This window comes from Bufo gargarizans, chromosome 7, assembly GCF_014858855.1.
Source record: "Bufo gargarizans isolate SCDJY-AF-19 chromosome 7, ASM1485885v1, whole genome shotgun sequence".
Taxonomy (NCBI): Eukaryota; Metazoa; Chordata; class Amphibia; order Anura; family Bufonidae; genus Bufo; species Bufo gargarizans.
In genome coordinates this window covers 36,369,218-36,441,306 of record NC_058086.1, presented here as the reverse complement: position 1 = coordinate 36,441,306, position 72,089 = coordinate 36,369,218, and the positions used below count along the sequence as shown (strand labels likewise).

Sequence of the window (72,089 nt, the reverse complement as noted above, 5' to 3'; positions counted from 1 at the left end):
AATGTGACCTCAAATGTGTAACAACAATAGTGGCAGACCATGTGACTGCTAGGGGGCCCAGGGCGAGAGGGGCCCAGTCTTAGTTGGGATCATCCCTTCTTCTACTGGAGGTGAAAACTTGGTCAGGACTCTACCCTCTAATGGAACAACTTTTGGCAAATGAGGCAGTGGAAAAATGGCCCAAGGGTCATTGAAAGGGGTTTAGGCGGAAACCCTTCTGTCCTGTGTGGGAGGCCTAGTTTGATCCTTGCTATGGGGCCCTTACTTCTCTATGTACACCACTGGACCACGGCATCTGGTAGGTTAAAAACCGGGAGCATGGGCTCCTGAACGCGCTTCAGCTTCCCCTAGCAAGGAGCGGGGAAGCCGGAGTTTGTGTGCTGCAGCCTCTGTCCTCGAGTTACAAAAGGCTGCCACCCATTAGTTCCTATGGAGAGCCTGCCTGGGATTAGAAAATACAATTTGTCCTGCAAAAAACAAGTAATCATATGGCTAGGGGAATGGAGAAACAAAAAAGGTTTAGCTTTGGGAAGGCTGTGACCGGAGCAAACAATGAAAACAAAAAAATGGAAATCCACCTGGTCTTGAAGGGTTTACGGTTGTTGTTGTGTCAGTTTTAAGTCTGACTTTGCTGTGTGTGCCTGCACCCAAGTTAGGAACTGGTGCACCTTAATAATATATGTTGTGTGAGTGTAATGTAGCTTACACCTTTAGGTGTAAAAGTAGACCAGGGTGTTGCCTGGCGTGGGTTGTGACTTTTGCAAAATTCACACATAGTAAATGAGCCATAATCCAGGTCTAATCTCACTTTTAGCTCATAAACATAGACCACTGTGAAAAGGGGCGAGGAAAAAAAATGTTGCAGTTGCCATGAAAATGTCGCAGTTCCCATGACTTGCAACTTTATGACTCAAAACTGACATATCTGACTTCATAAATGACCCCCTATGTGCCTCCAAGGTAACAGACAACAAACAAACTGTGTAGTCTGATTCTGCATTCATATTTAATTATGCCTGTCCTCCTTCTGGCTATGTTACACACGTGCTCTATACCTGCCACCATCTTCCTCTTCCTGGTGGGTGTGGCCACCAGAACACTCATCTGTCCCTCTTCTCAGGTTCCCCAACTGTCCGGTTTCTTCTGTTTCTTCCTAGCACTTGCAGCCACAAGGTAGTGCCACTCTTCCAACTCCACGTAGAATGAGGCCTGCTTCTTGTCTGCCTCTCTCAGCCTGTGGGGTGCATGCACACTCTTTCTCTAATTCTTAAAATGGTTTTCCAGTAATATCAATTTGTACCAAGTTCCCACAACCTGCCCCCTAAAATAGAAGATTCATGCTTAACCTACTCCATGCCACTTCATTTATCCATGCTGCCTCTCCTGTCTCCATCCTGCGGTCCCCACACTGGTGCACGGGCATGGTCACCTGAACCGCTCCAGTCAATAACAGGCTTCAGCAGTGACATGGCCACAAGCAGAATGTCACTGCTGAGGCCAGTCATTGGTCGTAACAAAACAATGCGGGGACCAGAAGATGGAGACAGCATGGAGATGCTGGTAAGCATGAATCTTCTGTTTCAGAGGAAAGGCTGCAGTCACTTGCTAAAAAGTATTAAAGGGCTCCATTAAACCCCATTAAAGGGCCATCATGCACATCTTTCACAGCCTTTCCCTGTGGAAATGTGCCTGAGCAATAGGCTCTAGTTGTTTAGTTCTCTGCAAAGGTATGCTGCTTGTCTTGTTCACTCTCCCATGTACCAACTTCTGCCTGTCTCTGGATTTGGCCCTTCACTGCCTGACTTGACCACTGCTTGATGTTTGTACTGACACTGAGCATTCTATCCTGGCTCTTGGACTGACTTTGGATTTTACAAACTCTGCCTGCCCTGAACTCAGCTTGTCTTCGACAAAAGTTTTGCCTGGTGCCTCAGACTTTCACATCTGTGCCTCTTGACCACCATGGGTTAGCAGTCTACTGAACAGGGACTACTCCAAGAAGTAGCAGGCTGGTACTTCCCCTGCAGTGGAGTCCAGATCCCTGTATAGGGGATATAGACCATGGAAGATACAGTCCACCTACCATGATTACAAGACAGAAAGTCCTAGCAAGCATGCTTTGCCTACTGCATAGCCCCCTATATCCCTTGACATGTCCAAGAAAAGGATAATGGAAAGTCTTTAAAGTCTTTTCTTTAATCAAACATTGGGTGGATACTGGGGGCCCTACTTAAAAGAAAAAGGCTAATTTTAGTTGTTGTTTTTCATACATGAATATTTAAAATGCTCTAAATGCAATGAAACATGGGATAAACAATGATAAAAATCCACAGCTCACATTTTTTTGCATTGTAAGTACTTTTCTCCAAAAGTACTATAATTCATTATATTCTCCGACAAGCCGATGATCTATTGTATTTAGCAGTTTGGATCCCTACGGACAAAAGAATATTAAACTATTACCATTTACTTAGCTTCCCTGGATATTTGCTGCACAATGGTAAATTCCATCTTTCTCCCAAATGGAAAGAAAATGCCATTTTGTTATTTCCATAGCTCTGAATACAAAAGAGGAAGGGAAGAATATGCTCAGTGTTTCACTGCTAATGACCTAGGAAATTTGATAACTGTATGGTTTATTCAGCAATAATTGTTAAGACGGACTTCTGTTTTCAAATGCTTTCCACGCTGAGGCTGCAGCGAAGAATTCCAAAAATTGCCGTCACCACTGAATTAGCAGCGAGCTTGTGTGGTGTCACACTAATGGGCTCCAGCTCTGACGTGATGAAAGATAATAGGAAAATATAGAATAGACACAGGGCCAGGTCTCAAGTGTTTGCTTATTTAGAGACTGCACACAGAGAACAAAACCTCGGAACAGTATATATACCCTTGTAGTCTGGACATGGGCTTACTATGTTACTACTACTACTATGTTACACAGAGAGAGGGCAGGAATTACTTTTAAATGTAAAAATAACATTAAAAATTTTGATCTGATATTTAAACTTAAAAAAAAACACTATACAAATATAATTTTAAGAGGATTCTTCACACTGATGAACTAACATCAGATGTGTGTCCAATAGATATGAAGATAATTCTGTTAAAACCACCACAAAAAGCCTATGATGCCAATAGTATTGTTTAGAACCTATAGAAAAGAGTCCAAAAATAAAATATATCAGACACATGACAAACTTAGGTAAACTTAGGTAAATACTGTTTGACGTCTAGTCATTAGAACTACACCAGAAGATCCTAAATCTTTCCTGCTTGTGAGCCACTTTCGAAGGTTAGACATAACACGTAAGTACCAAATGGGAAAAAGTTAATCTACTAAGTCATATGGAGTTTATCATAATGTTAATCGCCAGATACATGTTTTAGACCCTAAAAGTCTTATGGAATTGTTGTTGCCACTAGTGGTCACCACCTGGGGAGCCACATCCATGGGACAGAAAGCCAATGGTTGGGGGACACTCGTGTACACCTACCTTGAGTAAGCAGAAGCAAAATAGGAGCAGGAGATGTTCTTTTGTCCTCTCATGACTTGATGTTATGTTGGACACATTGGCATCCAAAACATGTCAAGTCAGGAGGCTTTATCATTGGCCAAGCTCAAGTAAGTAAAACTGAAGTAGGTATTAGACCTGATGACATTCCTTCCACGTCAACTATCCTTTAGGACACTCACTTTGGTTTATCAGGGATCAGGATAAATTGGGTAAAAATAGGTGCAGCTCTGAATAGGCCTCAATCTGTTTTGCTTCATGCTGACATGAACTTCAGATGGTCACAGAATTAGAGATAATTGTGCAGATAGATGAAATTTAATCTGATGTCAACAAAAAAAATGCCCAAAAATGAATCAAACAATAAAAATGTCCAAACATGTATCAAAAAATTATTCCCAGTTGCTAATTGGAATTATGATTGACAGTGGTGTTTGTAGCAAATTGACCAAAAAGTTGGAAAAGTTTTGGAATATTCTTTTGAGGAGCAAATGTGAAGAGATACTTAGATGTTTCTTGTAGTCCTCGTCCGATTGACATTCATCTCATTCTTCTCATATTTTTGGTCCAATCTAATGAATGTGTCAATATTCAATTAGATACAAGCTGTTCATTTTCAATACTAACCAATCTAATAACACATTTTTGGACTATTTTGAAAGCCATAGGCATCAAAGTATGGTGGCTTCTTTGAGACATCTACCATGCCACGGGTAGATTTATGTCAAGAGCATTGCTGAAGTCAGTCAAACCCAGAATATGTAGTTGTTTTTAATTTTCTAATAGGTGCACAACACACATGGGTCAATGAAGGCCAGTGGGGAACCACAATGAACTTTTTGCAAGCCAAGATACTCACTGGAGTTAGTTGTTCATATTAAAGTAATTGAACTGGCTTCACTCTGTTCAGAATTGGTTCCACTCACAAAATTGAAGTCCGCTGAGCTATGCGATTGGCACAATTTAACCTCAATCAAAAATTATAATTGGTTACAGAAGGTTATTTTGTCTCCTTACTGTACAAGTGACTCAACCTTTTCTCTACTTAACCCGCAATGTTTACTAACCTTCCATTTCACAAGATGATTGTCCTAATTCATTAGACCGTGAAATAAAAAGTTGATATTTATAATAGGGCTGGATTTGTAACAGGAAACAGACATTCCACGTCTAATCTTTAACTTGCTCCCTAGAAAGATTATTATCAACAATGGGACCATGCTGTACTATTCAGTTATATTTCATACACATTTCATGGTCAAAGTCTGAATCGGTTTTAGGCAGAAAACATATATTTTCTTTCATTGTGAATATAAGGAATATTTTAGGAAACAACGGCCAACCCATAATTTTTTTTATGTCTACCTCCTATTATATTTTATGTATTAGAAACCAGGATACTACATTTTTTTTATATACCCAATAAAACAACCGTACTCAATGTCTATAGCAAAGAACACTGTTCTTCGATTCCCCTAGACATATACATACTTTTTAAAGTTTTAGTGGCCTACTAACACCACCAAGGGATCTGATCTGTATGTAGCCGAATATGGGCATTAGAGATAAGAAAACCTTTTGAGACTCAGTGAATTTCAGGTTCTCAGAATTTTTTTAAAAAGTTTGCTTCCAAAGTTGTTTCAACTGGAGAGAGAGAGAGAGAGAGAGAGAGAGAGAATGCATATATTTTGCCCAGAAACCCAGAGTGGCATATTAGGTGCTATCTTTCTCTATTTAACCAAAACAAATCACAAAAAGCTTGTAAAAAAAAATTGGTATGAATCAGGTTTGTTCAATATTGATTTTCACGTCCTTAATTGGTATGTGTACAGGCAAGCTATCTAGTGGAAATGGTGGCCACTGTGATATGTATATGGAAAAAGCCAAGTATGTGGTAAGAATGGACAAGAGTGGATCCATACTAAGACGTAAGACATCACACTGGCATTTTTGATATTCAGTCTGGGAGGGCAGAGGGTCTGGTATTCTTCGTAGCATGATTGATGAAGTCTACAGCTCAAATACTAGAACTATAATGAAAACCTATAAGATCCCATTATATTCCAATAAAATTCATCAGGATGGGTCAGGATCCATACATGGTTGTCATGGCTTTATTATTAACAGAAACTTGACATTAGCATGAATAGGACCTAAAGCTGGCCGTACAAATTGTATTAATGCTGGCCAAATCTGCTGATTTCAGTTAGACTAGGTGACCATCTAATATGCATGGGGGCCTCTTGGCTCAAACCCGACAGCAGATTTTGAAGGAGAGAAGTATTGGGTAGTTGGATTTCAATATACCAACTTCTTTTGTTCTCTGGGTGATAAGTCACTGCAAGAGGTTTTGGCCAAATCTAGCTGCATCTGCATCTGTCTAAAGTGTATGGCCAGCCTAACAAGAGTTTATAAAAAACTAATAGTTCAGATAACATAGTAGATTGGTACCATTACATTTTAGCTCATAATTAGAGTTGAGGGAATTTCTTAAGCTTGGGTCCAAAACTGCTTTGATTGCTTTGAAATGTCTTTCTGTCTCTCTTGGGTTGAAATGTTGATTCTATACAATTGATTCACTCATCTGTACTCATAAGCTCATGCATAGAATTATGACGACACTACTTCAGCTGCACACATAAGTGGTGAGAAAAAAAGGAAATCTGAATTCTAATCATAAATGAAAGACACAACTGCACCCATCCATAGCGTAGTACATATTAACTTCTCTAATAGGTAGACATGGGGTAGGTATTATATTCATAACTTTCCTGTTATGTAAGAAAAAGCTTGTTTCCCTAAATGTTGGGTATCCACCGGTACTATCTCTGAGATACCTCCTCTTGGAATATATTTATTTTCTTGTGGCCAGTAAATAACATCAATCCATAGCCAAAAAATGGTTGTTCTGTTAATATGAGCCTATACAGACTTCTCTGCTCATGGCTATGTACAGGGACCATAAAAAGCTTTCAGGTAATAAAGCAATAGGGGAACCTGGGGTGGTGGACCTTAAACCTGTCCACAGTTCTAAACAAAAATACATCCTGATGCTTTAAAAAATATCAAAACCAACCTGTCCGGAGAGACATGCTACACAACGGTACCATCCAGGAGATGTAGACTGGTCTTTTATGTCACCTGTCTAAGGCGTTGGTCTCATTTTACACTATTCTTGCCATCACGTATATCCTGTAATCAGAGATTTAGATGGTCAGCATGCTATCAAAATTCAGATAAAAAATATTGCATTGAAAAATCTCCCCAAAAATTCATAAACTTTGCCCTACAACATATATATCTTGTTACTCTGACTTTTTTTTAACCACAACGGCACAATGTCCGACTCCTCATATGAAACCGTTGGTTTGTTTACCTGTGATTTTCTTGTAGGATGACTACAGAAGAGCATTGATGAGGTTTCTGATACGACAGGTCTACATGCTGAATGGTGAAGAGTAGTGTTGGGCTCGAATATTCAAATAGCGAATATTAATCGTGAATATCGGCACTTCGAGAATTTGCGAATATTTAGAATATAGTGATATATATTCGTAATTTTGAATATTCTATTTTTTTTTTCATCAGTAACCTCCCTTCTTGCTTGTGGGCCAATGAGAAGGCTGCAATGTCTTTGTCTGAGCTTAGCAACATCCCTAGCAACCAATAGGAAAGCTGCCTACCCCTTACTATATAAGAACCTCCCCAGCAGCCCTTGTATGCAGTATTTTGCAGATCTGAGAGAGAGAGAGCAGTGTTATTGCTGAGCTCTCTGCTTTCCCTAAGCTGAGTAACGACACTTTCATACTTCACATGGCCTAGCAGCAGCTCAGCCTGAGCACAGCCAAGCACAGCCGCTATACAATGTATGGCACTGTGCTTAGTGAGCACATAAAAGGCCACGGTGATCACAGGAATGCTGGTGCCTTCTCAAACAGGTGATTGACGGGGGTGCCGGCCCCTCACCGATCAGATAATCCAGAGGATAGGTCATCAGTATTTATTCTCAGAAAACCCTTTTAATGGGATTGTCCAGCTCATAACTCTATTAGGAAATTATGAGTTAATAATGAATGCATCTTTTCAGGATTGTCATATCTTGGTCAGAATGGAAAGTGGCAATAAAGAACATTTCCCAATCTGGAGGACCTATTCTGTCCTGAAAGTACACAGACAATCCATTGTCATAAATGGACCTTGTGTAATTTGTAATTCTCCTGTGGTGACGCTGTAGAGAAAATGAACACTTACTGCTAGGTTTTCCCACAGATAACAACTGATCAGTGAGGCCCCAGCAGGAGAAACCTGTGTGATCTCCATATTATCAAAAGATCCTTCTGACAAATAGGAATTGTCTATAGTGGAGAACACCTTTAATCTCATACAAGAACCTGTTGTTGAAGACATTTCTTTAAATTCGCTCAATTATTCATTCAAAGACTCAGCCAACGTTAAAAAAATTGGCCTAGAAAGGCAAAACATATGTTAAAGAATGTTGACTGTTAAAGGGGTATTTCAGTTGTTAATTGTTATCCTCTAACCACAGGTTACGGAGTAACTGTTAAATCAGTGGAGATCCTACCACTAGAATCATGAGAACAGGTACCTCCTACCCTTCAGAGCCTCTCAAAATGAACAGAGCATCAGGTCAAGCTTGTGCATTGCCGCCTCATTCATCTCTATAGAAGTTCCAGAGACAAATAAGTACAGCGCGCAACTTTTTCTGGAAGTTCTATAGAGATGAATAGAGCGGCAATTCAAATGCCTGACCTGTGGCTCTGTTCATTTTCGGGGACTCAGGGGGGTATGAGGTACCCGTTCTCGTGATCGGTGGGGGTCCCTGCAGTAGAACCCCCACCAATCTATCAGTAAATAGGGGAGTCCTGTGAACAAATTTTAACAACTGGAATACTCCATCATTCAGCAGGAATCAAATGTGGACACAACTTCTCAGATGGAAAAGCAAAGATGCAAAACACACCACAGGGAAACGTCACATAGAATATCAGCTACATCTAATTCTCATTTCTTCAGAGCAACAGGATCCAAACTTTACACTTGGAAAAGAACTTGGCACTGCATAAATCGCAGGGTACTTCGAGTAGTATATTTGTTATTCATGGTTTTGCTAAACCATTGGGGAACTGAACGATGATTCATTTAGTCATCTAATCCAATAACGCACATTAGGAGTGCAGCGCTTTATTGGGATTGCACTAGTTAATATGTAAGGAATATTGTGCATCAGAAACAATAAAGGAAACTGTAAGGGAAGAGGAGTAGTATACAATATACTCGTTTACTGGAGTCGTAGTCTGAACATATCTACTGGATTTTATGGTCCAAATCTTCTATTGTAAAAATCGTCCTCACGTAGGTGGATCAACCTCACATGAGGCATGAACATGGCGGATCCATAGTAAAATGTTAGTAAAACTAATTTATATGGCAAGACCTGTTCCAAATAATATCTGGATGAATGTCCATGTGATTGCACCCCAAGAATGTTTCCAGAAAGATCGCTCACTTTCAGGATATGTGTATGCCAAGTTTGAACAACTAGAATCTGCATAACTAATCATATGCTAAATAGTTGCAAGTCCAATTTATGTATGAGATAGCCAAGATGATTGTCTATAAAATAATGGTAGTCTCACTTTCGAAGCTGTAGTGGATGATGAGATATGGAGCCTGAAAGTTAAAAGTTCTAAACATTGTTACCCTTTTGCTCGTCAGTGTAAGTCATACTCATCTTACTGATTTCCTACCACTTCCTAGTCCAATGTTTCCCAGTCCCCACCTGGTATCCACTTCTTTGTTCCTCTTGACATATCACTGGCCACATTGGTGACCCACCTCAGACATAGACCTCAGACATGATTGTATGAGCTGTCAATTCTTGTGTATCAAAAGGGATCAGGAATGGAGTAGAAGCTGGCGGGAACTAGGAAAGAGTCTGAATGGGAATCGGCAGGGCATTGATCAGGTGTGTATGACTTTTTTTTATTATTTTACACCATTTTGAACCTTTACGTGAATGTTAAGAAAACCCACCGATTTTACCGGACCAACCGAATATCTAATGTGCATGTGTATCCGAACTATCCCGCAACATCAGATGTAGGGTGATCCTTCCGTTCTCAAGAGCGATAAGCCACTGACTTACTCCATACTGCCTATTGATAACACATGCATACCCGGCCAAGCTAAGCATGTGTGTGTGTGTATAAAGGAAGGGAGGATTGTCAGGAATAGTTGTGTAAAGCGTATGGCCAGCTGTAGGCTAATCTGATTGACTGCTGTGAGCATCAAAGCTGCTCTTTCTTTGAGACTTTCTACACGAGGCCCTATGCATGAGCTGATTGTTCTCTCAGAATTACAGAAGCGAGGTAAGAAATGAAATGCTCACATGTCAAACACAGATTTTACAAAGAATCGAAAGACAACAAATTTTATCATAAAAAAATCCAATCCGACAGCGTAATATGTGGTATTATTACTGCGAAGAGACTAATTTTATGAGACGGAAATAAACAATTTTTATGAGTGTTTTAACACAATTTAATAGTACCCTAAAACAACTGCTTTCTAATTGTATTTTTTATGAGACGTCATAATTTAGGCAACCCTGAATCATACAATTTGTTTTTTAATTTTACTTTTCACATTAAGAAAAATAATGTGGTACTTGAAATACATGATGTCATCATGATGGCTCCTTGATTTTCTGAATTGTACAGTCGATAAAAAGTCTGCGGTAGTTTAGCTTCAAATGATCACATAATTATTATTCACTTTGTTATTGTGCTCTTCACCCATGGTGGACAGAAATATCTTCTCGTAAACCATGTCTCCTTTAATGATATCATAAACCCTGTGAAACAACCCCAAACAAAAAAATGATGGATGCCAGCCGCAAGTGGTCTTCTCCACTTCCAGCTTTAGATGTGTTGACCTCTGATGAACTATATGGGCTCTCCTGTGGCTGGGATAAACCAGAGGACCTACTGATCCCGTTATGGACCCTACTAACCATCACCCAAGATAAATTGATCCAGCACTCTAGATTCTTGATAAAATCCACAGGCTTCATTGAAGAGATAAAACAACGTCATCTAACACAACACTGCTTGTCTTCCCTACAAGTTTCAAACCTATGATTTTGAACTACAGGGTTCGAAACGCATAGGCAAAACGTTCAGTGTTGTGCTACATGGTGTAATTTTATCTCTTCAATAAAGCCTACGGACTTCATCAAGAAGCTTGAGTGTCAAAACATGGGCAAATACATTCACTGGGTGATCACCTTACCTAATTGTATTAGGTGCTGTCTAAAATGTAGATGCCAGAGGTACGATACAAGCCCACCACCAATTGTTTTAAGCAAGAGCCTCCATCAACCTTAACTGACCCTGGGTAGCCATAGTTTACCAAAATCTGTGGTCATGGATGGAGGCTACAGCCCATATTCTGATAACATTTCTACAGGAAATGACACTATTCCCTGGAGACCTGCATGATCATTCCTAGAGGTAGCTACTCTAACAATAGCATTATGGTGGTTAATTTGTTCTGAAGCAGTTCCCTTAAAAAAAATCTAAAACAGCGGTGACTCTACCTTTAAGGACTTTTACCAAATAGAAAAAATAAGTAAGAAATTTATGTGAACCTTGCACCCAATAACACAATTTGTATGATATGCGCTCATTAGAACAAGCCTAGTCTTTAAACAGCAGAATTATCTGCAAGATAAGGGCCTACAGGTCAGTAAACAATAAACACGTTGTCTTAGAAAACTTGCCAAGTATCTAAAGTGTCTCATTGTTTTACATGCTGAGATCTTGGCTGCAATCTCTTGCTCTTTTTTTATCAGTGGCTAAAACTTACAGCAATTATTCTCTGCGATTCTACATCTCTGTGGGGATTTGTGGTGTCATAAAACTTTTTGGTTCATTTCCCCAGAATAATATGCATTTTAATTAGCAAAAAAAAGCTATTCATGATGTGTATTGCTGGAATTTATTGTCTTGCTATCAGCTCACAACTACAGTCATATTGGGAATGCAATTTCATAGAGTAAAAAGGATGTATACATTAAAGGGTGAACATTTGAGTGATCTTAAAGGGGTTGGCCACCTTTTGTGAGGGGGGGGGGGACACCTCTCCTGGCCATAAATGCAAAAGGGAAGCATTTACCGTATTTTTCGCCTCATAAGACGCACTTCCCCCCTGCGTCTTATGGGGCAAAAACTAATGAGCGCTTCCATTATGGAAGCGCTTATTAGTATCGGAGGACCAGGAAGCGGTGAAGGCTTTGTACTCACCGCTTCCTGGTTCTCGGCTGTCGGCTATGCAGGGCTGCGCACAGCGTGAGGGTGCTCTGTGACCTCACGCTGTGCGAGCCGGTTCACAGAGCACAGCCGACGGAGGAGGAAGACAGAGTGCAGGCAGTGAGCAGTGTCCAGGATCAGGAGAGGTAAGTGATTTATTGTTTTGTGATCTGAGGCTGGGGGCTGCTGAAACATGGTTGGGGGTGCTGAGACATGGTTGGATGGTGCTGAAACATGGATGGAGGCTGCTGAAACATGATTGGGGCTGCTAGAACATGGCTGGGGGATGATCAAACATGGTTGGGGGCTGCTGAAACATGGCTAGGGGCTGATCAAACATAGTTGGGAGCTGCTGTAACATGGCTGGGGGCTGCTGAAACATGGTTGGGGGCTGATCAAACATGGCTAGGGGCAAATAAATATGGCTGGGGGTTATGAGATATAGCAGGAGGCTGATATGAGGCATGGGGTCTCATCTGAAGTCTAAATGGGTGGGTCTTCTTTATATTGGGCGCTGATCTGAGGTCTGATTGGGGTCTTATTAACATTGGAGTCTGATCTGAGGTCTTATTGAGGGTCTTATTAACATTGAGGGTCTGATTGGGGCTGTGAGCTGAAGTCTAATTAATATTGGGGGTTTGATTGGGGGTCTGACCTGAGGTGTAATAAAAAAAAAAAAATCTTATTTTCCTCCTCTAAAACCTAGGTGCATCTTATGGGCCGGTGCGTCTTATGGGGCGAAAAATACTGTACTTACCTGTTCCCAGCTACTGGGTCCCAGATGCTTAGCTTTCTGACCCTAGCTGCCTCGCTCAGACACCCTGATGAACTAACATGACACAAGGGGGTAAGGCCACCGCTCGTTGGCTGCAGTAGCACAAAGTGGATGTTCACAGCAAGGAACCAGAGCAAGACAGCCAACGTCATGGAGCAAAGGAACTGAGATTTTTGAGGGTCTGGTGGGGAGGGTGGGTTTGCCAAAACTCCCCCAAAAGGTGACCAACCTCTTTAAAACCGGGAGGTTGATGAACAGATAGATAGATAGATAGATAATTTCCAAGAAACAAATGATAAGGCAGCACTCCAACGTGGATAGAAGGTGTCAGACCCTTTTTATTATCCCTGTTGCAACGTTTCAGCCCAACTCAATGGGGCCTTTGTCAAGCAAACAAATGATGTCCAGTGCATACATAAATACCCACAGTGCTTAGGAGCAACTTAATTACATAATTAATTGCCAATATTGAAATAAAGTGAAAAAATTGTACAAAACATGATTCTAAATTCATGAGATTATTTCCGCAGTGTTACAACATAATTGGTGTATCATACATTTCATTCAGAGTTATCTCTGATGTGTACATGTTATCTCTAATGTGCATGCCCCGGTGTCCGTGTCGTATCCATCCAACACTCGCCGGATGTCACGTGATCAAGGAGCATAATCATGTGAGCGCTCCCAAGGCAATGCGTCCGTGTCCAGGGGAGGGAAGGAAAGAAACAAACGCGGAAACACCTGACAGACACAGTCGAAACGTCGCTGTATACTGGCTGCTTGAGTGAATAAATCACCACTATTTTCATTATTTACCGGCGAGTGCTGCGGATTATTGAATTGTCTGGATGAGTTGGGACCCCCAGCCAGGATCCCTATCTGCGCGCACCATTTGGCTTGTAAGCCATTTCCTGGTTAGTACCCAAATGAGTGGGATGAGTAGTGCTGCCAACCCCTGAATTTTCCACCTGACAGACACAGTCATATGATCGGGGCATATGTACATGTAAACACAAATTTCACTGGCACCACTGGGACATAAAAGAACAGGGCACAGGCTAAATGTCAATCAAAGCCAATAGTCTTTACTGTGTATTAACACAGATTAAAGTAAATGGTGAAATATAAGTGATTACTTATGTATATAAACCTTAGGGTTCCATTGAAAGTGCGTACTAAAATCACCATACAGAGTAAGCAAATAACTATAGAGAGAGGGAGATACTGATCATAATCAATGACCAAGCTACTCCCACTCAAAATGTAAATAGGAGGTATATGTTGCTCTAATTTCTCCGAAAGTAAGTCAGGGTTTTATATTATTTTTTTCTCCGAAAAAAGGGTTAGGGCTTATTATCGGGGTAGGGCTTATTTTGGCTCCATGAACAACAATCACACATTTATGCCAGGGAGATCCGGCGCGAGAGATGACAGGGTGCTGATTGGTGGAGGCGGGGGAGGGAGCATGACGTGCTCACCACCAATCAGCACCTCCAGCTCCAGGCAGCAGAGAGGAGAAGGACATCCTCCTGCTGTCTCATTCTTAGAACGTGCAGGCTGGCGGCAGACCAGGGTAGAGAAGCCGTCCAGCCGGCCCAGTGATGTACCCATACGGTAGATGGAAGCGCGGCTGCTGGCATAATTTTGCATTTAGTGAAGCCGCCAGCGGTGATGTATGTGTGGGCTAGCGGTTTCACTGAAGGCTAAGTGCTGGCAGCCTGCGCTGCTGTAACTCCTGCCCGCCTACGCCTCCGATCAGCTAGGAGAGCGGAGATTTCCGGCGCCGAGGTCCTTCCCGCCTGCCCTGGCAGTTCAGGAGCCATTAGTGAGTGCTCCTGAGCTGCTGAATCAGCCACACTTCCATAAAAATAACATTTATCTAGGGCTTATTTTTGGAGTAGGGCTTATACTTAAGCCCTACTCCCCAAACCAAAAATAGGGCTACGTCTTATTTTCGGGGTAGGACTTAATTTCGGGGAAACACGGTAGTAGTTCCCAGAAGGCCAAACCAGAGAGATTGGAAATATAATAACTTTAAGTCACAAGACAGAACCATTAAGGTGCAGTGGTGACAAAATGACAAAGATGTAATTCTGAAAAAAAGAAGTGAAAGGTGTAAATTAGCTGCATAGTACAGATAAATTAAACACCATAGTAATAACAATGACATCATTCGTAATTTCCTACAGATAATCACAGTGAGAAAATTCAACCACAATGGACTACAGCAAATCCCATATCTCAATCAAAGAGGCTCCATTTGAACTCAGTGTTCAGGCCCCTAGGCCTAAGTGTCTGATTAATCGATGAATCCATTGGAGCTCTCTCTGCTTTAGAATTAACTCCCTATCCCCACCTCTACTTAATGGTGGAATATGATCCAGGATTCTGAATTTCAAATCTTTTTCTTTGTGTCCAGATTCAACAGAATGTTTAGAAACCGGTTAATCTTTCCTCTTTTGCCAAATAGTATATCTGTGTTGATTTAATCTCCTCTTCAATAGTGTTGATATTCTAATCACAAATTTTTATCGCGAATATTGGCACTTTGAGAATTCGGGAATATCCAGAATATAGAGCTATATCTTCGTAATCGCGAATATTCTAGATTTTTTTTTCATTAGTACCCATGATCCCTCACTGCTTCTTGCTTGTGGGCCAATGAGAATGCTGCAATATCTTTGACTTTAGGAGTAGTGTTGATCGCAAATTTTCCAATTGCCGATTTTCGCAATCAAGAAAATATTGACTGGAGATCTTGAAGTTGCGAATATATGACGAATATTCACCCAAATATTTGAAAAATATTGCAAATTCGAATATTGCCCCTGCCGCTCATCACTGGTCTTCATGTCCCAAGTGGTATCTCCGACATTGAGCAGACCATAGGGGCATTAAAGGAGATATACCACAAATGTACTATCACAAGTGAGGAAATGGTGAATTTCATGATGTGTGCCCAAAGTGGGGTGAGTAAAACTTCAAGTCACCCTTCAGCATGTATGAACAGTTAAGGCAACTCAAACAGGGATAACATCCCATTCTTTTAGACCCAATATATGTCTGTACCTTCTTTTTTATATGCCTTTTATCGGCCTTGACAAGTTTATCACGTAAATTCGGGGGGCTTCGATATGACATAAGTGGAGAGGCAGTAAATTCATTAATATGTTTCAAATTGCTAGTAAAAATGGACCAGTGTTTCCTAATGATGTTACTAATGTGATTACTTTGTTCTGAAAAAGTAGATACAAAAGGAATAGGTGCAAAGGAGGTCTTATCCCTAGTAGTCACAGAACTTTGTTGTTTTAATGTGTTTGATAAATGTTTATCTATAACCTTGGAGGGATAACCTCTATTTTTAAACTTTATTACCATTTGCCGATACCTTATAGGTCGTCATTCAGGGTCCTGTACTATATGTTTGGTTCTTAAGAATTGACTATAAAGTAGCGCATCAATCGTAGATCTAGGGTGGCAACTCTCATACCTCAATAAGGTATTGCAATCAGTGGGTTTAATGTATAGATCAGTGTACAGCTTCTCTCCGACCACATGCACAGTAGTATCAAGAAATTGTACCTGTTCTGTTGAAAAAGTTAGGGTAAAGATAATGTCAGCATCAATCTGATTAAAGTAGCAATGAAAATCGTGAAGTGAGGATTCATTCCCTGTCCAAATCAGGAAGATATCGTTGATGCATCGCCATAACCTCAACACCTGGTTAAAGTGGTGGGACACATAGACGTGCTCTTCTTCCATGGCTGCCATAAATATATTTGCATATATGGGCGCTACGTTAGACCGCATGGCGGTCCCACGCAATTGCAAATAAAAATGGTCCATAAACACAAAATAATTATGATGCAGAACTAAATTAACCAGATAAATAATAAAGTTCTAACTATCTTTTGTGTAATTGCTGATATCCAAGCATCTCTGAACTGCAGCAATACCCTTATTGTGGTCGATGGAGGTATATAAACTGGTAGCATCAAAAGAGTCTACAATGCACTCTGTGGGTAAGGTAATGTTAGCAATTTTATCTAAAAAATCACTAGTGTCCCTAATATAGGACCTTGTCTTAACAGCATAATCGCAAAGTACTCGATCTAAAAATGATGATCTAAAATGGCAATATTGGAAAAAATTGATTCCCTACCTGAAACGATTGGATGTCCAGGTGGATTAACAAGTGATTTATGTATCTTAGGTAATATAATAATCAAAGATGTTCGGGGATGTGTGATCAGTAGAAATGAATGTAAATCTAAATCAATAATCCCTCTCTCTTTTGCAGCATCTAATTTAGATTTGATAATTCTGGTCATCTCGAATTTGGGATCATAAAGGTAAACACTTACACTTACTTAAAATATCTCCATCATTAAGTTGTCTCTCAATTTCCATGATGTACCAAGATGTATCCATAACTACCACCACACCCCCTTTGTCAGCTGGTTTAATGGTCAGTTTATTGTTATTGCACTGTGTTGTAGTGCTGCCTCATCATTTACTTCTTGGAAATGATCTATGGACTTCGTCGCCTGGTGTCCATGATGGATTGCACCCATTTTTATACATCTGCTGTGCTGCTGTTGTTCTTTGTTTTCTGAATAGATAGATAGATAGATAGATAGATAGATAGATACAGTAGCATGTAAAAGGTTGGGCACCCCTGGTCGAAATGATTGTTACTGTGACCAGTTGAAGATGAAATGATCTCCAAAATACATAAAGTTAAACATGACACATTCCCTTTGTATTTAAGTCAAAAACTATTTTTTTATTTTCATCTTCTACATTTTTAAAATAAAAAAGGAAAATGGTCAGTTTGCAAAAGATTGTTAACCCTGCATGGTTAGTACTTAAAAGCACCCCTTTGGCATGTACCACAGCTTGCAAACACTTTTTGTAGGCAGCCAAGAGTCTTTCAATTCTTGTTTGAGGGATTTTCCTCCATTCTTCTTTGCAGAAGTCTTTCAGTTCAGCGAGGCTCCTGGGCCATCTTGTATGCACTGCTTTTTTTTAGGTCTATCCACAGATTTTCAATGATGTTCAGATCAGGGAATTGTGATGGCCATGGTAAAGCCTTCAGCTTGCGCCTTTTGAGGTCATCTATTGTAGATTTTAATGTTTGTTTAGGATCACTGTCCATATGTCGAAGCCATCCCCTTTTCAACTTTAGCTTTTTACAGTTGGCATTATGTTTGCTTTCAGAATTTGCTAAATTTTATTGAATCCATTCTTCTCTCTACCCATTAAATGCTCCCAGTGCCATTGGCTGCAACACAACCCCAAAGCATGATTGATCCACCCCATGCTTAATGGTTGGAGAGGTATTATTTTTATGAAATTCTGTGCCATTTTTCCCCCATGTACCATTGCTCATTGTGGCCAAATAATTTTATTTTAATCAGTCCACAAGACTTGTTTCCAAAATGCATCAGACTTGTTTTTAGATGTTCTTTTGCAAACTATTGCTGCTGAATTTTGTGCTGAGGATGAAGGAGAAGGTGTCCCTGAACAGTAGAACAATGAACTACAACTCCAGAGTCTACTAAATCTTCCTGAATGTCTTTTGCAGTCAAGCAAGGGTTCTGATTTGTCTTTCTAGCAATCCTACGAGCAGCTGTCTCTGAAATTTTTCTTGGTCCTCCAGGCCTTCTCTTGACCTCAACTGTTCCTGTTAACTACCATTTCTTAAATAAATTTTAAACTGAGGAAATGGCAACCTAAAAATGATTTGCTATCTTTCCCTGCTTCCCCTGCTTTGTGGGCCACAACCATTTTCATTTTCAGAGTGTTAGGCAGCTGTTTAGAGGGACCTGTGGCTGCTGTTTCTGGGACAAGGTTAGAGGAGTCTGGGTAATTATAAAGCTTTGAAATTTGCATCAGCTGACCTTTTCTAAAGTCTCAAATCTCTTGGTTCCCATACTTTTGCAAGGTACTAATTTTCTTTTTTTCACTATAAAATTGTACAAAACCAAAATAATACATTGATATTAGTTTAATCTTTAACTTTATGTCTTTTGGAGATCATTTCATCTTCAGCTTGCTTAACTGTTCTCAGTAACAGTAATTTTGACCAGAGGTACCCAAACTTTTGCATGCCACTGTAGATAGATAGATAGATAGATAGATAGATAGATAGATAGATAGATAGATAGATAGATAAATCTAGGTCTTCTAGTCAAAATGTACAATATATGAAGATCAATATGAAAGTCAAATGAGGTCGAGATATTCTGAAAAGTGGATTAAAAAGGTGAAGGTCAATCAAGGTCATGTTTCCTAACTTCTTGAAAATATCTTGTGCCTGTTTATTGTATTGTTATACCTTGTGTGGATTGAGTTTGTGGCTTTGACTTGCAGCCATTTGCAAAACTATTTTCTGTATAGTGATATCTTATCTACTCAGACAGCAAAATTGGGTAAAATCCATCCAGATTCAGATTAAAGAGAACTGGATTGAATGTGTACATTTGGAAAACAGAATATAAGCTGAGTCTGAATTACTGACTTTTACTAACAGAAGAATTTTACAGTCTGGCAATAAAAGTTTGGGTTTTCTTAAGTGAGTATTGGCAGAAAACATCCAGAAAGTTTTGTCTACTTTCCCAGTAAGCAAAACCCCTTCAGAAATGCCTATTTTATGGCTGCAGAAGAGGAATATATTGAAAGGGGGAAGTCTAGACATTACTCTATGTTTTTAATCTGCATACATTGAAATAAGCGCATAGGGAATAGCTGTTCCAGAATCACACTGAATGTGTAATATTCTCCAGCGGCAGCTCCAGATACAGGTCCTGTGATGGATGGAGGGATTTTACCTATAGATTTCCAGGACTGTGCATCCCATGAATAAGAAGCTACAATCTTGTGTGAAAAATATAATCTTATGTATAGTAGTCCACTTGTCATTACTATCCATCTAATCTATTTTATCTCATATTATCTGATTGGTGGGGGTCCGACAACCGGGATCCCCGCCAATCAGCTGTTTGAGAAAGCACCGGAGCTCACAGTAGCACCACGGCCTTTTCTCAGCTAACCAAGCACAGCACTATACATTGTATAGCAGCTGTGCTTGGTATTGCAGCTTAGCCCCATTCACTTCAATAAGGCTGAGCGGCACCTAGGCCATGTGATCGATGAACACGAGCAAAGCTGCGAAAAGGCCGCAGCCCTACAGTTGATCGGCATTGGTCCCGGGTGTCAGACCCCCACCGATCAGATACTGATGACCTATCCAGAGGATAGATCATCAGTTTAAAGGCCTCAGAAAACCCCTTTAAAGCTGTATCATTCAAAGAAGAAGCCATATGTCAACACAATCCAGAAACCCCTCTGTCTTCTCTTGGCCAAAGCTTTTAAAATGGACTGAGGCAAATCAAAATTTGAAATGCTTTTTAGAAACAACAGATACCGTGTTCTGAAGACTTAAAGGGGTTGTCCGGGTTCAGAGCTGAACCCAGACATACCCATATTTTCACCCAGGCAGCCCCCCTGACAAGAGCATTTCATGCTCCGCTGCTGTCCTTTGCCCTGCGCTGAATCGCGCAGGGCAAAGGCATTTTTAGGAGATCCAGTGATGAACTGGCGTCTCCTTAGGGCTGCCGGGCGGAGGCTTCCACCCAGCAGTGAGCCCGGTGATGTCACCGGCACTGATGGGCGGGCTTTAGCTCTGCCCTAGCCTGTAAAACGGCTAGGGCAGCGCTAAAGCCAGCCCATCAGAGCAGGTGATGTCACCGAACACACTGCTGGGTCGAAGCCTTGGCCCGGCAATGTGTTACTGTAAATAAAAAAGCCATTGCCCTGCGCGATCCTGTGCAGGGCAAGGGAGAGCAACGGAGCATAAAATGCCCCGATGCTAACATCAGGGGGGCTGCCTGGGTGAAAATATGGGTATGTGCGGGTTTAGCTCTGAGGAGAGGGACCATCCAGCTTCTTATCAACACACAGTTCAAAAGCCTGCATCTCTGATGGTATGGAATTGCATTAGTGCCTATATGGCACGGGCAGCTTGCATGTCTGGATAGGCACTATCAATGCCGAACGGTATATAGAGGGTTTAGAACTAAACAAGGCCTTGCATATTACAGCAGGACAATGCTAAATTGCATTCTTGACCATTCACTAGCAATGAGCTAAATATTTGAAAAATAGATTCAGCTGCTTTGCCGAATTTTCCCAAAAATTTGCTTTGTGATTAATTACTTTGTCACAAAGCGCGGAGTGAGCGGAAACGTTGCCGTCACATGGGCCAATAAACCCTGTTGTTCACTTTGATCTGGAGTGCTGCCTTCATTTACTAAAGTTGTATCAAGTGGACCTGAGTCTCGGGTCCGTGGAAGGGATTGCACCGGTTTTCAGTGTGCTGCTTTTCGCTTTTTGGATTTATTGATCATCTACCTACAATATTTATCCCTCTATCTAGGTATGCATATGAACAAAATAATGTAACAGAAGTGTATAGTTCTGTGTGCACAATGTACGGTGTAATAATTTATGTGCATATCTGCGCTGTGTCTTGGGATGTCAGTGCTGCATCTTTTATGCTGTATTATCCTATACCTGCGCACTTCTCTCTATGCCTTGAACTGGGCGCACTGTGTTATTTCGTCTGGATACAAAAGGAATCCAGGTTCGCCGAGGGAAACTCTCTACTTATTCAAGAACAAGCTTAGTAAGGTTTTCTTCCCTGGCCCTCTTTTCTGCATTTTTTTTGAATATTTTATTGAATTCCGAAGCATGAGAATTATTTTTTTACTTCTGGACTGAGATGATGTTTTTGGTAACAGAAAGTTTTTCACGACGGTTGTTGAATTTGCAGAGAGTTTGTCACCTTTAAGATATAATCAATAGCAAAGATAGAATTCTTGTGTTTTTATTTTTCTTGGTTTTGCAAAAGCTAAAAGGCTTAAATAGCAATCCCCAAATATATAAGATGCATTGGTGCTGGGAGAACACAAAACTTAGGCCTCTTTCACACGGGCGTTGCGGGAAAATGTGCGGGTGCGTTGCGGGAACACGCAAGATATTTCAGCGCGAGTGCAAAACATTGTAATGCGTTTTGCACTCGCGTGAGAAAAATCACGCGTATTTGGTAACCAAACCCGAACTTCTTCACAGAAGTTCAGGCTTGGGATCGGTGTTCTGTAGATTGTATTATTTTTCCTTATAACATGGTTAACAGAATGCATAGTAAAATAGCGCTGGAGGGGTTAAAAATAAATAAAAAATAATTTAACTCCCCTTAATCCACTTGCTCGCGGCATCTTAGCTTTGTGTAGCAACAGGACCTGTGGTGACGTCACTCCGGTCATCACATGATCCATCACCATGGTAAAAGATCATGTGATAGAAACATAGAAACATAGAATGTGTCGGCAGATAAGAACCATTTGGCCCATCTAGTCTGCCCAATATACTGAATACTATGGATAGCCCCGGCCCTATCTTATATGAAGGATGGCCTTATGCCTATCCCATGCATGCTTAAACTCCTCCACTGTATTTGCAGCTACCACTTCTGCAGGAAGGCTATTCCATGCATCCACTACTCTCTCAGTAAAGTAATACTTCCTGATATTACTTTTAACCCTTTGCCCCTCTAATTTAAAACTATGTCCTCTTGTAGCAGTTTTTCTTCTTTTAAATCTTCTCTCCTCTTTTACCTTGTTGATTCCCTTTATGTATTTAGCAGTTTCTCTCATATCCCCTCTGTCTCGTCTTTCTTCCAAGCTACATGTTAAGGTCCTTTAATCTTTCCTGGTAAGTTTTATCCTGTAATCCATGGACCAGTTTAGTAGCTCTTCTCTGAACTCTCTCCAAAGTATCAATGTGATGTCACCAAAGGTCCTTGTTGCTACACAGAGCTAAGATCAAGACAGAAGAGATGCCGGCTGCGCGATCAAGTGGATTAAGGTGAGTTAAAAAATTTTTATTTTTTTTTATTTTTTTTAACCCCTCCAGCCCTATTGTACTATGCATTCTGTATTCAGAATGCTATTATTTTCCCTTATAACCATGTTATAAGGGAAAATAATAATGATCGGGTCTCCATCCCGATCGTCTCCTAGCAACCATGCGTGAAAATCGCACTGCATCTGCACCTGCTTGCGGATGCTTGCGATTTTCACGCAACCCCATTCACTTCTATGGGGCCTGCGTTGAGTGAAAAACGCACAAAGAGGAGCATGCTGCGATTTTCACGCAACGCACAAGTGATGCGTGAAAATCACCGCTCGTGTGCACAGCCCCATGGAAATGAATGGGTTGGTATTCAGTGCGGGTGCAGTGCGTTCAACTCCCGCATCGCATCCGCGCGGAATACTCGCCCGTGTGAAAGGGGCCTTACACTTCTGGGACCCAGACCTATCTAGAGAAAGAGGCCCCTGAAATGAAGAAAACCAGCACTGCGCATGCGCAGCATGTTCTCCAGTCATCACTATGGGATCTTTGAAAATAGGCGAGTGAGTGCGCAAGCACAGTCACCTCTCCATTCACTACTACGAGACCACCGGTAATTGTCCAGTCACCACATAGCAAAGAACTGAGGTTGGACTTGCATGTGCTGCTGCACTCTGTTCCCTTTGGGGGTCCCATTCTGGAGATAGGAGTGGGTCCCCAACGTGGGACGCACACTTTTATGTCCCATATGGTAACACCCCTTTAAATGGACTTTTACAGATTTGCATAAATAGTTTAACCCAAGTATAAATGGAAATGTCTACAACTTTCTAATATACTATATTTTCTTTTAATTCTTCATCATTTTCACGATATTTGCTGTCAGTGAATTAAAACAATGTTGCTAACCAGCACACCCAGCTGGTCTTGCTGTCAGCCGAAAAGTGGATACATTTGTAATGTCTAGCGCTGTGGAATATAGTAGCGCTATATAAGTGCATTAAATAAAATAAAAAAATAAAAAATATCTAGTGCAGGCAGTGGTCTCTTTGCTGTGCTTTTCTCCTGAAATAGCACCACCTTTGTCCAAAGGTTGTGACTGGTGTTGCTGTTCAAACACATATATCAGCCTCAGCAAGGTAGATGTAACTTTGGAATCTACTTCTTCTCCAGAAAAACCTCCACCCTTGTCCGCAGGCTGCGTCTGGTGGTGCAGCTCAGCCCTATTCCAAGGAATGAGGTTAAATTGCAATACCAGACACAGCCTGTGGGCGAGAGTGGCGCTGTTTATGGAAACAAAAACAAAAAAAGGCTATTTTTAATATGTCGATGTTATATCCACCTTGCTAGGCTAATAAATGACTTTATACAATAGATACAGGAAGAGAATTGCAGTAAATGAATCATCAACTATTTATTACAATACCTTTTTGATTTATTGCATTGCCTCCAGAGACTCAGAAGTTTCGATAGGTCTTCTAGTCCACAGACGCTGGGTTCTCTCTAAACATGGACCTGTGCCAGCTGGGAGCTTGTGTGTAAACTATGGGTAGCCGACATCTACTCAATGCCAGTGCTGGAGGGTACAACGTGCAACACCCTTGTGCAAGCCTTGCCGAGACATTATCTGATTCATACAGGAGCCGCTATAACACACAACGCGCTGTCTCCCTGATATATAGCCTTTTAATAATTCCCTAAAAGACGCTTCGCGGTCTCTCACTGAAATCACTTTATTACTATCATGGTGGAAGGTTCTAGTCCTCATGGCCTATCATGTTCTGGATATCCAGCAGTCGTATTCCGTCCAATGGACCCTTACTTATATCTTATTTCTTAGAAAGCTGCCCGACAATGAAAAGAAATTTACAGATCTGATCAATCATCTGACGTGAGTTGTAACTTAGCTTTTCTAGACTTCTGACTAATTAATGGAGAAAGAGGGTAGATTAATGTACACTGTACCTGCCATCTGTAAAACGGGGGAAGCTGGGTGATATCTATGAATTATCTATCTATGAATTATCTATCTATCTATCTATCTATCACTCTCTACATCTCTATTTCTGTATCTATCTGTCTGTCTATATATATCTATTATCTGTCTGTCTAACTATTTATCTATCGATTGACCTATCTATTTATATATTAATCTATCTTTCCATTTATCTACTGATCTGTCTATCTATTATCTATTTCTATCTACATCTCAATTTCTGTATCTATCTATCTATCTATCTATCTATCTATCTATTATCTATCTATTATCTGCCTGTCTATCTATCTAGCTATTTATCTTATGATCTATCTGTCTATCTGTATATCCATCATCTATCTTTCTAGCATATATAACTGAAAACCAACAAAAGATGAATGGGTCACTCAATAACCAAAACACGTGTTTTGCTTATTGAGTGACCCATTCATCTTTTGTTGGTTTTCTCTGATATGTTCAGGTGTGGGTCCTGGATATTTGTCTTGGGCTTTATATAGGTTTCTTATCCTCTATCACTGTCTACATCTCTATTTCTGTATCTGTCTATCTACAGTGGATATCAAAAGTCTACACACCCCTGTTAAAATGTCAGGTTTCTGTGATGTAAAAAAAAGAGACAAAGATAATACATTTCAGAACTTTTTCCACCTTTAATGTGACCTATAAACTGTACCACTCAATTGAAAAGCAAACTGAAATCTTTTAGGTGGAGGGAAGAAAAAAAAAACTAAAATAAGGTGGTTGCATAAGTGTGCGCACCCTCTTATAACTGGGGATGTAGCTGTATTCAGAATTAAGCAATCACATTCAGAATCCTGTTAAATAGGAGTCAGCATACACCGGCCATCATTTAAAGTGCCTCTGATTAACCCCAAATAAAGTTCAGCTGCTCCAGTTGGTCTTTTCTGAAAATTTCTTAGTTGCATCCCACAGCAGAAGCCATGGTCCACAGAAAGCTTCCAAAGCATCAGAGGGATCTCATTGTTAGAAGGTATCAGTCAGGAGAAGGGTACAAAAGAATTTCCAAGGCATTAGATATACCATGGAACACAGTGAAGACCGTCATCATCAAGTGGAGAAAATATGGCACAACAGTGACATCACCAAGAACTGGACGTCCCTCCAAAATTGATGAAAAGACGAGAAGAAAACTGGTCTGGGAGGCGACCAAGTGGCCTACAGCAACATTAAAGGAGCTGCAGGAATATCTGGCAAGTCCTGGCTGCGTGGTACATGTGACAACAATCTCCCGTATTCTTCATATGTCTGGGCTATGGGGTAGAGTGGCAAGACGAAAGCCTTTTCTTACGAAGAAAAACATACAAGTCAGGCTACATTTTGCAAAAACACATCTGAAGTCTCCCAAAAGCATGTGGGAAAAGGTGTTATGGTCTGATGAAACCAAGGTTGAACTTTTTGGCCATAATTCCAAAAGATATGTTTGGCCCAAAAACAACACTTGCACATCACCAAAAGAACACCATACCCACAGTGAAGCATGGTGGTGGCAGCATTATGCCAAGTGGCTGTTTTTCTTCAGCTGGAACTGGGGCCTTAGTTAAGCTAGAGGGAATTATGAACAGTTCCAAATACCGGTCAATATTGGCACAAAACCTTCAGGCTTCTGCTAGAAAACTGAACATGAAGAGGAACTTCATCTTTCAGCATGACAACGACCCAAAGCATACATCTAAATCAACAAAGGAATGGCTTCACCAGAAGATGCTTAAAGTTTTGGAATGGCCCAGCCAGAGCCCAGACCTGAATCCGATTGAAAATCTGTGGGGTGATCTGAAGAGGGCTGTGCCCAGGAGATGCCCTCGCAATCTGACAGATTTGGAGTGTTTTTGCCAAGAAGAGTGGGCAAATCTTGCCAAGTCAAAATGTGCCTTGCTGATAGACTCATACCCAAAAAGACTGAGTGCTGTAATAAAATCAAAAGGTGCTTCAACAAAGTATTAGTTTAAGGGTGTGCACACTTATGCAACCATATTATTTTATTTTTATTTTTTTCTTCCCTCTACTTAAAAGATTTCAGTTTGTTTTTCAATTGAGTTGTACAGTTTATAGGTCACATTAAAGGTGGAAAAAATTCTGAAATGATTTGTCTTTGTCTCATTTTTTTACATAACAGAAACCTGACATTTTAACAGGGGTGTGTAGACTTTTTATATCTACTGTATATGTCTGTCGATATCTATTGTATATCTAATTTCTCTCTTAGCATTTTTCTCTCTACATATATATTTTCATTGATCTCATCTAGTCGTCAATCTCCTCAAGTCACTTCTTCTGCACACACACTTTTAATTTACAAAAAATGGATATGGTAAAAAGGTGAATATTCCAACAACCTTGCGACTGACGGACGATAGATAGATAGATAGATAGATAGATAGATAGATAGATGTAGATAGAGATAGATTGTTATTATGCTTATTATATAGTATCCAGATCATACTACCATAGTTACTAGATTGACTTCCAGCACTCATACGGAATGTGAATATGTAAATGGTTAGGGGCGCAGCATGTGTTACTTCCACCTGTGCCCAGGGCCAGGAAACCTCAACATAAAGGCCTATAAATCGGTGACAAGGGTCCTCGTTACTTTCACATCTTCCAGGTATCATCTAAACATTCCTGAGAAGCCATTACAATCTTGCACAATCCTCTGCTCTACAAGTAAATGGCAGATTTAGGTCAGTGAATGGCACAAAACTGGAAATCTATGGAGCAGGGGTATTAGCGTCAGCTGCAATGCTAAATACCCGGAGTATATTCCTAAGATTTAATGCAGTTGTCACATCATTAAGGACGTTTTTTGCTTCATTACCTTAAAGAACAGAGGTGCACAAAATTGCACTTAAATTTAATGATGTAATAATACGCCGCTTTAGAAGAGACATTTGACTGAATATGTTCCATTTTAAGCAGGAAGGAGCATTTACCTTCTCACACAGATGCCTGCACTTTAAGATCTTTCCTGAATAGGAAAATAATAGTTTATATTGCCCAGACGGGAGAAAGGGTGACTGAAGGAAGTAGGAATAAAACACCTACTATAAACAGCACTGGCAATACGTTTATGCCCCCTTCCAAATGCCCGCTCTAGTTTGTAACATACCTAAAGTTTCAGATAAGTTTTCAGATGCGGTAAGCTTATATTGTATACATGAGGGACAGCACTATATCTGACCATTATACAACTTTTTTTTTGCAGTCTTCTCCATTGCGTGCTGCATCTCTAATTCTCAGTTGTCAGCTAGGGATAGCAGATTTTGCTTACTACCTTACTCAAAAACATCCAGAAGCATCATACAGGGAATTATAGATAGTAGTGAGCAGTAATGATGTGAATAAAGCACCTGGGGTGAGATATATAACTTACTATTAGCCACTGAATCATGTCTGCCTCTGTGTCTGCCTGTGTCACAGGGTAATGTGGATAACAGGCACACAAGATAAACAGACAGCATAGGATAACAGTCTAGGCCTAGAAGCTAGTGAGGGAGAGATGGTTACCTCCTAGCAATCCCTAAGTCGCTCCCTGACTCCTGACAGTATGTGCAAACCCTGATGGTGGATGAACATATGCACACGTACCTAGTCCCTGCTAATAATGTAGCAATCCTAGATTTGGGAACGGGGAACGAGACTGCCGGTACCTTCCACAATGAAGGGGCCAGTGTCTCCCTGAGACCTAGACTGACAAAAACAATAGAGATCAAAATTGGAACTTAGCTTGGGAAGAGAGAGGAAGAAGGGATCCACAAGCAACCAGCAGGAACTCCAGAAGAAAATATCAACCGCATGGTGAGAAGTCAGAGGCAGACTGAAATAGAGCCTCTAACCAGCAAATGAGCCGAACCTGTGGAGAGGTGGGATCCCGCCCACAACAACAACCTGAAAGGAAACAACTAGAACCTGTCAGATAGACTCACGTGCAGCAAGTCTATCTGATCTCCTCAGATCTCTCACAGGGCCAGCAGTGACAGCCTGTTTCTCTCTGTACTTCCTCTCCTCCTCCCCCTTCCCCACTCCATAGACCTCTATGGGATAATGTAATCAGATTTTTCAGTTAGCAGGCAGCCCATCTTAGTCTCACAAGACAGTCTGCTTACAAATTTCAGACAGAATGTTAAATTAGAAAAGGTGGGAAGAAGAAAACAGCTGAAAGCTCTAAAATGAGACATTTTTCTCTTGTAAGATATATTACAAAGTTTCTGGTATTCACCTATAATATTGATTTATGCTAAGTTGTGTGAAAGTACAGTAACTATTTAAGGCTCCATTCACACGTTGCGGAACGGATGCGGACCCATTCATTCTCTATGGGGATGGAATGGATGCAGACAGCACACAGTGTTCTGTCCGCATCCGCATTTCCAGAGCGCGCCGCCGATCTTCCAGTCCGCAGCTCCGGAAAAAAGTAGAACATGTCCTATTCTTGTCCGCAATTGCGGACAAGAATAGGCATTTCCATGGGGGTGCCGGCCGGGTGTATTGCGGATCCGCAATGCACTACGGACGTGTGAATGTACCCTAAAGGGGTAATAGTCTATCTTTTAAGTCAGCATTAAAGGGCCAGGGGTGACCAATGCATCCTGAGGGCATCACATTTTCAGAGAGAGCTGAGCCTCTAGGTGTAACGGCAATGCCCCCGTTGCTCCTAGAGGCTCATTTGCATATATTAAAACTTCATTTTTCTCAGTAATGAGGGCACATATGAACATGGGACCAACACAGATGCCTTCCGCTGCCAAGCGCACATGTAACAGGTCAGCCAGCTTCACAGGTACAAATCTGCTGACGAATACCCTTTAACCACTTCAACCCCGCTAGCTGAAACCCCCTTAATGACCAGGCCACTTTTTACACTTCTGCACTACACTACTTTCACCGTTTATTGCTCGGTCATGCAACTTACCACCCAAATGAATTTTACCTCCTTTTCTTCTCACTAATAGAGCTTTCATTTGGTGGTATTTCATTGCTGCTGACATTTTTACTTTGTTTGTTATTAATAGAAATTTAACAATTTTTTTTGCAAAAAAATGACATTTTTCACTTTCAGTTGTAAAATTTTGCAAAAAAAATGACATCCATATATAAATTTTTCGCTAAATTTATTGTTCTACATGTCTTTGATAAAAAAAAAAACGTTTGGGTAAAAAAAAATGGTTTGGGTAAAAGTTATAGCGTTTACAAACTATGGTACAAAAATGTGAATTTCCGCTTTTTGAAGCAGCTCTGACTTTCTGAGCACCTCATGTTTCCTGAGGTTCTACAATGGCCAGACAGTAGAAAACCCCCACAAATGACCCCATTTCGGAAAGTAGACACCCTAAGGTATTCACTGATGGGCATAGTGAGTTCATCGAACTTTTTATTTTTTGTCACAAGTTAGCGGAAAATGATGATTATTTTTTTTTTCCTACAAAGTCTCATATTCCACTAACTTGTGACAAAAAATAAAAACTTCCATGAACTCACTATGCCCATCACAAAATACCTTGGGGTGTCTTCTTTCCAAAATGGGGTCACTTGTGGGGTAGTTATACTGCCCTGGCATTCTAGGGGCCCAGATGCGTGAGAAGAAGTTCGCAATCAAAATCTGTAAAAAATGACCGGTGAAATCCGAAAGGTGCTCTTTGGAATGTGTGCCCCTTTGCCCACCTAGGCTGCAAAAAAGTGTCACACATCTGGTATCGCCGTACTCAGGAGAAGTTGGGGAATGTGTTTTGGTGTGTCATTTTACATATACCCATGCTGGGTGAGAGAAATATCTTGGCAAAAGACAACATTTCCCATTTTTTTATACAAAGTTGGCATTTGACCAAGATATTTATCTAACCCAGCATGGGTATATGTAAAATGACACCCCAAAACACATTGCCCAACTTCTCCGGAGTACGGCGATACCAGATGTGTGACACTTTTCTGCAGCCTAGGTGGGCAAAGGGGCACACATTCCAAAGAGCACCTTTAGGATTTCACCGGTCATTTTTTACAGATTTTGATTTCAAACTACTTCGCACACATATGGGCAGTATAACTACGCCACAAGTGACCCCATTTTGGAAAGAAGACACCCCAAGGTATTCCGTGAGGGGCATGGCGAGTTCCTAGAATTTTTAATTTTTTGTCACAAGTTAGTGACATATGAGATTTTGTAAGAAAAAAAAAAAAAAGAAAATCATCATTTTTTCCGCTAACTTGTGACAAAAAAAAATAAAAATTCTGGGAACTCGCCATGCCCCTCACGGAATACCTTGGGGTGTCTTCTTTCCAAAATGGGGTCACTTGTGGGGTAGATATACTGCCCTAGCATTCTAGGGGCCCTAATGTGTGATAAGTAGTTTGAAATCAAAATGTGTAAAAAAATGACCTGTAAAATCCTAAAGGTGCTCTTTGGAATGTGTGCCCCTTTACCCACCTAGGCTGCAGAAAAGTGTCACACATCTGGTATCGCCGTACTCCGGAGAAGTTGGGCAATGTGTTTTGGGGTGTCATTTTACATATACCCATGCTGGGTTAGATAAATATCTTGGTCAAATGCCAACTTTGTATAAAAAAATGGGAAATGTTGTCTTTTGCCAAGATATTTCTCTCACCCAGCATGGGTATATGTAAAATGACACACCAAAACACATTCCCCAACTTCTCCTGAGTACGGCGATACCAGATGTGTGACACTTTTTTGCAGCCTAGGTGGGCAAAGGGGCACACATTCCAAAGAGCACCTTTCGGATTTCACCGGTCATTTTTTACAGATTTTGATTGCGAACTTCTTCTCACGCATCTGGGCCCCTAGAATGCCAGGGCAGTATAACTACAAAAAAGTGTCACACATGTGGTATCGCCGTACTCAGGAGAAGTTGGGGAATGTGTTTTGGGGTGTCATTTTACATATACCCATGCTGGGTGAGAGAAATATCTTGGCAAAAGACAACTTTTCCCATTTTTTTTATAAAAGTTGGCATTTGACCAAGATATTTATCTCACCCAGCATGGGTATATGTAAAATGACACCCCAAAACACATTCCCCAACTTCTTCTGAGTACGGCGATACCACATGTGTGACACTTTTTTGCAGCCTAGATGCGCAAAGGGGCCCAAATTCCTTTTAGGAGGGCATTTTTAGACCTTTGGATCCCAGACTTCTTCTCACGCTTTAGGGCCCCTAAAAAGCCAGGGCAGTATAAATACCCCACATGTGACCCCATTTTGGAAAGAAAACACCCCAAGGTATTCAATGAGGGGCATGGCGAGTTCATAGAATTTTTTTTTTGGGGCACAAGTTAGCGGAAATTGATTTTTTATTTTTTTTCTCACAAAGTCTCCCTTTCCGCTAACTTGGGACAAAAATGTAAATCTTTCATGGACTCAATATGCCCCTCACGGAATACCTTGGGGTGTCTTCTTTCCGAAATGGGGTCACATGTGGGGTATTTATACTGCCCTGGCATTTTAGGGGCCCTAAAGCGTGAGAAGAAGTCTGGAATATAAATGTCTAAAAAATGTTACGCATTTGGATTCCGTGAGGGGTATGGTGAGTTCATGTGAGATTTTATTTTTTGACACAAGTTAGTGGAATATGAGACTTTGTAAGAAAAAATAAAATAAAAAAATTCCGCTAACTTGTCTGAATGGAGCCTTACAGGGGGGGTGATCAATGACAGGGGGGTGATCAGGGAGTCTATATGGATGATCACCCCCCTGTCATTGATCACCCCCCTGTAAGGCTCCATACAGACGTCCGTATGATTTTTACGGATCCACGGATACATGGATCGGATCCGCAAAACACATACGGACGTCTGAATGGAGCCTTACAGGGGGATGATCAATGACAGGGGGTGATCAGGGAGTGTATATGAGGTGATCACCAACCTGTCATTGATCACCCCCCTGTAAGGCTCCATTCAGACATCCGTATGTGTTTTGCGGATCCGATCCATGTATCCGTGGATCCGTAAAAATCATACGGACGTCTGAATGGAGCCTTACAGGGGGGTGATCAATGACAGGGGGGTGATCAATGACAGGGGGTGATCAGGGAGTGTATATGAGGTGATCACCCCCCTGTAAGGCTCCATTCAGACGTCTGTATGTGTTTTGCGGATCCGATCCATGTATCCGTGGATCTGTAAAAATCATACGGACGTCTGAATGGAGCCTTACAGGGGGGTGATCAATGACAGGGGGGTGATCAATGACAGGGGGGTGATCAGGGTGTCTATATGGGTGATCACCCCCCTGTAAGGCTCCATTCAGACGTCCGTATGCGTTTTGCGGATCCAATCCATGTATCCGTGGATCCGTAAAAATCATACGGATGTCTGAATGGAGCCTTACAAGGGGGTGATCAATGACAGGGGGGTGATCAATGACAGGGGGGTGATCAATGACAGGGGGGTGATCAGGGTGTCTATATGGGTGATCACCCCCCTGTAAGGCTCCATTCAGACATCCGTATGCGTTTTGCGCATCCGATCCATGTATCCGTGGATCCGTAAAAATCATACGGACGTCTGAATGGAGCCTTACAGGGGGTGATCAATGACGGGGGTGATCAGGGAGTCTATATGGGTGATCACCCCTCTGTCATTGATCACCCCCCTGTAAGGCTCCATTCAGACGTCCATATGCATTTTGCGGATCCGATCCATGTATCCGCGGATCCGTAAAAATCATACGGACCTCTGAATGGAGCCTTACAGGGGGGTGATCAATGACAGGGGGGTGATCAATGACAGGGGGGTGATCAGGGGTGATCAGTGGTTCATAAAGTGTTAATAAGTGACAGGGGGGGGTGTAGTGTAGTGGTGTTTGGTGCTACTTTCCTGAGCTGCCTGTGTCCTCTGGTGGTCAATCCAAACAAAAGGGACCACCAGAGGACCAGGTAGCAGGTATATTAGACACTGTTATAAAAACAGCGTCTAATATACCTGTTAGGGGTTAAAAAAATCACATCTCCAGCCTGTCAGCGAACGATCGCCGCTGGCAGGCTGGAGATCCACTCGCTTACCTTCCGTTCCTGTGAGCATGCGCGCGTTCACAGGAAATCTCGGCTATCGCGAGATGACGCACGGATGCGTCCAGGAGGAGTTAATCAACCACCTTCCGGACGCATCTGTGCGTTAGGCGGTCCGGAGGTGGTTAATGTTAGGGTATTGAACTTAGTAGCCCAGACCCCTAACTACAGTGCTCCAATTGGACAAAAAAGTAACAACGTCTCCATGTGTGATGATCCTGTTTCCATATCCATAACACATGTGCAAGCAGAATCGAAAGGAGGAAGGAGGGGGGGGGTTTGCAACAATGGAAGAACATACTGTCTTATTTCCACCAGAGATAAACACCAGCCAGGGCAGTGATGGACAAGATGGATGATTCTCCCATTTCTTAAAGTGTTCCTGCTGCTGTAATTTACAGACACTTTATCATGTGCACTAAAGTGGTGTCTCACCCACAGGATAAATCAAGGAAAGCAGAGAGCAGCCAGGCGGAACAATCTGACTTTGAAAAGAGGGTAAGTCATTCCGTCTTTCTACACGTCCCAGTTAGGTAGATTGACTTGTACCTACTAATTACTGCTGGAACAATATGCGGTTGGTGGAAATTGAAAGGTAACCTTAATATAAACTGTTGATAAATGGGACACCTTACAGCTGTGTGTGACAGATAAGTACAAGGGAACGTACAAGATAAGGCGGCCAAAAACAATTTTCGTTGTGATTTTTTATTTTTTTGCCATCAGCAATGGATTCTTTTATATATAATGGTTCAAGAAATAGGCAGAAGCTTCTTCTAACCAACAGCAAGATGAAGGAAATGACTGAAAGCTAAGCAATAACACTGATAGTGTCTTAGCAGCAGTATAAGACAGCATTCACACAGGGAGTCGGGAGAAAACCATCAAATATTGCATCTAAAACCAGACTTTAACCATAGAGCAAATATACATGTAAAATCAATGTCAAAAGAATTAAAGGACATTTCCATCCAAAATGTGTTTTTTTTTTAAATCACTATTCATATATAATAAAAAAAATCTGAGTATTATTTTCTTTCATTTTGAGGGCACTATGCTATTGGACATTGCATACAAAATATTGTCTTTCTATAGAGATAAAAAGAAATGATAAGGTTTCCTAGATTCATAGGTAATGCATTGTTAGTTTACTGCTGCTGTGAGGGGAAGATTGTATCTTCTGGGTAATCCTTGTGATAATAGTAGGCATAGAATTGGGATAACATTATGACAGTTCTATTGTTCTTCTGATTGGCCTAGATAAAGATGCCTAAAGAAGAGCATCACATTGATCGTGTGTAAAGTGTGATGCTCTAGAGTCATTACAGGGCAAAGAGGAAGTTACTGAGCCAGGACAGGAAGTGGAATACAAAAAACTATGCACCCAATTTTTATTTAAAGGGGTTGTCCCCATTTTCACCCCGGCATCCCCCCTGACTTGAACAGCTAAGCAGTTCATGCTCCGATGCTCTCCTTTGACCTGTGCTAAATCGCGCAGGTCAAAGGCATTTTCTGGAGTTCCAGTGACGAACCAGGCTCTCCATAGGGCTGCCAGGAAGCCCAGTGACATCACCGGCACTGATAGGCGGGCTTTAGCGCTGTCCTAGCCTGTAAAACGGCTAGGGCAGGCAGCGCTAAAGCCCTCTCATCAGAGCAAATTGTGACCATAAAGTAATAACCTTCCAATTGTAATTCAAAAGAGTGGTTTTTCAGGGAGGAACAAAAATACCAAACTTCAAAAAAAGCTAAATTTTGCCAACTAAGAGAGGCCATAGGCCTAACTAACTGGGACAAAGTCCTGAAAATAAAAATACAGCCACAAAATGGGATATTTTTAAAAGCATCCTAAAATCTAATTGTGAGAGGTACATACCTTATGGGAATAAAAGGTTAAGGAACAAGATAAAAATAATGTGGATAAATAGAACTGTAAAAAAAAAAGCAATAAATGACAAAAAGAAAGCCTTTAAATCACTAAAACAGGAGGGTAGTGATAAAGCACTGACAAACTATAAGGAAACTAATAGAATTTGTAAAAAAACAAATAAAAGCAGCCAAACTAGAGACCGAGAGATTAGTTGCCAAAGAGAGCAAAATTAACCCTAAAATGATGTTCTTCAATTATATAAATGGTAAAAAGTATAAATCTGAAGGTGTCAGCCCTCTACAGAGTGATGAGGAGGAGTTGCAGAGAGCGATGAGGAGAAATCAAAGCTATTAAATATTTTTTTCTCCACTGTATTCACTGAAGAAAATAAACTGTCAGATGAAATGCAGAATGTAAAAGTAAATTCCCAATAAAAAAAAGTGTCCTGTCTGACCCAGGAAGAAGTACAGTGGAGTCTTAGAAAGATTAAAATAGACAAATCGCTAGAACCAGATGGCATACACACCCGTAAGTAATGTCATAGCCAGACCTTTATTTATGATATTTACAGACTCTATACTGACAGGAAGTGTTCCACGGGATTGGCACATAGCAAATGTGGTGCCAATATTCAAACGGGTCCAAAAACAGAGCCCGGAGACTATAGGCCGGTAAGTTTAACATCTGTTGTGGGTAAACTGTTTGAAGGTTTTCTCTATCTTGGAGTACGTCAATGAAAATAAGCAAATAACCCCATATCAGCATGGCTTCATGAGGGATCGGTCATGTCATACTAATTTAATCAGTTTCTATGAGGAGGTAAGTTCTAGACTTGACATCAGCGAATCAATGGATGTCGTATATCTGGACTTCTCCAAAGCATTTGACACTGTACCACATAAAAGGTTAGTATATAAAATGAGAATGCTCGGACTGGGAGAAAACGTCTGTATATGGGTAAGTAACTGGCTGAGTGATAGAAAACAGAGGGTGGTTATTAACGGTACACACTAGGATTGGGTCACTGTCACTAGTGGGGTACCTCAGGGGTCAGTATTGGGCCCTATTTTCCTCAATATATTTATTAATGATCTTGTAGAAGGCTTGCACAGTAAAATATAATTTTTTGCAGATGACACTAAACTGTGTAAAGTAATTAACACGGAAGAGGATAGTATACAGCTACAGATGGATCTGGGTAGATTAGAGGCTTGGACAGAGAAGTGGAAGATGAGGTTTAACACAAATGTAAGGTTATGCACATGGGAAGGAATAATGCAAGTCACCAGTACATACTAAATGGTAAAACACTGGGTAACACTGACATGGAAAAGGACCTAGGAACTTTAGTGAACAGCAAACTAAGCTGTAGAAACCAGTGTCAGGCAGCTGCTGCCAAGGCCAATAAGATAATGGGTTGCATCAAAAAAGGCATAGATGCCCGTGATAAGAACATAGTCCTACCACTTTATAAATCACTAGTCAGACCACACATGGAGCACTGTGTACAGTTCTGGGCTCCTGTGAACAAGACAGACATAGCAGAGCTGGAGAGGGTTCAGAGGAGGGCAACTAAAGTATAAAACAGTATCCAGAAAGATTATTAACATTAGGGTTATTCACTTTCGAAAAAAGACGACTGAGGGGATATCTAATAACTATATATAAATATATCAGGGGTCAGTACAGAGATCTCTCCCATCATCTATTCATTCCCAGGACGGTGACTGTGACGAGGGGACATCCTCTGCGTCTGGAGGAAAGAAGGTTTGTACACAAACATAGAAGAGGATTCTTTACGGTAAGAGCAGTGAGACTATGGAACTCTCTGCCTGAGGAGGTGGTGATGGTGAGAACAATAAAGGAATTCAAGAGGGGCCTGGATGTATGTCTGGAGTGTAATAATATTACAGGCTATAGCTACTAGAGAGGGGTCGTTGATCCAGGGAGTTATTCTGATGCCTGATTGGAGTCGGGAAGGAATCTTTTTCCCCTTAAGTGAGGAAAATTGGCTTCTACCTCACAGTTTTTTTTTTTGCCTTTCTCTGGATCAACTTGCAGGATAACCTGAAGATGAAAACTATTTTTTACAGACAATTATTTAAAAGAGGAAGTGGCGCTTTTTTTTTTCCGGTCTCTTTAGAGCCGCCAGACTCAATCGCCCTCCATCCTCCGCCGGTGGAGCGTCCCCGAACAGCTTCTAATCATGACCGAGCAGATGACCCTTCGGGGGGACCCTTAAGGGTCACAATGGTTGGGTTACCCAAATCGCGACCACCCCACAGTTCCCGGACATGATCCTCAGCTCTTCCCGGGACAAGACTGTCATCATGTGGAAGCTGACTCGTGATGAGACCAACTATGGAGTCCCTCAGCGCGCCCTGCGTGGTCACTCCCACTTTGTCAGTGACGTCGTCATCTCCTCTGATGGGCAGTTCGCCCTGTCTGGTTCCTGGGACGGAACACTGAGGCTGTGGGATCTTACCACTGGCACAACCACAAGGCGATTTGTGGGTCACACAAAGGATGTTCTCAGCGTGGCCTTCTCCGCCGACAACCGTCAGATCGTGTCAGGTTCCCGAGATAAGACCATCAAGCTGTGGAACACTCTGGGAGTGTGCAAATACACAGTGCAGGAAGAATCTCACTCTGAATGGGTTTCTTGCGTCCGTTTCTCACCCAACAGCAGCAATCCCATCATTGTTTCCTGTGGCTGGGACAAGATGGTGAAGGTCTGGAATTTGGCCAACTGCAAACTGAAGACCAACCACATTGGCCACAGTGGCTACCTGAACACTGTCACTGTGTCTCCTGATGGGTCACTGTGCGCCTCTGGAGGCAAGGATGGACAGGCCATGCTGTGGGATTTGAATGAAGGCAAACACCTGTACACCCTGGACAGTGGTGATGTCATCAACGCTCTCTGCTTCAGCCCCAACCGCTACTGGCTGTGCGCCGCCACAGGGCCAAGCATCAAGATCTGGGATCTGGAAGGCAAGATCATTGTAGATGAACTGAAACAGGAGGTGATCAGTACGAGCAGCAAAGCTGAGCCCCCACAGTGTACTTCTCTGGCCTGGTCAGCAGATGGACAGACGCTCTTCGCTGGATACACAGACAACTTGATCCGAGTCTGGCAAGTCACCATTGGGACCCGTTAAGATGTTTTCTGGAAACAGGAAAATGGAGACATTTCAGTTGTAATGTTACTGCCTGATACTACTTGTGCAGTATGGAGTCATCTTACCATGCCAGCCTATGACTCTAATAAAAAAAAAATTGCTATAAAACTATAAAAAAAAAATATAAAAAAAGAGGAAGTGGCAAATCTTCTAGAGCAACCTTCAGGATGTATGGAGTCATAATAGAGCATCCATATCAAGCCCATTATACTCTCTTTATACAGCAACATAAAGTAATATGATGCTATACAACATAATCATACTAGGTTGCCCTACAGAGTCATGTGCATGGCCATATTATGGCTCCATCCAGCCTTCACACTGTACACATCCATGAAAGCTCAGGCACTCATGGACTACTGTACCTCTGTATGCTTCCCGAATCATATAGAGATTCACAAGGTTTTCTTTCTGCTGGATTCTTTAGGAAAAAAATGCATCCCATATTATGGTGATATTCTCCACTAGACACATTGTTTCTTTCTGATATACAGAACCCCAGGGAGCCTCATATTGGAGTCCCTTTGGTTTCCTAGTACTGAGCTGCAGGGCACTCCATGTGCTGCCATACAACCTCCTGCATATGGCTATCATTTGCATGAAAACAAATAGCATGTTTTCCTACTTTTCGAAAAATCTTAGAAATAAAAAAAAACACAATAGCCTGAAATTTTTAGTATATTTTTCAATATGTGAATTTATTAGCATCTTTTCCTTTTTTTTCTTATATTATATATACAGTCAGGTCCATAAATATTGGGACATCGACATAATTCTATTTTTTTTTTGCTCTATACACCACCACAATGGATTTGAAATGAAACGAACAAGATGTGCTTTACCTGCAGACTGTCAGCTTTAATTTGAGGGGATTTGCATCCAAATCAGGTGAACGGTGCAGGAATTACAACAGTTTGCATATATGCCTCCCACTTGTTAAGGGGCCAAAAGTAATGGGACAATTGGCTTCTCAGCTGTTCCATGGCCAGGTGTGTGTTATTCCCTCATTATCCCAATTACAAGGAGCAGATAAAAGGTCCAGAGTTCATTTCAAGTGTGCTATTTGCATTTGGAATCTGTCACTGTCAACTCTCAAGATGAGATCCAAAGAGCTGTCACTATCAGTAAAGCGAGCCATCATTAGGCTGAAAAAACTGAATAAACCCATCAGGGAGATAGCAAAAACATTAGGCATGGCCAAAACAACTGTTTCGAACATTCTTAAAAAGAAGGAACGCACCGGTGAGCTCAACACCAAACGACTCGGAAGACCACGGAAAACAACTGTGGTGGATGACCGAAGAATTCTTTCCCTGGTGAAGAAAACACCCTTCACAACAGTTGGCCAGATCAAGAACATTCTCCAGGAGGTAGGTGTGTGTGTGTGTCATAGTCAACAATCAAGAGAAGACTTCACCAGAGTGAATACAGAGGGTTCACCACAAGAAGTAAACCATTGGTGAGCCTCAAAAACAGGAAGGTCAGATTAGAGTTTGTCAAACGACATCTAAAAAAGCCTTCACAGTTCTGGAACAACATCCTATGGACAGATGAGACCGAAATCAACTTGTACCAGAGTAATTGGAAGAGTCCTAACCTCAGTATCTGAGGAAAGGGATTTAGGGATCATTATTTCAGAAGACTTAAATGTAGGCAGACAATGTCATAGAGCAGCAGGAAATGCTAGCAGAATGTTTGGGTGTATAGGGAGAGGCATTACCAGTAGACAGAGGGGGGCGCTCATGCCGCTCTACAGAGCACTAGTGAGACCTCATTTGGAGTATTGTGCTCAGTCCTGGAGACCATATCTCCAGAAGGATATTGATACTCTGGAGAGAGTTCAGAGAAGAGCTACTAAACTGGTCCATGGATTGCAGGATAAAACTTACCAGGAAAGATTAAAGGACCTTAACATGTAGAGCTTGGAAGAAAGATGAGACAGAGGGGAGATGAGAGAAACTGCTAAATACATAAAGGGAATCAACAAGGTAAAAGAGGAGAGAATATTTAAAAGAAGAAAAACTGCTACAAGAGGACATAGTGTTAAATTAGAGGGGCAAATGTTTAAAAGTAATATCAGGAAGTATTACTTTACTGAGAGAGTAGTGGATACATGGAATAGCCTTCCTGCAGAAGTGGTAGCTGCAAATACAGTGAAGGAGTTTAAGCATGCATGGGATAGGCATAAGGCCATCCTTCATATAAGATAGGGCCAGGGGCTATCCATAGTATTCAGTATATTGGGCAGACTAGATGGGCCAAATGGTTCTTATCTGCCGACACATTCTATGTTTCTATGTATGGAGGAGGATACCACCTCATCAGTGAAGCATGGTGGTGGTAGTGTCATGGCGTGGGCATGTATGGCTGCCAATGGAACTGGTTCTCTTGTATTTATGGATGATGTGACTGCTGACAAAAGCAGCAGGATGAATTCTGAAGTGTTTCGGGCAATATTATCTGCTCCTATTCAGCCAAATGCTTCAGAACTCATTGGACGGCGCTTCACAGTGCAGATGGACAATGGCCCAAAGCATACTGCAAAAGCAACCAAAGAGCTTTTTAAAAGAAAGAAGTGGAATTTTATGCAATGGCCAAGTCAATCACCGGACCTGAATCCGATTGAGCTGCATTTCACTTGCTGAAGACAAAACTGAAGGGAAAATGCCCCAAGAATAAGCAGGAACTGAAGACAGTTGCAGTAGAGGCCGGGCAGAGCCTCACCAGGGATGAAACCCAGCGTCTGGTGATGTCTATGTGTTCCAGACTTCAGGCTGTAATTGACTGCAAAGGATCTGCAACCAAGTATTAAAAAGTGAAAGTTTGATTTATAATTATTATTCTGTCCCATTACTTTTGGTTCCTTAATAAGTTGGAGGCACATATGCAAACTGCTGTAATTCCTGCACCGTTCACCTGATTTGGATATAAATACCCTCAAATTAAAGCTGACAGTCTGCAGGTAAAGCAAATGTTGTTCGTTTCATTTCAAATCCATTGTGGTGGTGTATAGAGCCAAGAATGCTAGAATTGTGGCCTAATATTTATGGACCTGACTGTATATATATATATATATATATATATATATACACTCACCTAAAGAATTATTAGGAACACCTGTTCTATTTCTCATTAATGCGATTATCTCCTGAACTCCAAACTGAATGTCAGAATGGGAAAGAAAGGTGGGCTACAACAGCAGAAGACCCCACCGGGTACCACTCATCTCCATTACAAATAGGAAAAAGAGGCTACAATTTGCACGAGCTCACCAAAATTGGACTGTTGAAGACTGGAAAAATGTTGTTGTTACCACTGTGCAGGCTGGTGGTGGTGGTGTAATGGTGTGGGGGATGTTTTCTCGGCAAACTTTAGGCCCCTTAGTGCCAATTGGCCATCGTTTAAATGCCACGGGCTACCTGAGCATTGTTTCTGACCATGTCCATCCCTTCATGACCATCATGTACCCATCCTCTGATGGCTACTTCCAGCAGGATAATGCACCATGTCACAAAGCTCGAATCATTTCAAATTGGTTTCTTGAACATGACAATGAGTTCACTGTACTAAAATGGCCCCACAGTCACCAGATCTCAACCCAATAGAGCATCTTTGGGATGTGGTGGAACGGGAGCTTCGTGCCCTGGATGTGCATCCCTCAAATCTCCATCAACTGTAAGATGCTATCCTATCAATATGGGCCAACATTTCTAAAGAATGCTATCAGCACCTTGTTGAATTAATGCCACGAAGAATTAAGGCAGTTCTGAAGGCAAAAGGGGGTCCAACACCGTATTAGTATGGTGTTCCTAATAATTCTTTAGGTGAGTGTGTATATATATTGTAGGAGATTCCCCGGAATAATAATGGACGGACGATACGTGCCACCAGAGGTCCTGGCCTCGGTGGAGTAAGAACCGGATCATTGCGGTCACAGCGGCGAATGCTGCTGGCGCAGCGTGTCCGGGCCGGTTCTTACTGTTCCCCACGGCCAGCCCAGGTTTTTGGTGGAGCTGGGCCTTTAAAGAACCCAGCCTGCTGATGATGGGGGGGGGGGGTGTCTTGCTGTGCTGGAGATTTACACAGACAGAGTGAGTGCTGGTGAAGGAGAGTCTGGGCGCAGCACACATTGAAGGACAGCCTGGGACCTGTGGTGCTACGAGCCGAAGGGGCTCTGGCCAAAGGGAGACAAAGGCAGGTAGCTTACAAGCCTGCAGAACTGCTGTGGTCTGTCCAAACCAAGGTGACTCAAACCTGCTGTTTATTTTCTATGGAAGGACTTTTGTTCTATGCACTATGTGGATATGCACCTGTGTGGTCTGCACATTGCCTGTTATGCCTTTGGTGTGAATAAAGTCACAGTGTATCACAAAGACTGTCTATGATTGCCTCAATACTGCCGCCGCTACCGTAGCCTACCACGAGCACATCCCCACAATATATATATGTATACAGGTGAAACTCGAAAAATTTGAATAGCGTGCAAAGTTAATTTATTTCAGTAATTGTGAAACTAATATATGAGATAGACTCATTACAGGCAAAGCGAGATATTTCAAGCCTTTACAGCTTATGAAACCCCAAAGTCACAATTTTGAGGTCCCCTTTGCTCAGGGGGTATGGATTCATTAGCTGACTAGAGTGTAAAACTTTGAGCATAGAATATTGAACCTTTTCACAAAATTTTAAGCTGCATTATTGTAATTCCTTTTAATTTGCATAACTGAAATGAATGGACTTTTGCACGATATTAAAATTTTTCGAGTTTCATCTGTATATGCAAATTCTGTAGTATTTTTGAAATAGTGTATATTGTAATAACTGAGATATAACTGGTGGCTGAATGGAAACTTAAAGTGGCCCTGCGAAAAAACTTAAAAGTGTCCCCCTGTTGTAGTTAGGGTTAAATTGGCTGAAGGAGGGGCAATAAATGATCAGATTGTTATGTACCTGGCTGGCGGCGATGAAGAGGCCCCCTGGGCATAGGCCCATCAGGGAAATTTCCCTGTAGGGTCAATGGCCAGTCCACCATTTTTTCATAATTAAAGGGGTTTTCTGGGATTTTATTATTGGTGACCTTAGGATAGGTCATCAATATCAGATTGGCGGGGGGGGGGGGGGGATTTCTGGAGCTTACACCGATTAGCTGTTTGCAGAAGATGCTGGGCGCTGGAACACCAGGAGTTTTGTCAGGAGCCAAAGCACTGGCGATATGATGTTGACAACCTAGCCCAGGGGTCAGCAACATCCGGCGTGCTCCATTTACGTCTATGGGAGTTCTGAGAACCGCAGAGCAAATGTGCATACTGGGAGCCGTATTCACAAAAGCTGCCGAACTGGAGGTTGCGGGCCCCTAACCTAGTCAAAGGATAGATCATCAATAAAGATGAAGTAAATTGATTTGAAACAAAATCGGAATCAAAACTAATTTTGTCAAAATTAGAGTCGTAGGAGACCTCACACTGTCATACGCAAAGTTTAAGTGGGAGCACCTTCGATTCAGGTAGAATCAATTCGGACCAGAATCGGCTAAATCAAACCCAAATTGAATTACGTGCGATTTACTCATCTCTACTCATCAATATTCAAATCCTAAGAACTTTTTTAGAACTTTTAATAGACATTTTTTTTAAATAATTATCTGTATATTTAATTACTGACAGTTTTCCTTTTTTTTTTAAAGGGTTTCTGCTACCTGAATAATGGGTATTAAGCTGGCTGACATTAGCGATAACATAACTATATCAGTGCCATCTCACTGCCTAAAGCCTTTATTGAGAAAAACAAACTTTTATAATATGCTAATTAGCCTCTAGGAGGGGGCGTTGCACCTGCTCCTAGAGGCTCCGTTTGCCCACCTTTTTTTACACCCTTTTTCTCTTGATTGACAGGGCCAGGGAAGCGCTGCTCTCCTCCCGCTGGCCATGTCTGCAGTGTAACGGCGCAGGCACAGTGAGGGAAGGACGCTCGGCGGCTGCTGGCTTCCTCACTGCGCCTGCGCCGAATACTGAACGGCGCGAGATTTACACTGCAGACACTGCCGGCGGGAGGAAAGCAGCGCTGCCCTGGCCCTGTCAATCAAGAGAAAAAGGGCGTGAAGAGAGGTGGGCAAATGGAGCCTCTAGGAGCAGGTTCAACTCCCCCTCCTAGAGGCTAATTAGCATATTATAAAAGTTCGTTTTTTCTCAATAAAACGCTTTAGGCAGTGAGATGGCACTGATATAGTTATGTTCAGCTGACATTAGCACATCGGGACAGAAACCCTTTAACAAAAGAGAGTGCGACTAAACAAGTTCAAAGGTTGTTCTGGCCACCAAAAAAATGAATAATCAGCTAAATGTTTTCTTTTTTAGTTTTATTTATAATATATATATATTATTTATTTTTTTAATCAGGACGAAGATGAAATTCCTAACAACTTTTTACAAAATCTTCAAAAATCCCAACATTACGGCAGAAGCAAAACTGTTGTACAAAGTCCCCTGATGTGTCTTAGTTGAGCTCTTCCTAGGTAAAGACAAAAGAGCATATAATTCAGGAATCCGCTGCTGCCGAACAAAGGATTAAAACCAGACCCCCAGGGACCTAATGCAATCTAACATGTCCAGGAGCATTTTTTAATAACCAAGGAAATTTTTTTTTATTATTATTCTAAGGATATAACAAAAAAATTATATGTCATTCTCTGTACTTTTGTCTGCAATTACTATATTTAATTCATCTACAGAATGTCTTATTTTCCCCACAGGTAACCTCGGTCCAAGGAGCTTTTTGCGTTTTGCAGCACAAAGGAAAACACAACAATTAACGTCACCGGTTCGCACCTAATATAATTTAAGAGTGGTAAAAACCTGTGTTTAGCCGTGCGAATGTCGCAAATTATTGCATCAAAAATAATTAGAATAATGGCCAGAATGCGAACATATATTTTTTTCCTTAAAAATAAGTGATCGGAGCTGTAATTTTGATTACCGTAAATGTGCAAAAAAAAAAAGTTTTGTAAAAGTATTTAAAAAAATGATATGTGGGGCTGTAAGGCTTAGAGAGAGCTGACATTTGTTTTATGGGACTGTCAGTGCTTTATAAAGGTGGAGAACACCCACCACTCAGTATACAGACAGATAGTAACATGAAATCGCTCACATTTATAAAGTGAAGTGTTAAATTAATCTGTCTGAGAACAACTAAAGCCGTGACGACTTAATGAATGCCTTAATTATTACCGTACATGGTATCTGAAGCTGATCATATAGTTTAATGGAACGCTGAGTAAAGATAGGGAGACAATCAAGCAATGCACCCTGCGAAATGTATGCAAATAAACATTTATACTGAATACTGCCAACGGAGAAATGCTTCATAAATTCTTATTTTGAATTCTTTAAAGGGCATCTGTCAGCAGTTTTGTACCTATGACACTGGCTGACCTGTTACATGTGCACTTGGCAGCTGAAGACATCTGTGTTGGTCCTATGTTCATATGTGCCCTCATTGCTGAGAAAAATTATGTTTTAATATATGCAAATTAGCCTCTAGGAGCAACGGGGGCGTTGCCATTACACCTAGAGGCTCAGCTCTCTCTGTAACTGCCGCGCCCTCTGCACTTTGATTGACAGAGCCAGATGTGATGATGTTCTCACTTTCTTGCCCTGGCAGTTGCAGAAAGAGCAAAGCCTCTTGGTGTAACAGCAACGCCCCCATTGCTCCTAGAGGCTCATTTGCATATATTAAAACTTTTTCTCAGCAATGCGGGCACATATGAACATAGGGCCAATACAGATGGGATGATGTCATCTGATCTTTCAGTGAGCAGGCAGCCCATCTTAGTCTCTAATGTTAGATTAGAAAAGGTGAGAAGAAAACAGCCGATAGCTCTAGAACAAGACATATTTCTCTTGTAAGATATATTACAAAGTTTCTGGTATTCACCTGTAATATTGATTTATGCCAAGTTGTGTGAAAGTACAGAAATTTGAAAGGGTTTTTCAGGATTGAAACTTTATTTATCTTTTAGATCAGAATTAAAAGGCCATGGGTGACCAATGCATTCTGTGGATGTGGCAGTTGCAGAGAGAGCAGAGCTTCTAGGTGTAACAGCAACGCCCCCGTTGCTCCTAGAGTCTCATTTGCATATATTAAAACTTCATTTTTCTCCACAATGCGGGCACATATGAACATGGGACCAACACGGATGCCTTCAGCTGCCAAGTGCACATGTAACAGGTCAGCCAGTTTCATAGGGAAAATACTGCTGACAGATGCCCTTTAATGAACATACACATAGATTATATTGACTGAGCTCTCAGAACAGAGAATGTAGCGACTGAGAACATTAAGTCTCAGCTCTCGCCACGCTGAGAGGGATTTCTAAATCCAGGACCACTTTTTTTAATATTCTCTTTCGATACATAATGCTATTATAATGATTTTATTCATTGGATTATTGCAGTGCAAAAAAAACACTTTATACGAGTATCCTATTTTAATTAAATCAGAAACAATTGTAATGAAACCATTGAGCCATGTACTTTTACATTAGACAGATTGTTCCTATAGGCATTATTTCTGGCTGTCGTAAGGATTGCGGATGGTCTGGGCGAGTTGTTCAATATCGGGAAATACAATGTGATTCCAGCGTCCATTTGAATTCTGATTGTTTGACAAATGTTCCCCGTCATCAGATTTTCCATGTTCAGCTCCTTCTTCTAAATGTATTTCTTTACTTAACAGTTAAATGGAGCGCTGACTACACATGGCTGGAGGTGAGGTTAGACCTGCCTCTAGGCGGCATTTATGTATTCATCATTTTTTTTTTTATTCCAGTTTGAATCATCTCTTCTCAGTATTTTCTGATTCAGGAAAATACGGTTAATAGATGGAGTAGAGGTCAGAAAACGCAACGACTGCAGGCTGCGGAGGCGTAACATGAAGCTCCCGGGCCCCAAGGCAAAATCTATAACAAGGCCCCCACCTGCCATGTGCCATTTCTAATACCAATATCATACTGTATGTGGTAGAGGAGCTTAAAGGGAGCCTGTCACCGGGATTTTGTGTATAGAGCTGAGGACATGGGTTGCTAGGCGGCTAGCACATCCGCAATACCCAGTCCCTATAGCTCTGTGTGCTTTTATTGTGTAAAAAAACGATTTGATACATATGCAAATAACCTGAGATGAGTCCTGTACATGAGATGAATCCAGAGTGAAGGAGCCCAGCACCGCCCCGCATCCTCAGAATCTCCTCCTTGCTCGCCGAGGTCAGAAAGCTAGAGCGCCGTAATCTCGCTGCGTGAGCTAGCGCATGTGCAGTTCCTTCCCTGAGGCTGATGCCAGCACAGGGAAGGAACACTATGACGACACTGCGCATGCGCTAGCTCGTGCATCGCGAGATTACGGCGCTCTATCTTTCTGACGTCGGGGAGCAAGGTTTCTCAAGTAGCTCGGGACCTAACGCTAAACCTACCTGTGCTGTATGGGCAATACCAGGAGCCAGTGGGCAAAGTACAGGCGCACAAGGGCCGACTCACAGCAAACTCCCAGTTACCTCCAGCATGCGGCCATGCTTACAATGGGAGGAGGGAGAGAGCTCTAAGCCCCTGGTATTGCCCATACGGCACAGGTAGGTTTAGCGTTAGGTCCCGAGCTACTTGAGAAACCTTGGCACGGTGCTTGGGCTCAGACATGTCCTCCATAGTAGGATATGTTGGCTACTCTCTCAATTTTACATCAGTATGAGGGTTTAGTAAGACCGCAGAGTGTCCTTGTAAAATGTATTGTTATTTTGTTTGATTGTTTTTCACATCCACACATTTTCTATCCTGTGTAGGATGTAGGATGTCTATTGTGGTACTTGTGGTCCGCTGCAGGCATCCTCCATTGTATGCATTTTTGCTGGGGATTGCCATTAGCAGCGGACCACAAGTGCAGGATCTGCCCCCCCCCCCCCCCAGGTATAGATGCGCCACTGCATATGGGGTTGAGCACTTCTTGTTTTTATTATCACGCCAATTTGTAGTTTATATACAAAATTGAGTCATGGCTGTAAGATCTGGGCTCAGTGGGTTAAAAAAAAAAAAAAACTACTGATCCTCTGCTGTTCTCGTTCCACTGCTGTTCTATACTTCCTGGTCCTGTGTTGACGCAGAAGAAAAATCTGTTCAGCCAATCAGTGACTGAGATGGGTCACTGCTGTGGCCAGTGATTTTTGAGGTACTTCTTCTGTGTCACGACAGGACCAGATAGTAGAAACTAGTGGGATCTGGAGCAGCAGTAGAATGGGAGTGGCAGAGGATCAGTGTGTATTAGTTCTTTTATTTTTAAAATTCACCACCACTAAATTTTTCTCACTAAAAACCCCTTTAAAGGGGTTGTCCCACAAATAATATTCTACGGTTTTCAAACCAGCACCTGGATCTGAATACTTTTGTCATTGCATGTAATTAAAAGTTCAGCAGAGCCACTGAATTATTCAATAAAATGTATCTGTATAGCGCCACCTGCTGTTTGTTATTTTTCTAATTTCTCTGTCCAGCTCACTGAGAAGGAAGCACATGCTCAGCTCCATCCTTCAACTGCCACCAGCTGCAGCAGACAGGGCACGCCTTCTGAAAAGGATACACCCTTAAACTGCCAGATTAAAATAAATCTAGCGGAATAATTGGAGCAATGAATGGGGAGATCTCTGGATCCATGTACGATACAGAACTGGTTCTAGCTTTGTTAGAAAGTGATTGCCATGTATTATATGATGTCTGATTTTAATTTTTTACATCCCTTTTACGTTCTTGCCAGTAACCTCAGAATTGGAAGTACTGTGAGGCTGTGCAAGAAACACCATCCGCAGTGCTGACCGTAAGGGCAGGAAGTAACCTAAAGTTGTGAGCCAACCCCTGCTGGGAGGGGGAGGGGGGGGGGCTATTTTCAATGATCTATGTACCCCAGTGATTGGACCATAGCATCTAGACTAATAGTATTTATAGCTCTTTGTGAAAGCAGATTCTTCATCTCGAGAGCGTTCTGGCATTCTCCGTCCCCTTTTATAAGAAGCACCATGTTAGTACTTATAGCATTAGGAAACACAGAATTACAACAAAATCATTTTGAAGATTAATTCCTAAAGGATAAATACTTTGTTTTTCAGTCCACTTTCTAACCTTTCTAAACGTCTACGACTATCCCTAACCTCCCATATACTGCCCTCTTTGCAGAATCAGCAAACACATGGTCTGCATTAACTTTATCCTCGGCAGCCAGAGAAATCCCAAATAACAACTCCTCAATATTAACCCAAGAAAAAGCTGGCTTTCTGCGGCCTGTTTTCCTGGACTTGTAAAGAACAAAGAGTTTTTTTTTTGCAGAAATAAGCTGATTTCTGAAGGATGGATATAACTGAGTTTCAAGCTTCATCCAAATATCAAGGGAGAGGTGAATTCTGGGTCCCAAACATAACTCTATAAACTACCAATGGATGAAATGTATCCCACACAAAGCAGTTTATGAAAATGCCATCCTCTGTACCTCGCAGGTAGCTGACTCATTCAATTGCTTGAAATCCACTTTCAGAGACCCGGATAAAATGATTTTTCCATAGAAAGTGAGTGGAGGGGGGGGTTGTCGGAGTATGAGAGTCAGATTTCTGGTTTATACATGGGATGAATTTTGTAACATAGTGTAATATGCATTACAGTAATCAGGGAAACTGAGCTGGTGCCAATTACAGGCTCGGTGGCGATGCTCGAGCGGAGAATTCTCATTTCATAATCATTTCTCAGTAAAAGGATCGCTAAGCCTAAAATCTAAGTTTCTGTATATGAAAGACTTACTCGCCGCTCTCTCAAGCACATATAAATAAACGGGCAAAAATCATTTCTAGTGTCCCTCCGGCTATAAACTTCATAGAGTCTTCTACTGGTTCTTAAATTCTAAGGCGCGGTGTAGCATATTTTAATTGGAGATGGAGCACCATTACGCATCGACACTGCTCCGAGGGATATCTTGGAACTCTTGAGACACCGATCCCCTCCTATAATGTTCAATAAATTCTGCTGGTGACTTCCAAGGACTTGTTCACAAGTGACAGATTGCTGAGGACTGCTAAGGTGGAAAATCTTATTGAGCTCCTTTATGCATCGACACTTCTCCGAGGGATGAACCGGAACTCTTGCAAAACAGGACACCCGACACACACACACACACACACCTGCAATGTCAAAACCAGTGCAACAGCACTCTGCGAACACAGAATATATAAACTAATGCTTTACTCACTATGTAAATAGAGGTTCTTGTCAAATATATTTTTATCAGAATCATTTGTGCCCATCCACCACGACAATGTGACCTCTTTTCGATAGGAGCCTATGGTATATGCTTAATCTTTTGGTGCCAGCCGGCTTCCAATGAATTTATGAAAGGGAGGTTTCACATCTTTTCCAAAGGTTGATTTTAATTAGAGTAGCATAAAGCTGAAGCCTGCTCTCCCTTTATTCATTGGAGGGCATTTTGGCACCAAGAAAGGTAAAATACAGAGGGGGCTTAGTATATATGTGGAACCTGCCTTCCCTAAATGCATTGGGAGGCTGGCTGGCACAAAAAGAGGTAGCATTTAGTGTAGGTTCCTGTCCGTAATCAAAAGAGGTCACCTTGTTGTGGTGGATAACCACAAATTATTTGGATCATGATCATTTATTTATATAGTGAGTATAGTATTAGTTCATATATCCTGGGTTTGCAGAATGCTGTTGCCTTGTGTTTTTGTATTTTCAGCCACGGCGATGTGAACCTGCATACTATGATGTACAGACTAACTTTGTTTTTTGCCTCCACTTACATGTCCCTTTTTTCAAGGGCTTGTGCACAAGTGACGGAATTACTTCCGAACAGATTTTCAGGTGGAAAATCTTACAGAGGCAAGCGACAAAATGGAGAGTTTATGAAAAAATTTACTTGCGGTACAAACTTTTAGGTCCTCGGTCCTCAATTTATGCAGATTTTGCTGTGGATTGGCCATGGAAACCAGAAATCCTAAAAACAAAAACTATACTCAGCTCCCCCGGGGCTTCCATGGCTAACTTGCCTGGTCTTTTACCGGTCTCTGTACATCTAGCCTCTTGTTAAAAAGTATTGTCACATATGCCTGCTGCAGCCAATCAGAGGCTGCAGTGTTCACATGAGACGAAACTTCATTGCAGGAGGCTAGAGAAGGACCACAGCTATGTTGTTAGGTAAAAGCTTGGTGAGGTCAGTATAGTTTTTTATATATATATATATATATATATATATATTTTTTTTTTTTTTTAACAGTTTTCCACAGATGAAAACTGCAAGCATGATTCTCTGCAGATTTGTCGCAAAGAGTTCTTGCAAAACTTCCTGAAACAATTCGGCTACATGTGACCGTACCCTTAAGTGGTAAGAAGATCTTTGGGACCCCAAATGCACCAGCACCCAGAGGTGACTGTTACTTCTGAAGGCCCTCTGGCTCCGGGGCTCCTCATACACAATTAGTTTAATTTAAATGTTGCTAGGAGAGATGATCTGCATCTCCATAGACTTCAATACAAGCTGCATAAGGCTAGTTTCACACTAACGTTAAAATGTTCCAGTAGACTTTTCCGGCAGAGGAACAGCCTGTCAGAGTACATCACATCCAGCATAGCCAGATACTGCCTTCCCTGCCAGAGCCCATTGATTGTAAGCACTGTTTTTTGTCAGGCAAAATCGCGCCACTAATGCCGAAAAAAAGGCTGGATCCTCGCTGGATCCCATTATAGTCAATGGGAACTGGCGGTGCTACAATCATTTCTGGCTATGCCGGATATGATGAACTCCAGCAGGCAGTTCCTCTTGCTGAACCAACCTGCTGGAAAATTTTAACACTAGTGTGAAACTAGCCTAAGATCCTCCGATTGATGTCTGACCAAGGATGGCACTAGCGGTCTCCTAACTGGGTGTGACAGCCATTACTCAGAAGCAGAGGGAAGGGGCTGGAAAATATTAAAGGGATTGTCCCACAAAAAATATTCAACAGTTTTCAAACCAGAACCTGGATCTGAATTCTTTTGTAATTAAAAACTTTACATAGCCAATGAGTTATTCAATAAAATCTATATATATAGCGCCACCTGCTGTTTGTTAGTTTTTTTATTTCTTTGTCCTGCTCACTGAGATGGCCGCACATGCTCAGTTTCATCCTTCAACTGCCCCCTGAGCTGTGATAGGGAGAGCTAAGACACGCCCCCTGAGCTGTGATAGGGAGAGCTGAGACACACCCCCTAGGCTGCAGCAGAGAAGACACTGCCCTTGAACTGTCATCTTGATATAAATCTAGAAGAGCAATGATTGGGGAGATCTCTGGATCCATGTGAGGTACAGGGCTGGTTCTAGCTTTGTTTGAAAGATGTTGTCATGTACTATATGATGATCATTCTCATTGTTTACATTAGTCATGGAAGAACCCCTTTAAGTGCAGAGCCTTGGGCACTGCACATGAAGAGAACAAACCCCGGGCACTTGCAATCCTTGTGCCAGGAGGATTCAAAATTAGATTTCTCGGTCATGAAAGTAGTATGACTATTCACAGAGGTATGTGAGTATTGTTCTCCTCTGTCAGCAGTACTGAGGTGTCAAAACTGCTGATAGACTCCCTTTATAGGGGTTAAACTTATCACCTATGCTGAGAATAGGTAATACATGTGAGATTGTTGGGGGTCCATCAGTCTTCATTTTGAATGGGTTGTTTAAGCATGTGCAGTACCACTTCATCCAATGTCTTTAGGACTGCCAGAGATAGTGACAAAGACCAAGTGACCACCACTTATTTAAAAATGGGATATAAGACCCCCATTCTCAAGATCGGTGGGGGGCCGGGTGGTGGTACCCCCAAAATCGCATGGTTTGAGAGCCCCTTTAACGCTTTATGTAAATGCTCAGGTAAACCAAAGAAAATGTAGGCACATAAAGGGGAATACGTTGTGTGGAGTCACCTATTACAGGTGATGTCAGATTTTGTATTTTGCACCGAATCTAATAAGAGACTTTTCTCTCTTGTGTTTATCATTATGATTATGTTTAAACTACTGCAGTTCCTGTGCGACTGAAGGAGGCGACCAAAAAAACGTCTTTTTCTCTCCTCCAGACAAGAGAATACAGAACTCAGAATGATATTCCCTGCTGCGAGATTTTATTATATCGTTTGTTTTCAGCCCATATGGTTTCTTGCTTTAGATACTAGAAACTAATCCCGTCTGTGTCATGTTTCTTTGTGAATCTGTTCTTTGGAGGAGTCATACTTAGCATTAAGAGAAAAAAATATAAAGCTTCTCCTTTTGGGTCCCAAACACTCAGTGAGGATAGAAGATATCATGGGAATATAGAGAAGTAAAGTGAGTTATATGAGGATCTGTTCTTATCTCAGTGTCCTCCGTGTATTCAGTGACAGAAAGGAAATTGGTTAGATACATAGATGGATAAAGAGGTTGATTAGATAGATAAGAGATAGATAGATAGATAGATAGATAGATAGATAGATGATAGATAGATAGATAGATAGATAGATAGATAGATAGATAGATAGATCGATAGGAGATAGATAGGAGATAGATAGATGGATAGATAGATAGATAGATAGATAATAGATAAATACAATATGCAAAAAGAAACAGCAGATAGATGGATACTGTAGATAAATAGACAGAAGATAGATAAACAGAAAATAGATAGATAGAGAGATAATAGATAAACAGAAAAAAAAGATAGATGAACAGAAGATAAATAGTTAAAAGATGATGTGAGAGATACATTAGATAGAGAGTTAGATAAAAAGAAGATAGATAGATATCTCCAAAAAATGAGGCAGCACTCCAAAATGGTGTAAAAATGGTGACCCAATTTATTCCCAAAGCAATTTGGCATTGGGTCACCATTTTCACACCATTTTGGAGTGCTGCCTCATTTTTTGGAGATATTCATTAGTGGATGTGTATGCCTGTCGTCCCTGAGGATTTTGGTCTGATTGTGCTGCTGCTTCTTCTGTTGTATAGATAGATAGATAGATAGATAGATAGATAGATAATAGATAGATAGATAGATAGGTAGATAGATAGGTAGATAGATAGATAGATAGATAGATAATAGATAGATAGATAGGTAGATAGATAGATAGATAGATAGATAGATAATAGATGATAGATAGATAGATAGATAGATAATAGATAGATAGATAGGTAGATAGATAGGTAGATAGATAATAGATAGATAGATAGATAGATAGGTAGATAGATAGATAGGTAGATAGATAGATAGGTAGATAGATAATAGATATAAAATCTCACCAATTCCTCTAGGTATCACTCAGCAGGCAGGAGTCACCATTGCTCGTCTCAACTTTAGCTACAAAGCTGTTTGTCTTCTGTTGGAGATGGCACGCGTCACGTAGAATGGAAGGTAGGAAACCCGTTGAGGTTTATAAGTTCAGACCTTCTTTTTTTAATACTGCAATGCAGCCTCCATAACAGGGTTCCAGGCTGTCTCTTTAGGTTGTGAAAAATAAAAACAGATTTAGTTCTTCCATAAACACTTTTATATTCTGCAGCCTGACTTTTTCCCTCCTTGCGCCTCAGTGACTTATTAAGTAAAAAATATAGTCGGTTAAATGAAAAACCAGCATAAATCAGTGTGACAACAGATTTTAAGTTTGTTATAATAACTGTTGGCCCAAACTGCAAAAATCTGCATCCGAGCCGAGACACCACCCGGTGGGGGGAGCCTACCACGCTGCTCATTATGGTCTTATATTCTCACGAAAATAAAAAGTGCCTGAGAAGACCAAATCCTTAATGCAAAGTAATGAAACCATTGATCACTATTTATAGCCTCCAATTTCCAGCCCTGAAATCCCAAATAACAAAAAAAAAAGAGTGAACATTTTTGAAAACACTTCCCGAAAGCTTTTCAGGTCTCCCATTTGCTTCACGTTACATTCCCCACTAATGTGCTGGCAATGTCTTTGTCCAAAATTCCTAGGAAACAAACTTATCTTCTTTTTTATTTTATTTTGAAAGTAGTTGAATGGGTCGAAATCCAGAATAGATGATCTATTTCACTTCTGTTTGGAAGGAGGAACCTTGTCCAAAACTTTCTGCTACATGACCCAAATGGGAATTCCATCTTTAATCACGGCCTACAACAACTGCTTTTCTGATTTTGTTTAAAAGTGCTTCGGCCCTTACAAAAACCAGATCAGGTTTTTGTAAACCTACAGCAAATTAGAACGTTTGGCTTCAGCTCAGCTCAAAGCCGAATCATGGGTACTATGTAAATCATAGATTTAATGGCGTAGTAACCAAACACATCTGTTTCTGTTTTCTAGAAGTTAATAATATAACTAGGCGTACTTAAACACGACTATCGTTAACTGGCAAACCGAAGCAAAGAGAAGACGGCCATAAGTCACAAGGTGTTGTCGGCTTGAACCGACCACGCCGTTTGATGAACTGTTAGCCTCTCCAGTTAATGGAGCACCGTGAGACGGCCCTCTCCGTGTCTCTCGCTTGACCCCAAGTTGCCTCTTTTTCTAACTTGCAAAGTTTGCCTTAAACAAACAGCAGGAGGATTACAATCTTGAGCTCACACCTGCATTTTTCGCATTTTAATCTGGGGTTTTAGTACCTAATGCTTTAAAAATCCTAGAGGAAGAAATGTTGGAGATCTCCGGGAATCGAAATTGAGTTCTTCCATCCGGGCCGTTCACGTTTATTTATCTTAGTGTTTAAATTTTGACAAATATAGAAAAGAGCAATATGGAGAAAATAATCAGTCACATATGGCCTTAATGATGTGCATAAATCTGACGTAACATGAGGTACTGCAGAGCAGAACTGTATTTCAGCGTCGTTACGCAGTGCCCGAGGCCCTGTGCCAGATATTCTGTGTGTTGTTTGCCTTAAGCTAATGCAGTTACAAGCTCCACACAATCCGCTCCGAAGGAGCATGTGTTAGTTAATTAGTTGAACATTCGGATACCCATTGCTGTGCATTTAGAAAAGCAGAACGGTTTGCTTTGTGCGCCTTTACAAATTAGGATGGACCTTAGCAGAATGGGAAAAATAGAATGGGATGAAAGGCACATATCAAAGGTAGTACAGTAAAATATCTTTAGCTCGTCAACATATGTCAGGGAGAAGGTGGGAATAGACCAGTCTGAAGCCAGTTAGAACATGGGAATGATGAGAACAGCAGGTGAGAAACTTGTTGACCTTGAGGGAGACAGTGACCGCCATGGTGGCAGTGGTTAGATCAGCCTCTAGCCAATTCTATGATGACAGCAGCAGAAAGTGTGCTGATCTTTCTAACAGGACATACATAAGAACTGACATAGAGAATCTATCATAGGACATGTGCATGGGAAAGATGGCCGTTCGGTGGCATTAGAAGCTGTCAATAGAGCATCAAGCATGTTCTAGGGAATGAGCAGATTTTTATAGTTAATAAAGTAGTTTACCTCTCAGGAGACTGTAGACACAAATGATTAGCGGCCATCCCCACTCGTAAATCTTCACCCCCATTATGCTCCTTATTAGAATAAATACACCTTGATGCCAAGCTACACAATGAGGCTGTTCATCTCACTTGGACACAACAATAGGTCCCGGCAAGAGCTGGCAGTTATTTCTGGTTGCCCCTCCTCAGGCCTGATGTCAGCAGCAGCCGCCTTGCTGAATCTGACCACAATTCTTCTTCTCAACATGGCCAGCAGTGATGAGCTACCAGGAAAATAGTGCCTGCCGAGGACATCAGGTTGGCTGGTATATTTAAAGCAATTAATACTGATCTGGAATCTTGATGGACCCTGACCTTGACCATGTCCCTGGATATTGTTCCTGCTTTATTCTTAGGATTGTTCACCTAGTACCTGTTGCTCTACTCCTGATTCTGACCACTGACCATCTCCAGAGTATGTTCTCCTCATCTGGCATTCCGGCTGCCCATCTGAAGAAGATACTGCCACCAGCCAGTAAATATTCTAGTACCATGAGCTAAGAATCAAACTAGTAAAGAAAGCCTTAACTCCTAAGGGGGTTAAGGGTAAATAACAAGGAGATTCTTTAGATTTCTTCCGAAGTCTACTCAGTGCCAAACCAATTGTAGCTTAGAGAATCCACATCTCCGGTAACAAACAAAAAGGGACACAGCCCTCGCTTCATTCTGCAGATAATGATGGCCTATCCTAAGGATAGACCATCAATATGGATGTCCTGGTAAACACCTTTAATTGACCTTTTGCTTTGTTTTGCCCAGAAAATGCCTTTGATTCTTTAGTCAAATACCTTCTTAATACTGCTGAAATAAGAAAGGTTCCTCAAGAATTCCTCCATGTCTCTTCTATTACTGAATTCCTCATAAAATGCAAAATTGCTTTTGAAAAAAGCAGGTGGCAATAAGCTACTTTTAAAGAGGAGAACCGAAGAACCTGTTACTGAAGTGACAAAGGAAACTGCTAGATACAATCATGAAATATGGATGCTAAACACTTCTTCTGTAGGTGGCTACGTCGCCGTCTATCAACAAACAAAAAACCTCTGAGCTATTCTTTGATATATACTTAATTTCTGGAGGTATTATTTTGTCCCTTACTATGAAGGTTGCTGTATTTCTTTTTCTTCTTCTATGTATTTAACCTTATTTTTCCTGCGATTCACTCAGCAATGCATTAGTGGGGTGGAATTTTTGAAATGTCAGCATAATCACTTGTCAGATTTGAAAGCCACCTGTTACATCAATTGTTCTTTATAGAATATCTATTTTTTATATATGTTATAAAAAAAATTAACTTCTAGGAATCAAATAAATAAACAAGTAATATCTGAATATATATATAGCTCTTATATATATAAGAATGAGTTTTTGTCTGTCTGGACATCTGGACATCTGTCTGTCTGTTCTTTATGTGCGACTGGACCGATCTTCACCAAATTTGGCACACAGGTTCAACAGGTGCCCGGGAAGGTTTTAGACTGGGTCTCAGCTCTCTAGGACTTACTGTTCCTGAGATATTTCCAAAAAAAATAGAAGCCCCCAACTGATATGCACATGGTCACATGTCCTTTATCAGCCAATAGAAGCTCGCAGGCCCTTAGTCTCCACATACACACAGTTTTACTTCAGGTTTCCATAACAACCCAGCCATTTTTCTTCCCTGCTGTAAGTCAGCCTTAGACTAGGGCTACAGGACGACAAGCACAGCTCAGCAGACAGTATCACACAACAGACTTAGATACACAGCAGACAGTATCACACATGATAGGATTAGCTACACAGCTCAACAGACAGTATCACATGTGACAGGATTAGATACACAACTCAGCAGTCAGTGTCACACAGGATAGGATATGTAATACACAGCTCAGCAGACAGTATCACACAGGATAGGATTAGATACACAGCTAAGGCTCCTTTCACACCTGCGTTCAGGTGTCCGCTCGTGAGCTCCGTTTGAAGGGGCTCACGAGCGGCCCTGAACGCAGCCGTCTGGCCCTAATGCATTCTCAGTGGAGGCGGATCCACCGCCTGCCAGCGCTCAGCCTCCGCTCCACTCAGTGAGCGGACACCTGAATGCTGCAAGCAGCGTTCGGGTGTCCGCCTGGCCGTGAGGAGGCGAGTGGATCCGTTCCGACTTATAATGGAAGTCAATGGGGACGGATCCGCTTGAAGATGACACCATATGGCTCAATCTTCAAGCGGATCCTTCCCCTATTGACTTTCAATGTAAAGTCTGAACGGTTCCGCTCAGGCTACTTTCACACTTAGAAAATTTTTCTAAGTTATAATGCAGACGGATCCGTTCTGAACGGAGCCACCGTCTGCATTAATATGAGCGGATCCGTTCAGAACGCTAGTGTGAAAGTAGCCTAAGCAGGCAGTATCACACAACATAAGATTAGATACACAGCTCAGCAGACAGTATCACACAGGATAGGATTAGATACACAGCTCAGCAGACAGTATCACACAGGATAGGATTAGATACACAGCTCAGCAGACAGTATCACACAGGATAGGATTAGATACACAGCTCAGCAGACAGTATTACACAGGATAGGATTAGATACACGGCTCAGCAGACAGTATCACACAGGATAGGATTAGATACACAGCTCAGCAGACAGTATCACACAGGATAGGATTAGATACACGGCTCAGCAGACAGTATCACACAGGATAGGATTAGATACACAGCTCAGCAGACAGTATCACACAGGATAGGATTAGATACACAGCTCAGCAGACAGTATTACACAGGATAGGATTAGATACACAGCTCAGCAGACAGTGGGGCGGGGTGCTGTAGAGGTCACTGTTATGGGGGATACTATCGATATCTTTTTACGACACACGGAAACATGAAATAGATTAAATATACCCATGCAAAGCCGGGTCCTTCTGCTAGTCATATATATATATATATATATATATATATATATACTGTACACACACACACACATAATGAGTTAATATTTTTGGGAAGTGGGGGTAAATTCATAGAAGTGGCCATATACATTGGGGAAATATTGGCTGACCCAGTTCATTTTGTCAGGATTGTCTATCTTATATAAATAGAGTCTCCAGTCTCCAGCCAATAGCATTGAGTATTGAGTGGACATATGCTATTGGAAGGAGAAGGATCGTGAGTTTTGGGTTTCAGCATAAGCTTTTCTATTGTACCTGTGGGAGACAAGCCACTACCAGAGAATCTTAGACCTCTCTTCCCTTTGAGAAAACATGCACGAGTGGTATCAGGAGAGCGTTTTTTTACCTCCCCTTGGAGGGACATATAAACAGTTTGTCAATCACAGTCTGAGAGGTGGAGGGAGGCAGGTTGACCACAGTACTCATGAATGCACCAAACTCATGAGATTGTTGTATGCACCACTGTAAATTTGTGTTATCCTTTCAAAGCTCCTAGTACCCGAAGGAGCCAAACAGCACCAAAAGTCTTGTTCCCTTTTTGGCACTAGTATAGATAGTAACTGTAAAATACTGCCTTTTAAAGGGGTTGTGCTACTAATATAAATGTATCCCACCCAGATAATGCTGTTATATTACATTACCCAACATTTATCAAAATTGCCTTTTTTTAAAGTTACTAGCCCCCCGTTGCACCCTGTGGCAAATCAGGAATCTTGATGGACCCTGACATTGTCCTTGTCCATGTATATTACTTCTGCTTTATTCTTAGGGTGGTTTACCTGATACCTGTTGTTCTACTCCTGATTCTGACCCCTGACCAGAGTTTTTAAGATTTTTCACCTGCTTTTGGTTAAGTCTTGTATTGGAGCCTTGTACTGTAGGACACAGGACACTTCATTGGTAACAAAAAGATGTTGATGTCTTCATTGGTTGGTGTCACATGATATGCTGATGACACATCTGACTGCTCTAAGGTTTGATGGGACAGGAGTGACATGACAAACCAAGAAGTAGGATTCAAACATGGGGGTAAGAGAAAACTGCAACTGAAGTGAATGGGGGGGGGGGGAACAATCCAATTAGGGATGTGATCTACAGTAAATGATGAAAATACACTTTGGAGTGAAAACGAGTTTATGGCACTAACCCTTTAAGTTTTTATGGTCCATAGTGGTCTCCTGGATAGAAGCAGTTTTGCAATCTGCTGCACCTGATCGTGATGTTACAAAGTCTCTACAATCTTATGTTGAATCTCACCATCTAAAGATGAGATGTCCCAGGTGGGAGAGGGCCATCATAATGGTTTTCTAGAGAACTGAGTGGCATCCAGGTCGCCAGTGTTCCAGTGATGATTTGCTGACGGTTCACCGGAATCAGGCTGCCAAGCCAGACTGTGATATTGGCTGTAAGGATGGCCTTGATGATGCACCTGTAGAAGGATGGTAGAGAATCTTTTATGACCCACTGCTCCTCAGCTCCCTTTCTGTACTGCTTCCAGGAGATGTTTGTGCTAAATCTATAGAGCAGCAGGTGCATCATTGTAATTCATTATACAACCTATTAAAGACTCAGTTAAACAGCATGCATGTTACAAATACAAATGCTGAACATTTTAAAGCTGAGATTCCTGATTCTGAATAGCATTTTACCCTTTGCAACTAGATAAAAATCTGCTTAAAAGTTTGGGTAACTTTGCAGATGCTTTGCCTTTTAAAACATGCCTTGTACAAAAGCCACATCCCCAGCAGTATTCACAATTCAGCAGACCACTAAGCCTAAATCTCCAAGAATGCTCTGGTTGTTCAGTATCTGGTGACTTACCTGTGACCCTGTACAGTTTTACATAAAATTCCAGTAACAACCATCAGCATTATGAATGCTGCTCTGAAGCATAATACAGCTGTATCTCAAGATCAGATAAGCAATATAACATATATACAAACTTAATGTGCTTGTTATTCTTGATTCTATCAGTCTATACACTATAAAATCATGTTCAAGGGTCAACCCATTGAACCAGACTGGCCACCATGTGGCCCAGGAACCCCCGTAGATTTCAAAGGGCTCACGTAGCCCAATAGTACTCAACCCTATACCAAATGTGTCTATGAGACACTGCTGGGTTCTAGACATTTAGTCTTAGAAAGTAGTATATATGTGAGGCTTTTTGAAGTGGTGCCTCTAGGTTGGAGCTGGCAGGGCACGTTTCCTGGGTACTGGATGCCTGTGTGGGGAAGAGGGTGCCAATAAACCACTCTGTCTTGGCCAGGGTATTTACATACAAGGCTAGGAGGTGAACTGAATCTTTGCTCCACATTAAGGAAAGTTTAGCCGTAGCAAGTGCCCCTTGACAGTTATACAGCTAAATACTGCAACGGCTTCAATATGTTGTTCTGTACTGCGGTATTTGGTTCTGCTGGGGTGGTATTTTGTGCTTATGTTATTGCTGGCCCCGCTTATTTCTGTTGTTTCAGCCTATGTGTGTTGGCTCTGTCTATATGTGTTGCTCTTTCTTCTGTCAATCTGGACCCGCATACAAAATGGGGGCATGTTTTTGTGATGTATCCATGATTGAAATTCCTGAATGGCAGCAAGTAGTGATGATGAGCGAATAGCTGAAAATTCGATTCAGTTTCAATTTGACCCTATTGTAGTGTCCAATTCATTTCGGCCTCGAATAACTTCTACCAGAATCTAAAGGGCTTTAATTAATGTTGAGTGAACTTATATTTTAAATTCGGCATCCAAAGTTCAGGTTCGGGTTATCGAAGAATCCAGTTATGGATTCCGAATTCCGTAACGGTCCGGGGTAGCTGAATCCATAATGGGATTCTTCGATAACCTGAACCCGAACTTTAGACGCTGAACTTAAAACACAAGTTCACTCAACACTAGCTCCAATCTCCAAAATGACATTCTGGGTTGTCTCTCTCCCGCCACTTCAACCCCACAAAAATATATTCCCAAATGAAATCACGTGAAATTTTGATTCTATAGAATGCAAATTTTTGGGAAAACTTGGTTCTATAGAAGCAAGCTACTATCATGGCACCAAAAAGTTAGTCTACTTTCACACTAGCGTTTTGGCCTTCCGTTTGTGAGATCCGTTCAGGGCTATCACATGCAGTCCAAAACGGATCAGTTGTCATTCTGAATGGAAAAGGATCCGATCAGAATGCATCAGTCCGTCTGATGAAACTGAGCCAAACGAATCCATCCTGGCACACAATTTAAGTCAATGGGGACAGATCCGTTTTCTCTGACACAATCTGGCACAATAGAAAACGGATCTGTCATCTATTGACTTTCAATGGTGTTCAAGACGGATCCGTCTTGGCTATGTTAAAGATAATACAAACGGATCTGTTCTGAAAAGATGCAGACGGTTGTATTATCTGAACAGGTCCATCCATGACACAAAACGCGAGTGTAAAAGTAGCCTTAGCTGACCGCACCTGCTACAGTTGCCATTTGAAGTTCTAAAAGGCCAGCCAGTGAGGTCCATTCGGCAGTAATTGGTTCCTATGTACAATGGATCTTCCGTGGTATAAACGGTACATACAATGCGGAATGGAATCAGCTGAGAATCAGCTCCTCATACAGGAGCTGTAGGTAAGTACGGCTACTCAATGCCAACAAGAAAGAAGATGGTGCATTTTATCTGTTGGGCCTCTTTATGATTCCCAAAATCGCAGATGATATGAATTATAAACATAGCCAAGGAAATAATACCACAACGGTAAAAAAAAAAAAAAGACTATCCCGGGGGTTTTCTGAGATTTTTTAACTGATGACCTATCCTCTGGATTGGTCATTAGTATCTGAATGGTGGAGGTCCAACACCAATGTCCCCTGCCAATCATCTGTTTGAGAAGGCACTGGCACTCACAGGACTTCTTGCAGATAAGCCTAGGCCATGTGATGTCCCGTTCATCGGTCCCATGGCCTAGGTACAGCTCAGCCTCTCTGAAGTGACTGGAGCTGAGCTGTGATACCAAGTACAGCCGCTATACAATGTACGGCGCTGAGCTTGATGAGCCGAGAGAAGGCCGCGGCACAACTGTGAGCACCAGTGTCTTCTCAGACAGCTGATCGGTGGGGGTTCCGTGTGTCACAACACCAGCAATCAGATACTGATGGCCTATCCATAGGAAAGGTCACCAGTTGAAAAATCTTGGAAACCCCCTTTAAGGCTGAATAGAGCAATATATACAGTGCGGTATTAGCTGAAACAAATTTCAGTAAAATATTAGAATCCCTAAAATTATAATTTGCCTATAAAATGTTTGATGACTGATCTTAGAACAAAAAAGAAAAAATTTCTATGACTTCCCAATTAATAATTTAAGCATAACTACTGGTGAAATATTCTGAGCCCTGGCAGGTTAGATTGTATGAAAATCCAGCTATTGCTGACTTCAAACAGGAGTTAATTCTATGTTCTCCAACTGTACGATTTCTTTGTTACCTAAAATCCCCTGAATTCGCTAAATCCTCAGACATCCTGGGGGCCCATTGTGGTCAGCGGACCTCTGAGCTTTCCTGTGACCCATCACTCAGAGGGAATGAATAAAAATGAATTGTTGAGTATTTCAAGCTGACGGAGTAATGAAAAGGTCTTTTTAAGTATTATTTTCTGGGCTCGAGTACTTAAAAGCAGGTACGGGCCAGGCAGCTCGGTGAGACCTCCTGTATCTGTCTCTGCTCGCTAATTGTAATCCAACCGGTGTCACTTATCAGCAAATGAACTGGAATTGTTTGTTTTCCCGAGCACAACACCAACAAACCAGACAATTCATTCCAGCTATAATGTGTTTATGTGTTGCTATTCCCTAAGCCGAGATAAAGGCTAGGTTTAACATGTAGGCAGATCTCGGCAGGTCTTTTCACTCTCAGTTTTCAACCCCTGATCTCCTAGGATGAAAAAGCCCTGTCATCTGCAACAATGACAGCATTTAAAAGGGAAAAAGATATCCTTTATTATATATACCCTGTGATTGTCCATGACAGACAAAGACGTCCTATATCGACATGGAGGAGAAAGTTAGAAAGAGTCTCGCCTTAAGTTGAAGTGATGTCCCTGCAGAGATATAATAATCATACTGGATAACGCACACTGTACATAACCAAATGACAACTAAACATACAAATGTAGCAAACATTAACTCGACACTTAAAGAGGATCTGTCAGCAGTTTAATGCTGACCTATATGAGAACAGCATAAACTGATGACAGATACCCTGGGAAAACACTGGGACATTGGCTTGAATGGATTCAGGATTTTTGCTAAAACATGTATTGGACGGCTCCAGCGCATGTTGAGCGCTGGAGCTGGTCAATACTCAGCGTGCACCGGTGAGTCCTCCTATTCATGAGTTCTTGGCTCTGCAATAGGGATAAAGCTGTCAATCAGCGGTAGGGGCCTGGAAGAGCCGGGGGCTCATGAATATGAGAACTCACTGTGTATGAAACAGCTCCAGCCCCTGGTTTGCATTGGAGCCGCTCAATACAGATTTGAACTCAACAGCTTGGTCAGGTAACCGATCTCCACCTCACTGCCACTATCGTTTCAACACTTCGAAGCTGGTCTCCAAAGATAACATCAACTGGTTGTCCAGCCAATTAAAAAGTTTTTTCCCGGATTTTGATGTTGATGGACTATCCTCAGGATGGCTTATCTACAGTATATCTGGTTGGTGGTGGTCCGACTCCCAGGACTCCCGCCAAAAGGCTGCAGCACTCCAGTGAGCGGCTCGGTGTCCTCCGTCCATCGGTCATGTGGGTTAGGTGCACTTCAGTCGCATTCAGGTGAATGGGCCTGGGCTGCAATACCAAGCATGGCCACTACACAATGTAAAGCGCTGTGCTTGTTAAGCTGTGAGGAGGCCGCAGCGCTCACCTGAGAATCATGGCCTCTTCAAACAGATTATCGGCGGTGGTGCCGATCTGAGATTGATGACCTATCCTGAGGATAGAACATAAATATCAAAATCCTGGGTAACCCCTTTCACTTTTGATCCTTGTGGCTCTTGTTCCGATACTTTGCAGTCCTCCACCGGTCTCTACTTCCTCCTCCCTCTTGACACACAGGAAGTAACTGCTCAGCCGTCAGTGATTGGCTGATTGGTCATTTCCTGTATAGGGAGAGGGACCAAGCAGTAGAGACCAGCAGGGACCTGGGAAGCATCTGTAAGGCTACTTTCACACCAGTGTTTTTGCTGGATCCGTCATGGATCAGCAAAAACGCTTCCGTTCTGATAATACAACCGTCTGCATCCATTATGAACGGATCTGGTTGTATTATCTTTAAAATAGCCATGAGATCAGTCATAAACTCCATTGAAAGTCAATGGGGGACAGATCCGTTTTCCGAGAAAACAGATCTGTCCCCATTGACTTGCAGCGTTATTCTGTCCGTGATGGGGATGCCACCAAGTGGAACGGAATGCATTTTGGTGCATTCCGTTTCGTTCAGTTCAGTTTTGTCCCCATTGACAATGAATGGAGACAAAACGGAAGAGTTTTCCCTACTATTGAGATCCTATGACGGAACTCAATAGCGGAGAGAGGAAAAGTGTGAAAGTAGCCTAAGTTGAGTATGACTTTTGTTTTTTTCAATGCCATCTTGACATTTTTTAAAAACGACAAGCCAGAGAGCCCCTTTAAGGCTCCATACAACCTGAAGCTTATATGACGCTGTTCTTATGTTACCGCTTGGATCGGTCTATATCCAGTGCAAAGTTTTTTTTTAAAAAATCAGCTGAATCAACTCTTCGTATTAACAATTAGAATATAAGGTTGCTTAGCCACAGAGAAGTAATCAGAAGAAACAATCTCTTCGGTGCGGCTTCCATACACCTTCACTGAACAGGTTAACCCGCATTCAGTTTAGGAAGTTATAACAAATCTAGTTTTAGATTTCGACTGTATCTTAAAAGTCTTAATAATCCGGTTGATGACCTTTCTAAAGAATCAATGTGTTTCAGCACAATTAATATTCACTCTTCTAATTACTGTCTGTATTTTCATAGAAAGATTACTAGTTTCAAATTGATGTACAAAAGGTTATTCTCTGATGTACAATGATTAAAATGTTCTCCTACATCGCTAATGAATATCAGACATATTTCTTTGTGGAATAATATTTTTTTTTTGTCCTGATTTTTCCTTTGTGGTTTATTGAACAAATATATATCTGGTGCAGCGTTCGGGCTGAAGCGGAACAGACGCGTTTCGTATTTGCTTGCATAGCGCGCAGCTATGTATGTGATTGGGCAGAACATTGTCTTCACTCTACAAAAAGCTACCTGTCTATAAAATGGTAAAAAGAAGAGAGGGGGAGGGGATGCAGCTGCAGTCATGTCTGGCATAGCGTTGATCACAAATATTCTAATCGCAAATATCGACACTTCGAGAATTCGTGAAGATGTAGAATATAGTGATATATATTTGTAATCGCGAATATTCTAGATTTTTTTTTTCATCAGTAACCTCCCTTCTTGCTTGTGGACCAATGAGAAGGCTGCAATATCTTTGTCTGAGCTTAGCAACATCCCTAGCAACCAATAGGAAAGTTGCCTCCCCCTTACTATATAACAACCTCCCCCGCAGCCATTTTCTGCAGTTTTTTTGCAGTTCTGAGACTGAGAGCAGTGACATTGCTGTGCTCTCATCTTGATCTTATTCCTTATCCAATCACATTAGATAGTCAGGTAGCTCATATATATAATACAGAGAGTTAGTGTAGGTTAGATAGTGATATAGTGTAGCTGATAGGTTCCAGTGCAGGGTGTTAGGTAGTGTGATAGGAATTACTGTTTCTCTGCTGTCCATACTGTAGGAGGGTTCAAGGGATGTTCGTGGATGATAGATATGTGTCACGAGGTTCCTGGCCTCGGTGAAGTAAGAGCCAGTTTCATGTGTTAGCAGCAGTTGCTTTTTGACACGTTGCTATTTAGTATGGCTGATCCGGGACGGCTCTTACTGGGAGTAGTTAAAGTGCTGGGTGGGTGACTACTCCCCACGTTCCAGGCCGAGGTCTTGGTTTTGAGCTATAAAACACAGGAAGCACTGTCAGGTGGGGTGAATTACTCCTCTGTGACAGTGGAGCTCTGTCAGTCTCTGTGTTGAGACCTGGGAGTTTGGGCCTGGATTAAGGCCTGCTACCTTGTTGGTGTGAAAGCAGATGGATTCTGCTTTGTCCAAGGACTTCTTCGTTGCTGTATGGTGTGAACGAATACCAGAATCAGTTGACTGTTTTCCTTGAAATGGACTTTTTGTTTTGTCAAATTGCGGAACCCGCACGGACGCCATCTGTGTTTTGCGGACCGCAAAACACACCACAGTCGTGTGCATGAGGCCTTAAAGGGAACCTGTCACCTCTACTATGCTACCCTCACTGAGAGTTTCTAAATGTTCATTGTGTTACCCTAAACATATCAATTACACTTTTAATTTCATTTGCAGACAAATTCAATAAGTATTATGCATTTTTGTACTTCTCGCCTTTTATGCAAATTAACATAAAAGAGTCATATCTTACTTGTGTGACCAGAGAAGAGACATATTTTCAAGCTCTGACTCATCTCAGGTTAATTTGCATATTTATCAAATAGTTTTTTTTACACAATAAAAGCACACAGAGCTATGGGGACTGGATATTGTGGATGTGCTTTAGGCCTCTTTCACACTACAGTATGTTGAATTCAGTGTTTTGCGTTCCGTTTTTCACGGATCCGTTGTTCCGTTTTTTGCTTCCGTTGTGGTTCCGTTTCCGTTCCGTTGTTCCGTTCCGTTTTTCCGTATGCCATATACAGTATACAGTAATAACATAGAAAAAATTGGGCTGGGCATAACATTTTCAATAGATGGTTCCGCAAAAAACAGAACGGATACGGAAGACATACGGATGCATTTCCGTATGTGTTCCGTTTTTTTTTGCGGACCCATTGACTTTAATGGAGCCACGGACCGTGATTTGCGGCCAAATATAGGACATGTTCTATCTTTTCAACGGAACGGAAAAACGGAAATACGGAAACGGAATGCATACAGAACACATTCCGTTTTTTTGCGGAACCATTGAAATGAATGGTTCCGTATACGGACCGTATACGGAACGCAAAAATTGGACCGCAAAACGGAAAAAAAAAACCGGTAGTGTGAAAGAGGCCTAAGGCCTCATGCACATGGACGTTTTTTTTCACGGTCCGCAAAACGGGGTTCCGTTGGTCCGTGATCCGTGACCGTTTTTCCGTCCGTGGGTCTTCCTTGATTTTTGGAGGATCCACGGACATGAAAAAAAAGTCATTTTGGTGTCCGCCTGGCCTTGCGGAGCCAAACGGATCCGTCCTGAATTACAATGCAAGTCAATGGGGACGGATCCGTTTGATGTTGACACAATATGGTGCCATTTCAAACGGATCCGTCCCCATTGACTTTCAATGTAAAGTCTGGAGTTCTGTTATACCATCGGATTGGAGTTTTCTCCAATCCGATGGTATATTTTAACTTGTAGCGTCCCCATCACCATGGGAACGCCTCTATGTTAGAATATACTGTCGGATATGAGCTACATCGTGAAACTCATTTCCGACAGTATATTCTAACACAGAGGCGTTCCCATGGTGATGGAGACGCTTCAGGTTAGAATATACAAAAAAACTGTGTACATGACTGCCCCCTGCTGCCTGGCAGGTGCTGCCAGGCAGCAGGGGGCAGACCCCCCCCCTGTTTTTAACTCATTGGTGGCCAGTGGGCCCCCCCTCCCCTGTTGTTAACTCGTTGGTGGCCAGTGTGCGCACCCCCCTCCCTCTATTGTTTTAATACATTGGGGCCAGTGTGCGCGCGCCCCCCAACCCCCCCTCCCTCCCTCTCTTGTTTTAATACATTGGGGCCAGTGTGCGCGCGCCCCCCAACCCCCCCTCCCTCCCTCTATTGTTTTAATACATTGGGGCCAGTGTGCGCACCCCCCCACCCCCCTCCCTCCCCCCATTGTAATCATCATCGGTGGCAGCGGAGTAGAAGATTTTCATACTTACCTGGCTGCTGGCTGCTGCGATGTCTGCGTCCGGCCGGGAGCTCCTCCTACTGGTAAGTGACAGCAATGCGCCGCACAGACCTGTCACTTACCAGTAGGAGGAGCTCCCGGCCGGACGCAGACATCGCAGCAGCCAGCAGCCAGGTAAGTATGAAAATCTTCTACTCCGCTGCCACCGATGATGATTACAATAGAGGGAGGGAGGGGGGGGGGGGGGGTTGGGGGGGGTGCGCACACTGGCCCCAATGTATTAAAACAATAGAGGGAGGGAGGGGGGGTTGGGGGGGCGCGTGCACACTGGCCCCAATGTATTAAAACAATAGAGGGAGGGAGGGGGGGTTGGGGGGCGCGCGCACACTGGCCCCAATGTATTAAAACAATAGAGGGAGGGAGGGAGGGGGGTGCGCACACTGTGCCACCAACAGTTAACAACAGGGGAGGGGGGGGGCCGCACAATGATATTCAAACTGGGGAGGGGGGGGGGGGGTCTGCCCCCTGCTGCCTGGCAGCCCTGATCTCTTACCGGGGGATATGATGGGGTTAATTGTACTATCATATCCCCCTGTAAGAGATCGGGTGCTGCCAGGCAGCAGGGGGCAGTCTTGTACACAGTTTGTAGTGTATTCTAACTAGAAGCGTCCCATCACCATGGGAACGCCTCTGTGTTAGAATATACTGTCGGATCTGAGTTTTCACGAAGTGAAAACTCAGCTCTGAAAAAGCTTTTATGCAGACGGATCTTCGGATCCGTCTGTATGAAACTAACCTACGGCCACGGATCACGGACACGGATGCCAATCTTGTGTGCATCCGTGTTCTTTCACGGACCCATTGACTTGAATGGGTCCGTGAACCGTTGGCCATGAAAAAAATAGGACAGGTTTTTTCACGGAAACACGGCTCACGGATGCGGCTGCCAAACGGTGCATTTTCCGATTTTTCCACGGACCCATTGAAAGTCAATGGGTCCGTGAAAAAAAACGGAAAACGGCACAACGGCCACGGATGCACACAACGGTCGTGTGCATGAGGCCTTAATGTGTGAATAAACACTGAGCTGTTTAATTTAAGGGCTTGGTTGTTGACTCTATACTGCATCCTCTAACCCAGTGTTTCCCAACCAGTGTGCCTCCAGCTGTTGCAAAACTACAACTCCCAGCATGCCCGGACAGCCTTTGGTTGTGCGGACATGCTGGGAGTTGTAGTTTTGCAACAGCTGGAGGCACACTGGTTGGGAAACACTTCTCTAACCTGCCTACCAGAGCGAACCCCCACAATACATACATGATACAGACATAGTGCTGTGATGTCACAACAATACTTAGTGCACCAATCAGTAATATCTACTAGTGATGAGCGGCAGGGGCAATATTCAAATTTGCAATATATTGCGAATAGTTGGTAGAATCTATTCACGATTGCGAAATCAGCATTAATGATGCGAATATTTTGGCGCAATACGCGCAACTTCACATTTTAACAGGTCTGACTACATATTAGTGATTGGTGCACTAAGTATTGTTGCGAACTTGTGACATCACAGCACTATGTGTGTAGCATGTATGTATGGACAGCAGAGAAACAGTAATCCCTATCACACTACCTAACACCCTGCCCTGGAACAGCTACACTATATCCCTATCTAACCTACACTGACTATCTCCCCCTAACTATCTGTATTATATATATAAGCTAACTAACTAACTAACTAACGACACAGGAAAGCAGAGAGCACAGCAAAAAACTGCAGAAAGTGGCTGCTGGGGAGGTTCTTAATATAGTAAGGGGTAGGCAGCTTTCCTATTGGTTGCTAGGGATGTTGCTAAGCTCAGACAAAGTCATTGCAGCCTTCTCATTGGCCCACAAGCAAGAAGGGAGGTTACTGATGAAAAAAAAAAAATCTAGAATATTCGAAATTACGAATATATAGCACTATATTCTAAAAGTTTGCTTATTTTCGAAGT

General features: G+C 41.9%; 1 protein-coding gene and 1 long non-coding RNA gene across 2 annotated transcripts; both read left to right on the top strand.

Moving 5' to 3' along the window:
- Window positions 1-24,289: 24,289 nt before the first annotated feature.
- On the top strand, window positions 24,290-45,935 carry LOC122943392. Its single transcript, XR_006390862.1, has 3 exons — window positions 24,290-24,426; window positions 34,014-34,070; window positions 45,370-45,935. It is a non-coding gene; the product is annotated as an uncharacterized LOC122943392 (long non-coding RNA).
- On the top strand, window positions 37,646-38,758 carry LOC122943391 (receptor of activated protein C kinase 1-like). The gene is given in 2 exon segments (XM_044301091.1): window positions 37,646-37,669; window positions 37,671-38,758. Coding segments are annotated over 2 exon segments (954 nt in total). The 3' UTR covers window positions 38,601-38,758.
- Window positions 45,936-72,089: the final 26,154 nt, after the last annotated feature.